This window comes from Polyodon spathula, chromosome 8 (genome assembly GCF_017654505.1).
Source record: "Polyodon spathula isolate WHYD16114869_AA chromosome 8, ASM1765450v1, whole genome shotgun sequence".
Taxonomy (NCBI): Eukaryota; Metazoa; Chordata; class Actinopteri; order Acipenseriformes; family Polyodontidae; genus Polyodon; species Polyodon spathula.
Window position 1 is genome coordinate 24829225 of NC_054541.1, and position 71755 is coordinate 24900979.

General features: G+C 37.5%; 4 protein-coding genes, 1 long non-coding RNA gene and 1 pseudogene across 14 annotated transcripts in view; 4 read left to right on the plus strand and 2 right to left on the minus strand.

The window, feature by feature from the left end:
- The first annotated feature begins 4827 nt into the window (after positions 1–4827).
- Positions 4828–6473, plus strand: LOC121320285 (transmembrane protein 140-like). Of its 2 annotated transcripts, none has more exons than XM_041258537.1 (2): positions 4828–4981; positions 5539–6473. In XM_041258537.1, the coding sequence occupies exon 2, from the start codon at positions 5571–5573 to the stop codon at positions 6123–6125; it is 555 nt and encodes a 184-aa protein (XP_041114471.1). In that variant the 5' UTR covers positions 4828–4981; positions 5539–5570; the 3' UTR covers positions 6126–6473. The 2 variants fall into 2 exon arrangements, with proteins under 2 accessions (XP_041114471.1, XP_041114472.1); XM_041258538.1 differs by having other exon boundaries at positions 4828–4943.
- Positions 6474–6601: 128 nt separating this feature from the next.
- Positions 6602–10549, minus strand: LOC121319646 (cell cycle regulator of non-homologous end joining-like). Of its 3 annotated transcripts, none has more exons than XM_041257279.1 (3): positions 10410–10549; positions 9787–9929; positions 6602–7726 (listed from the first exon to the last, which is right to left on the minus strand). In XM_041257279.1, exons 1-3 carry the CDS (start codon positions 10468–10470, stop codon positions 7373–7375), a joined length of 558 nt encoding a protein of 185 aa, XP_041113213.1. In that variant the 5' UTR covers positions 10471–10549; the 3' UTR covers positions 6602–7372. The 3 variants fall into 3 exon arrangements, with proteins under 3 accessions (XP_041113213.1, XP_041113211.1, XP_041113212.1); XM_041257277.1 differs by having other exon boundaries at positions 9787–9947; XM_041257278.1 differs by lacking the exon at positions 10410–10549 and adding an exon at positions 7994–8060 and having other exon boundaries at positions 9787–10040.
- Positions 10039–28014, plus strand: LOC121319645 (differentially expressed in FDCP 6 homolog). 3 transcript variants are annotated; one of them, XM_041257275.1, is made up of 12 exons: positions 10039–10120; positions 17191–17331; positions 19112–19294; positions 21140–21367; positions 21589–21735; positions 21961–22069; positions 22160–22299; positions 22554–22661; positions 23101–23267; positions 23370–23568; positions 26591–26696; positions 27121–28014. In XM_041257275.1, exons 2-12 carry the CDS (start codon positions 17299–17301, stop codon positions 27366–27368), a joined length of 1668 nt encoding a protein of 555 aa, XP_041113209.1. In that variant the 5' UTR covers positions 10039–10120; positions 17191–17298; the 3' UTR covers positions 27369–28014. The 3 variants fall into 3 exon arrangements, with proteins under 3 accessions (XP_041113209.1, XP_041113208.1, XP_041113210.1); XM_041257274.1 differs by lacking the exon at positions 10039–10120 and adding an exon at positions 11964–12124; XM_041257276.1 differs by lacking the exons at positions 10039–10120; positions 26591–26696; positions 27121–28014 and adding exons at positions 11964–12124; positions 24996–25031.
- A 3939-nt stretch (positions 28015–31953) lies between these two features.
- On the minus strand, positions 31954–37438 carry LOC121319648. Of its 4 annotated transcripts, none has more exons than XR_005950734.1 (8): positions 37383–37438; positions 37198–37236; positions 34508–34571; positions 33921–33989; positions 33741–33828; positions 33034–33177; positions 32682–32787; positions 31954–32477 (listed from the first exon to the last, which is right to left on the minus strand). It is a non-coding gene; the product is annotated as an uncharacterized LOC121319648 (long non-coding RNA). The 4 variants fall into 4 exon arrangements; XR_005950733.1 differs by having other exon boundaries at positions 31955–32477; positions 34513–34571; XR_005950735.1 differs by lacking the exon at positions 33921–33989 and having other exon boundaries at positions 31956–32477.
- A 1854-nt stretch (positions 37439–39292) lies between these two features.
- Positions 39293–49669, plus strand: LOC121319105 (annotated as a pseudogene).
- A 2066-nt stretch (positions 49670–51735) lies between these two features.
- The window catches only part of LOC121319650 (protein kinase C and casein kinase substrate in neurons protein 2-like), a 29613-nt gene continuing 9593 nt past the window's right edge, over positions 51736–71755 (plus strand). The window contains exons 1-7 of one of the 2 annotated variants that reach the window (XM_041257282.1): positions 51736–51859; positions 66121–66227; positions 66907–67063; positions 67332–67567; positions 68934–69089; positions 69376–69551; positions 69925–70045. In XM_041257282.1, the coding sequence (XP_041113216.1) occupies positions 66162–66227; positions 66907–67063; positions 67332–67567; positions 68934–69089; positions 69376–69551; positions 69925–70045 (912 nt within the window). In that variant the 5' untranslated portion in view covers positions 51736–51859; positions 66121–66161. The remainder of the gene's footprint in view (positions 51860–66120; positions 66228–66906; positions 67064–67331; positions 67568–68933; positions 69090–69375; positions 69552–69924; positions 70046–71755) is intronic. The other variant, XM_041257281.1, reaches the window with a different exon arrangement.

A 71755-nucleotide genomic window follows, 5' to 3' on the forward strand; every position in this document is an offset into this window, starting at 1 on the left:
CTTAAATTAACCTTTGTGTAAAGACCCTGTAAAGCTGGCCCTTTTGTTTAAATGACCTTCATATTTTGTTATATGCTCTGTTACCCCGGAGTGGAATCTATTATTGTATGTTCCATCCAATCTCTTATTTGTCCTACTGGTTTCAAATTGAACATCTAAACGGAAATACAGTGCTGGATGACATATGCATACTGTAAAGAAGTCCTGTTTAGAAAATCAATTACCATAACTATTATTTTCCTGGCCTAAAGGGGGGTCTCTTATACAGTAGACCAATCTACAGTTACTGCTGAATTTCTTTGTGCAAATCTTTTAATGAGAAAATGATTGCTGTGCAATTGTAATTAATTCCTCACATGTTTACACTAATTATCAGCATGCCACTAGGGTGGGGCTAGTAGCTGGGTTGAGGCTAGACTAGTAATAAAATAAAATAATTTAATGGATGTGTTTAGTGCTGTTAACAGTAAGGGATCATACACATCTGCTGTACAAAGGATACTGCATTCTGAAAACACACTTCTTGTCCAGAGCCAACCATTTATTATAAATACTGTAATAAGAAAACTAACGAAGATAGAACTGTGAAAGACTGGTCACCAGCCATGCTATAGCCCAGAGGCCTCCAGCCCTGGTCCTGGAGAGCCCCTATCTAGCAGGTTTTATGGGTGTCTTTACATCATCAATGGCTAAAGATGTGGAACACCAGTTAATCTTGACTAATTAAGCCAATAATTGGTTCAATTAAGTAACTGAGAGATTGGTTGAAACAAAAACCAGCAGCCGCAGTAGCTCTTCAGGACCAGGGTTGGAGACCCGTGCTAGTCGAATTGTTACCTCAAAGGTTCTGACCTGTAGCCTGTATTAGTACAACCAATCAGATGGCAGAACCAGTGCTTTTTGATACATACATTGTATCACCACCTAATACAGTATTCCGCCAATGTTGGTATATCCAGAATTGTAAAAGAGCTAGATTTGATTCTTATAAATCATGCCTGTTTTTGTCTTTGATCCTGCCAGGCTAACTATGGCAAATCTACAAGCGTATGATGAGCCATACCCACACAAGCAAATCTGCAGAATATGCTGAAGCACTTTACTGCGATATGTAATGTCTTGAAGTTTGTAAAATGTGATGGTACCGATGGTATGAATAATAAATGACGATGTATGTAATTGGTTAAAAATTAGATTTAGTGTAACTGTTAAACTACTAGAAACCTAAATGTAACAGCAAAAAGGGGAATTTCCACCAACTGCAAGCCTCGTGCTTTTTTTCCTAGGTCGGGTGTTGTGCTGCCATCTACTGGTCAGTTCAAATGTGGATTTAGATGATGTATCATTTCAGGTTAATTTGTGTTAATACTAAAGTATAGCTCTTACAGACATTTTTGGTTTTTGAATTTCTAAAAAAAAAAAAAAAAAAAAAAAAAGAATTCTTAGATAGTCTATGGTAACTGTTAGCATCAAAAGGTGGCTGTATTTATTCACAGATCTTTGGATGATACGTGGGTTATGTGTCATTTTTAGAATCCATCCAGTTTTTACATAACGGATCTCGTGCTGTATGCTGATTCAAAGTCAAACTGTATCCACTGTGGTAACGATCGCTATTGGTAGGTATGAGAGCGAGAGAGAGAGAGAGTGTTTCTTCAACTTTATTTGGTATGTTTGCTGTATTGTAATGTCACTGTTGTACATCAGGGCCAGATTAAGAACTCACGGGGCCCTGGGCACAGACTAGATAAATTGACCTTTTGTTGAGCAGCTTCGAATGCAGTAATAGGCTGTTGCATTTCTACCGCATTTTCTTTTGCCTGCAATTTCTCAACATTACCAGCTCCATGGTTCTAGTTTTCTGGGGCCCTGGGCCTGGGCCCTGCAGGCCTGCCCCTTAATACGGCCCTGTTGTACATTATTGAAATAACTTAACCCTTTCTCATAAATTGGCCTTAGTTGAAAAGAATAATGGATAAGCTGATGTTGTTTACTATCATCCATGTTTAGTACGGATAACGAAAGTGAATCCATACAGCACCTAATTTAAGACACACTTATTGATAGCATCTTTTTGCTGAGATACAGTATCAGGTGTTCTATTCCGTCTACCTTTTGGGACAAGGCTGCACCCAAACCCACGTCAGACGCATCGATGTGGAGGACGAATCTCTTGGAGAAATCCAGTGTGATTAGAGTTGGGGCCTGGCAAAGTTTAAGCTTAATAGTATCAAACGCCCCCTGACACTCAGCTGACCATTTGATAGAATTTGGAGTACTCTTTTTGGTGAGGTCAACTATAGGGTTAACCACTGTGGTGTATTTGGGGATAAAGCAGCGGTAATAACCGGCTAATCCCAGTAGTGACCTTACCTGAGTCTTGGTGTTGGGGATCGCCGCGTCAACCAAAGCCTGGATTTTGGTGACCACAGTGCCAAGCCAAAAACCGTTTTGTCCACCAGACAGGGCCTCTGGTAGTTCAATGTCAAGCCATTCGGATCGTGCAACACCCCGGCCACATTCGAACGGCTGATGGAGAGGATACTGGATGGCATCCCCAGACAGGCATGTGTGGTGTACCGGGACGACCTGCTGGTACACGTCCTGACCTTCTCAGAGGCCCTTCTCCATGTGAGGCAGGTGCTGCAGAGGATCCAGGCCACCAGACTGTGACTGCATACAAACAAGTGCCATCTGTTCCGGCGTAAGACTACTTTCCTTATTCACCAGGTCAGCAAAGAGGGCACCGTGCTGCGAGGCGGGGTGCGTGTACTGTGAGTGCCAGGAAATCATAGAAAGAGAGGCACTGGAACAGGATGGAGACACGGTAACCATGAGAGAGGTGTAGCCCCTGTCTACCACGAAGTGGCAGAAGCAGCAGAGAGAGGACCCAGAGCTCGGCCTGCTCATGAAGTGGAAGGAGGACTGCCTGCCCAACTGGGCTAAAGTAACCCCTCTCTCACTGTCTGTGAAAGGATTGTGGACCATCTTGGAATTCCAGAAGGACATCCTGCATTGCCGAAGGCAAGTCCCATCCACAAATGAGCCCTGTCTGCAACTAGTGGTGCTTGTTTCGCTCCGGCACACCATACTCCAGGCCAACTACAGTGCATCAGGGGTAGGGCACTATGGCATCTCCAAGACACTGATACACCTCCGCGACCGCTAGTACTGGGGATGCTGCCACCACAATGTGCAGACCCATTGCTGGCGGTGTGACAACGCCAAGAAAAGTTCCTATTAAGCAGGCACATGCCCCCCTCCAACAGTGCCAGGTCGGCAAACCAATGGAGAGGGTCTCCACTGATGTCATAGGCCATTTCCCCGCTTCTGAAAATGGGAATTGTTTTGTTTTGGCAGCATTAGACTACCTCACGAAGTGCACACTCAGCACCCAACTGGGCAGTGAGCACCAGCGGGATTGGGATCTCCACAACTGCTCGTCCTGGAACAGGAAGGTTGTACTCCACCGCCCTTATCATGGACCGGATTCAGCAGCGCGGTCCCTCTCCCCAGCAGCCACCTCACCAGGAGCCATGCCACAGCCAATCAGGTCACCCCTGGCTTCATCACTGGCACCGCAGACCCCCTTCACCAGCCCAAGACCTGCAAAGGATCTTGTCCAAGGGGGGGAGTGACCACAACGGCACAGCCAGGTGCCTGCTCGCTACCAGGACTCTGTGTTCTCTGCTGCCTATCTCAGCTTGGCACTGGACCGTGTGGGTCCAAGGCATCTTGCGCCCCTGTGACTCGGGAGGAAGGGGGGTTGTTTTTGGTCAAATGACCACATTGCACTGCTTGCCAGCAGCAACTTGTCTGTATCCCGCGGCTGTTGTTGAACCCTGGACCAGATCGTACTGATGCTGGTAGGACTAGCATCGCCTTAACTGTAGAGCTAGTCTCTCAGGCATTGTGGCCTGCAGACTTTTTGGGGGCAAAAAGAGACTAAGGTGGGGGCAATGTAGCGTGAGTGTGTGAGTGAAGCATGCTAAATAAAAAGTATTCAAAGATCCAAGTGTCTGCTATTTTCTGCCTCCTGTGAAACACTGCAGTATAGAAAGCTATAAAAAATAGAATGAATGCAAATTACTGTTGATCACTCTGCGCCATGCAAAAGAGTGTGTTTGAATAGGATTCTTTAGTGCGATGCCAGTTACCGTGCTGCTAAACGTCACATATTGCAGATTCCTTGCTTTCATTTCATGTTTTTTTTCCCCCCAAAATTTACTTTTAAGATTGAAGATATTCTAAAATCTATAACAGAAGGCTGTTGATTTGTTTTTTTTATAGCATGGAAAAAAGAAAAATATTACTGATAATATTACATTCTAAATATTTTCCTTTAAACAAGTACATCATAGGATACAGGTAAACAAGTAAATGGTAGTACCGGTCTAGTTTTTGTGTATTTCATTGTCAAGTCATGTACAGTAGTGTTCAGAAGTTTGGAAACAACAAATGATTCACAGGATAGGGGTGGGGATTGCCTTGCCAATTATTCCTCACTCAGGCCCATTATTTATTAAATACTTTGGTATCTCTAAATAGAATGGTCTCCTCTTTAAAAAATATGCTAAGGATTTTAACGAGCAATCCGTCTCACTACTTTATATATGAATGTTGTGGATATTTTGAAGGTGTAAAATTATCACATATCTAACTTTTGTAAAGTTTGGTTATTATGTGGAAGTCTTTTCTGATTAATTAAGTGAAGTTCGTTCATCAAACCATTTAACCCAAGAGAAAGTTTTAAACACTGTTCCTTTAAAAACTTTCCTTCACTTATACGAACAAGAACAGGGCTGCTGTCACATGTTGCTGTTACGTGCTGTGAAAGCGGGTAAAGTCCACTTGCGCTGTGAATTGGAAATCTCTTAGGAATAGAATTAGAAGTTAGTGTGATATGTAATCTATTGATGAGAAACAGAAAAACAGCATTTCGAGTAAGTGAACGCAATCTTCTCGGCAGTAAATTAACCAGGTACATTGTACATTTTGTGTTATTTAACAGCCAAAAAAAAACCCTCTTTACTTTGTCATTTCCATTTTACAATTTATACAAAGTTAAGGTGTGTCATGGATATATTTTCTTTAAAGGAAAGTGAACCTTTTAAACTGGCAATCAACTAACAGTAGACATTTTTATTTTACTAAAAATTGTATATTGTGGAAGAATTAACTTAGTATACTTTATTGCATTTGCACATACAGTGAATGTATGTCTCTGTGACCTGCTTTTAAGCGACACTTGATTGTCAGAGTAATTTAGAGTTATAGCTTCAATTAAAGTTGTACTATAATTGGACAGCTTTTGGACACCCTTTGTCCATACATATTGTACATTTTTACATTTAAGTTTTCTCAAGTATCTTGAGAAACATTTATTGAGAGTATGATCTGTGACTTCCATCAGTACCTGTACATATTTATGAAACATACTGTGAACATATATATATATATATATATATATATATATATATATATATATATATATATATATAATATATATACTGTTTTTATATGTATATATCGCCACAGATCTCCATAAGCTGCAAATCAGCTGAAGAAAGATGAATGAAAGCCCTACGCAGTGCAGGACACTGTGCCTGGCCAATATCTTCTGCCTGCTCATCACTGTCCTTGGCATGCTGCTGTTTGCCTTGCAGTATCACTGTGGGCAGTTTATTGTCAGTGACGGTGTCGTTGTTGGCTTGTACAGATTCTGCCTTCTAAATGAAACCACCAGGGAGATGGAGTGTTACTCAGAAGGGAAGGTTAAAGAGTTCAACATCAACCTGGCTGCAATACTCACAGCGAGACTGTGCACCTACACCCCCATAGTACTTTGTCTGATTGCCTTGTTGGCCTTTCTGATGTACATCTACACAAAGGAGAAGTCAATCTGGCCTTTGTTTATGGTGATGGTGGGGTTATCAACCTTCCTTCTGTTGGTTGGTATAACATCCTTCCTTGGTGCCAGCTGGCATTATGTCTACGTTTCCAAGCTCAGCCTCTCCTTCTTTCTGTGCATTTGTGCATGGTTTCTGCTGGGCATGGAAACTATTGCTAGCTGGAAGTTTTGGTCTGATCAAATTAGTGGATCTAAGAGTGCAAAGAGGCAATGAAAAAAATGTGATTGGCCCACCAAACAAACTTTATTACTACAATTTAACATTCTCAGGAAATTAAAATATGTTTGTGTAAAATGTTTAAAATTGTCTTCATGTACCAATAGACTTTGTAAGATTCTAAACAAGTGGGCTGTACTACTCCCAGGTTGGTAATTAAAATCAACATTTGGATAACTTCTGTAATAAATACTACATATTTTTTACATTTACATATTTTGTTTTTTTCTGTCTTTACTGCTGTAAAGAGATTACTGCATGCTGCTGTAAATACTAGTCTTGTACTGGCTCTACTTGTCAGGGTACTTGATGGAAGATCTGTTTGTAAAATTCACATCAACAAATAAAAAAATTATACTATCTTGTTTAATTATTGAGGGGAAATGTTATTCTGTGTCACAACTCAACCAAAGCAAAGACCATTCCATTCATTCAAAGGTAAATTGATTTATTATTTATTTGTCATACAACCTTCATGTTTTTGACATTAATTTATTAGCACAGAGTTACTAAGTAACTGAAATAGTCCTATATAAAAGAAATTACATTTACCAGGGTTGGTAGGTAACCCATACGAAATTCAAGCAGTAAAACCTTTTCTCCCAACTCCAAAATAAAGCCGGACTCCAATTAGAGAAAGTCCTTATAGAAAAAAAAAAAAAAAAAAAAAAAAGAAAATACCCAATACTACTACACATTTACCACATATTATTTTAAATACTGTATGTTGATATACATTATTTCATAGTACATAATATTTCCCTCCTCACTGTTAGCTTCACCTATGCTAGGTTGTCACTTAATTGGCTCTTGTCCTGAATGCATCATTTTAATGAGGCCCTCATTACACCATTACTCAAACCAGTGTTAATACACTACATTAACACTATGAATACACTATCTTAGAACCGAAAGTGACTGTGTATTGTGTTTTACTATTTGAACTGCGTCATAAATAAGTTGTCATGTTACTACAAAACAGCTACTATAATAGTTTTTGTGTAATAACAAGGCAACTTATTTACTACTCATTACACTACAAATGCTACTGCACCTTTCAGTAGTAACCCGACTATAGTACTACCGCACAGTTACCACTGGTTACTTTTAAATAAGTAGTATTTCAGTATTAAATTCAACCCAATAGAGGCTCTAATGTACCATAGAAACATATCAGTGCAATATCTTATGCATCTCACTTTGATTACCTGCTGTTTGTTCTGTTGTTTTCTTGACTTAAAACATTAAGAAGTGAAGAAAATTTCTCGCACAAGTTTGAAAGCATCATCTTCTGCATCCCCTGGGTCTGTCCTATCAACATGGGCCTGTTCAACTGTTCTTTCACATGCATTCAATTCAGAAACCTGTGTAATGTCCTTTCTCTTTGGCACTGTGCTATCCACTCGCTTCTGTTTGGTATGATGAGCTGGACTGGTATTGTCAACCACTAGATTGGATTCAGAGATACAAGTTTTCTGAATTGGTTCTGAATCTGTGTCTCCATCTTCAAGTTCAGATTCAGAGATCCACATATTCTTTTCTCTTATTGAATCTCCTGTTGTCACCCCAAAGCCTGGATGTTTCGACTCACTTGATCCCTTGAGACAGGAAGATAAATAAATCTGTTTTATATAAAATCTGAATAAATAAATCTGTTTTATTTAAAATCTGTGGCACAGTGTACTGTATACATGCAAGAAAAGTGACAGCTCTATTTACATAACATGCCTTCTTTTTACAGTATTTATTTTTCAAATTACCTAGCTGTGAATATAGTTTATTTAATTTGTTGTCACATGATTTGGTTGTATGTTATTACTACTGTGGTTAAGGGAACCCCCAGTGTTTGAACATCTGTTTCTTACCGTTGCAAGGAGATCAAATGCTGCATTCACCAACTCTGCCTCGTTCATGCAGTAAACTGTGACTATACTGGACGTTGGGATTCAAGGAAACACATGTACATGGATTAGGGAGTGGTTAACATGTAGAAAACAGAAAGTACTGATTAGAGGAAAAACCTCAGAATGGAGTGTGGTAACCAGCGGTGTACCACAGGGATCAGTATTAGGTCCTCTGCTATTCCTAATCTACATTAATGATTTAGATTCTGGTATAGTAAGCAAACTTGTTAAATTTGCAGACGACACAAAAGTAGGAGGAGTGGCAAACACTGTTGCAGCAGCAAAGGTCATTCAAAATGATCTAGACAAGATTCAGAACTGGGCAGACACATGGCAAATGACATTTAATAGAGAAAAGTGTAAGGTACTGCACGCAGGAAATAAAAATGTACATTATAAATATCATATGGGAGATATTGAAATTGGAGAAGGAATCTATGAAAAAGACCTAGGAGTTTTTGTTGACTCAGAAATGTCTTCATCTAGACAATGTGGGGAAGCTATAAAAAAGGCTAACAAGATGCTTGGATACATTGTGAAAAGTGTTGAATTTAAATCAAGGGAAGTAATGTTAAAACTGTACAATGCACTAGTAAGACCTCATCTTGAATATTGTGTTCAGTTCTGGTCACCTCGCTATAAAAAAGATATTGCTGCTCTAGAAAGAGTGCAAAGAAGAGCGACCAGAATTATTCCGGGCTTAAAAGGCATGTCATATGCAGACAGGCTAAAATAATTGAATCTGTTCAGTCTTGAACAAAGAAGACTACGTGGCGACCTAATTCAAGCATTCAAAATTCTAAAAGGTATTGACAGTGTCGACCCAAGGGACTTTTTCAGCCTGAAAAAAGAAACAAGGACCAGGGGTCACAAATGGAGTTTAGAAAAAGGGGCATTCAGAACAGAAAATAGGAGACACTTTTTTACACAGAGAATTGTGAGGGTCTGGAATCAACTCCCCAGTAATGTTGTTGAAGCTGACACCCTGGGATCCTTCAAGAAGCTGCTTGATGAGATTTTGGGATCAATAAGCTACTAACAACCAAACGAGCAAGATGGGCCGAATGGCCTCCTCTCGTTTGTAAACTTTCTTATGTTCTTATGTTCTTATGGACAAACAAACAAAAAGATCATAATTTTAAAAAATCAAGCTCTAAAATGTACACAACAGCACTGCCAGTGTGTTATGCATGTAACATTTACTGTCTGTTTTATTTTTAATGCTGTCCTCTCCTCTTTTTATTTGACACTTTTTAAAGAGGTACTCTACAGTAGTAGAATAATAGTACAGACTACATACACTGCACACAGTGCTGGTAGGCATAATGCAAGCTACTATATAAAGCTGTGATAATACAGTCTTGACCACTATTCTTTCAAAATGTAATCTGTTATTTCCAAGCGTTGACTGCTGATTTTGCCACATTGTGTTGTGCTTTTGGGATGGGGAGCTTATGTTGGTTATTTCTCTTTGATGTGTTGTTTAACTGACACATCTAAGTGAACTAGATACCGACTCAATGAATCCAAAGAAATGTGAACTATTCTCCCCTTTGGTTGAACAACGCTACAAACTGGACAATGAAACTGAAGATTATACAGTAGTAAGTGTTGCATTCAAAGTAATCACAGGCACCAAACAGCAGCTTTGTGTTGTGGCAGTAGCCTATTCACCAACACAGCCCCTTGGTCCCTGGTTTATTATTTAAAATGATAGTACTTCTGTTACAAGAGGTTTTTAAAACACAACACACCTCTCCACGGTTTTCCTTTCCCCTCTCTTCGCGGAAGTTGTTATCTTTGCAGAACCTTCTGTAGGTCGATCCACCTTTTTCTCTCCACTCCATCTCACCATCCACCCGGGTAGAAGCCGCCTCTTCCCCTCCGCGTCCCTCGGCTCCATAGTTCAGGAGAGCTTCAGTTACAGCACATCAGTTCTCTGTATTTATTTATTTGTTTATATTATCACACAGTATTACTATGCCATCTATAATGTCATCGTTTACATGATGCCACTGCAACCATCAAATAGCTATTTCTGCATATCAAATGGCTCGACTGGTTCCTATGTATTGTTAAAACAAACAGGTATTAGTATCGGTAAACGTTTTTGAGTATGCAAACCCTGGTGACAGATGAAATGCATTTTAATGTATACGGTCGTATACTGTCTGATTACAGTTGTATCTTTCAGATACGAGTCTTTCTGAATGTACTATCTAGCACTACCTTGACCAAACTAAACTTAAAGACTCGAATTGTTGATATTATATTGGTTTAGGATAATTGTAAAACAGTCTTGCCATGATATTTTTGTCTCGATTCGAGTAGTCACCTGAAAAACACTACGGTGACTAAAATAATTTAGGTAACCTACCTATAAAAGCTGCTTGTGAATAATTAAATGCTTGCAATTTCCAAATGAACAGTTCTGTCATTTGAAAACAAAGATTTTCTATATTACCGAATACGTTTATTAGAAACAACAAACTACATAAACCATCAACCTCCTGTTGAAAATACGCACTTCCGATAACTGAGTTACATTCAAATGGTCCTAGACGAGCGCCCTCTGTTGGGCTGACTGACTAACAGAAATGTTTCTTGAAATGTATGTGTATATATATATATATAAAATAGCAGAAGCACATCATGTTAAGCGATATTACAGTAGATTCTTGTTAATTGCATAGCCTATGTGCCTAACAGTTTATGCAATTAACCAGCGTAGACAGTTATCTTTAACATATACACTGTAGTACATTTAATTGTATACCTGATGATTGCGGACAATTGGGATACACATTCCTTATAAAAATGTACTTTATGTGCCTTATTCTGTATAAATGCATAAAACTGTTAGGCACATGCGTTATGCAATTAACAAGAATCTAGTGCATGTGCATTTTTATAAGAAATGTGCATCACATTTTTAAACAGGCATATGGAATTGTCAGTTATGCAATTCATTTGAATAAACTGTATTTGTATAATTCGTAAATCTCTATGAACCTAATGTTATATTGGCACGTAATGGTTATTGGGGGGGGGGGGGGGGGGGGGGGGACAAGCTAGAAAACAATATTGGCAAGTAACTTCATCAGCAAAATTACTTAAAAAAATTAATTTAATTTTTTTTTCTGTAAATGATTTTTTTTTTCCTAAATACTGTATTTAGGGAAAAACTGACTGGCACTACCTAACCACTGCCATTACAACTAAATTAACTTCCTTTGCAACAAGTATTAGGACCCCACCTATACCCCTCACACACATTCTATTCAACACAGAGTCTGCGTGGGCCTGGGGGCCCTAATACCTGCTGCACATGACGTGATCTTATGTTGTGGCATTCAAAGTCTAAAGTCTTGAGAAATTCTATTGAAATCAGTGGCCACAGATGCCTGCAGGCACAGCCTCCATTTTAGTAAAGGAAGGACTTGCCCATATGAATAAAACTTTGGAACAAAACCTTTAGAAAATCCTCTAAATTGAAAATGTACCTTTAAAAAAAAAACTGCTTATTTCTGTTTGGGAAAGTAATAAAGGGATGAGGCCACTTACGTTTCAGCCTTCAATATGTTAAAAGAATGTTTCCGAAGTAGACAAAACGTGATTCTGCAAAATAAAGTAATGTGGGTTGTAAACTCTACAGGTTGTTCTGTAACACTTTGCTGTAGCCCTTTTTCTTTCATTTACAATGTTAAATTATTGGTGTTTTAATTTGGAGCTTATTCTGTATTAGGTTAGCAGTTTTATATGGCAATTTCTATAATTGATGTTTTTGCCAGGTTAAAGCAGCGTGGCAGCTGGTGGTTTTTTTAATCTTGTTTTCAAACCTGGGCTTTTTTTTTCCTTCAGTGATCTTTCTTGCCTCATTCTCTCCACCCCCGTGTCAGCTGACAGTTTTTCACTGCTGCCACAAGCACTCTTTTCACTGTCTGTCTATGTCATCTCAGTGTCTCTGCTGTGAAAAGTGCAGTAGTGTGTAGAAGCATGGATTTCAAATCAGAACTGCTCAAGTCCATTTGGTATGCCTTCACAGCTTTGGATATGGAGAAAAATGGAAAGGTGTCTAAATCACAGTTAAAGGTATGGAAAACAAACTCCCGTGAAAACTGTTTCTTGAAGAGAGAAGTTGTTTTAAATAGACACTTCCTGACTTTACAGTCACCTTTTTTTGTACCTGGATGCCAAAAATTACATTGGTTATATTTTCTATTTCCAAAGACTTAAGTTTGTCCTATTATAAACACATTAAAAACTGGGGGACAATAAACAAGTATATAGTTAATAGGATGCAATCATTTTAGTTACTTAATTTATATTATTTGGGGCATCTTGTAAGTTGTGTATTACTGTATTACAGCAGAATTCAAGAGAGCCTTTGTGCCTGTACAATTAATCTTAGAAGGGGCTGTCTATATTTAATATACTACTGAGTTACAATAAATAATGTTTGTTCAGTACAGTAGATTGAGGTCAAAAACACAACCCATTTAACAGATTGGTGAAAGAGTGCTCAGTTTATTTTGTACTCAGTAGGAATAAGAAGTGAGATTTGGGGAATCAGCTTGTAGGTTGATGTTATGCAGATAAAAAAAGTGTAGAATGTGACTGGTGCTGTTTTACTATTGAAAAGTAAATGTAACAGGATTAACTTTTGGATGTTGAAGCTGGTGAAGATTAGAATAATCTGCAGACATGTTATGTTATAAAGGAATTGTTTCACATTAAAGCACTAGGGATTCTTTAATCACTCTGAAAAAGTCTGGACTTTGGCCCTTTGAACATGTATAATACACTATACATAAGAGTTATTTTCTAAATATTGTAATTGTGAAATGGTGTAGCATGTAAAGTTCTAAATACAGGCTTCATTTTTTATCACACTTGGCTTCACAAGAACAAGTTTTAACAAGTACAGGCCTTTGGTGAAATAGGCAACGTCCTCCTACAAGAGACAGATGAGTAACTGTTGAGACTTGCTTCTGGAATATAGTACTGCTGGCCCTTTGGAGTAAAAGAAAAGAGGGAAAGAACGTATTTTACAACATTTACTAAGGGTTTGCCTTTATTGAAATCGCAAGCTCACCTTCTCCAAATAAAATAAAATAATACTAAATACGGCCCAGTAGTTTTTATAATTGCTCATTCTGGTCTCCAATACAAAGCAAGCCATTTACCAGAGTGGCAGAACTTCCTAGTCACCCTGTCACTTTAAGCAGACATTACTACCGGCAGCAGCATGAGGGTCCAGTAGTACTATATAAACTCTTGGGTTTTCAGGGGGTACCACTTTTCTGCATGTGGGGTGCAAGAATAATAAGAGTCATGTATTTGCATTGAGGGTTGTAAATTTTGGTAGAACAGTCTGTGAATAATTCTTCACTCTTATTGGGCATACTTGACATTTGCAGACTTCTTCTTGAGAGGCAGTTCCAGCTAGAACCCCTCTTCACTACAAATGGTTGAAGTGCACATCCTGTCATGTATGCATTCACACCTCTTCTGTTCTTACTTGCTCTGTTTGTTCTGTTTACTTCTTCACTGTCTGAAGGTAGTTTGCTTTGTCAGAAAAAACCTGTGTGTGTGTGAGGTGTGAATCCTCACCAAAGGTTAACGCTTTTACATCAGAGTGGCTCCTATAGTGTACTAGCAATCGTTACATAGGCTGTAGAAAATGAAACCTACAGTAAAATAATGGTTAAAAAGTGTCACTTTAATTCTGAAGATAATTTTGTTGCAATGATAGATAGACCACAGAAATAATAATCCAATGAAATGCATGTTCATTTGCAATCATTTCTTAAAAATATAACCCAGTTTTATTTTTGTAACTTTATTATGTTTTGAGGATACCTACACAGTGTTCTAGGACTGTGTTCTTTATATGGGTATTGTGATTATTAATCGCAAATTGATGTCATTCACAAAAAAAAAAAAAAAAAAACCTCCATATCACATGCTTGCTGTTGAAGGCTGCACAGTGTTCACTGGTACCAGCAGTTTATTATCCAGAATAATTATGCACTGGCATTGGTCAAATGCAACATGCTTCTTCAGCAATTGACGTTAAATTGGCCCTTGAAAAGATTTCCCATTAAATGCTTCTTATCACAGTCAGAATTTATGCTGCTGATGCTGAATGTGGATGGGAGTTCCCAGGGGGCGGCGCACAGTTGACCTAGCACCAGCCAGTGCGGGGGGGAGGCGGGGAGGCGGGAGGTTGGCTTAGGTCGGCCAGGGTGTCCTTAGCTCACCATGCACCAGCGAACCGTGTAGTCTGGCCAGGCGCCTGCAGGCTTACCTGTAAGCTGCCAAAGCTTCATTGTCCTCCGACGCTGTAGCTCTAAGTTGGCTGCATGGTGGCCCTGTAGAGTGAAAGAAGCGGTCGGCTGACTGCACACGCTTCGGAGGACAGCATGTGTTCGTCTTCGCCGCTCCGAAGCGCAGGGGTCCTTGTGTAGTTATTGGTATGTGATAAAATCACAGTGATTTAAAAACAGGTTGACACTTGAGGTTATCTCACATCTCTCCAATAGAGACTTATAGTATCTGTGGATAGCAATCGCTGACCACACTGTTTGAATGTAGCAGGCAGAATGGCCAGAGCAACATTTTGTTTTTTAATAAAATGATGAAAATGAGATGTGCATTTGTGTGCATTAATACTGTATTATATACAACAGATTTATATTTAAATTACCAAATTTGTGAAGCAGCTGCTGTGGACCAATATCAAAATAGGGAAGAAGAAAAAGAAAAAAAAATATTCATAGATTCCAGAGTAGCTTTCTACTAGTTTTTATCACAAATAGATTTAACAGCAACAATTCAGATACAAATCTTTCCAGATCAGTTTTTAATTTTTTTTTTTTTTTTTTTTTTTTGTCACTCATTAGTAATGATGCCACTTGATAAATAAACAGCACAGACTCCCAATCTAACCCTAAAACATTTATCAGTTTCTTGTGGATTTTCACAAGTTTTGGATACCTATATTCTAATTAAATGTGTAAACAAAAATTATTAGCTGTTTGTCAATCAGATAAAAAATATTTACAGAATGCACTCTTGGGTGATGTCATTCATTGAGCTGTTCCCTAGGGTCACACTATATAAAGGGTTGGATTGGGCAGAGACGCAGTACATGTCCTAAATACAACTCAATGACTTATTTTATACAATGCTTCTTGTCATGTTCTGTCTTACTGCCAGCTTCCTGTATGAGTGGTATAGGCTTATCTCCAGTACAGAAGCAAGTACTCATATTGCAATAAACTGATGGTCCTGGAAACTGGACCACCTCCATTTGTACGTGTGCTATTGCAGTTTGATAAACTGGCTGATCAAAAAATGAAAACCTGTGCTGGTTTGATGGTATTTGTTGCTAAAATACCTAAATACAGGCATATGTTTAGGGTGTGGAATGTGGTTTGCTGATAGCTACTTACAGCTAAATTCTGTTCTTTATGAAGGATTTTTACTTTTAACTATTTGGAGAGCCCCTATTTTATGTTGATATCCTTTCACATTTTAATATAACATATTTCTGATCAAGATATCATCGCTGGTTGTTGGGGGGAGGGGGGTCATCACTGGATTATTCCAGGGACAGTGTTATAAATAGTGTATTAAGCACTCTGAGGATACTTTCTGAAAGGGAGGGCTGGAAAGCTTTTGCATTGTCTTCATTTCTTCAATTGATTAGGCTTACCTGGTGCCATGTTGTAGCCTGTTGGTTGTGGTAGACAAATGCTGTTATGACAGTTGGTTGGAGTTTCTCACTTTGTGACAGCTATTGGCAATGTGGTTTTAGCTATTTTTTCAAAAGTAGACTCAATAAGCTTAGATATTCCCATATGGGCAAATCAAATATACTGTATTTCATGGTCAGTTTACCCACAGGAGAAAATCCGGCCCATTGCGTCATAAGCCTCAGTGTTGTTCTTGATTGTAGACAGTACTTGACTTCTCTCTCATTAAACTGTGTATACTAGCAAGGGAAAACATTCTTTTTTTCAAGTTACACCTGCCCTAAAGTTACAGCAATTATCACAATTACACAGGACACAGGATGTGATTAACCAGTGAACAGCTGAATATCTGAGTGAGCTGAAAGTAAAACACTATTGCTCACGACTACATTGTGTCGGATATATGTCATGTTTAAAAGAAAGACTTTTTTTTAACATGCACAGATAATCTTTTTTTTATCATTTCAAAATTATATAAACAAGCCAGTTTCATTCAATGAAAGTTGGCGTCTGAATTGTTATGAGGTTTACTCTAAACCTTTATGATGTCAGGTTCATTTTAGCATATATCAATTCTGTACTAAGTTGGTGGAATGGACCAAATTGGAATCCCTAAGTACAATAAGTGGACGGTCAAATCCACTGTAATAAATGGCTCATTGTAGCAGTGTGCCTGGCCCCTGTGATTATCTTTGTATTTCATGTTGTTTGTTATATGTGCATATAGTGGTGCACAGGATATAAATGGGTCTGTGTAGCAAAAGTGTTTTAAAATATATGTGTATTTAGGCACAGGGATTGCACAAATTAGTTCACATGGTGGGTTTCAAGTGAATTTATTGAACCCCGGCACAACTGTATATATATATATATATACACACACATACACAAGTCACTCGAATAGAATAAATATTTAACCATAAACACACTTGCTATTTCGTGCTGGAAGCACCAGCACAGTACTTGTTTGTCTGACTCATCATGTTTGTTAGTGTTCGTTTGGCCAACGTGTCCTTTTCTTTTGTGTTTTGTTTAAATCTTTTTGTTTTGTTCATTTAATAAATGTGCAAGCTTTTTTTTTGTCTTCCAAGTGCCATACAAAAATTGACAATGGCAACCAGTATTGAATTCCAGATGGACTAGAAACAGTCGGAATAAAATCGTCTCCACTACACGTCTCCACTATACTCTTTATTTTTCAGATGGGAACTGAAAGCAAGCAAGGTCATAGATGCTTTCCTCGGCAGCAATTGTAGACCAATAATAAAAAAAAAACATTGAAGATGGCTGTACTTTAATGTACCAAAACCAAAGCATTCACACAGATATAAGTTGTGGTTTATGACTGGCACGATAGCTCCTTTGTTTGTGACAGGCATGTTTACCTTTATCCCCCAGGTGTTATCCCACAATCTGTACACAGCCCTGAATATTCCCCATGATCCTGTGGCGCTGGAGGAACACTTCCAGGATAATGACGATGGGCCAGTCTCCAACCAAGGATACATGCCCTATCTTAACAAATACATCCTGGCCAAGGTGAGTGGGAATTGTACACTTCTGCATCTGCAGTATTAAGAATTTTCCATCAATGGGAACAAGGGTTAATAATAAAATGGGATTATCTTTCAACCTGTGGCCAAATCATGTTGTTTAACTCAGGTTTGCATTGCCTATTATTATTTATTTATTTATTTATTTATTTAATTGGCAAATGCCCTTATCCAGGGTGACTTACAGTTGTTACAAAGTATCACATTGCACAGCTAATCTTCCAGTGACAGAGGAGTGACGGGGAAGAGTGGGTCTAAGGAGAAATAATAGTCTGGAGGTAGGAGGGGGCACAAAAATCGAGACAGCAATAGGCAAGTACAGTGCCTATAAAAAGTCTACACCCCCTTTCAAAATTATCATCTTTTGTTTCCTTATAGACTGGATTTAAAATGCATTAAAATTATGTTTTTTTTTTCATTTATCTACACATCCTACCCCACAACATCCAAGTGAAAAAGATATTCTAGAAATGTGTAGAAAACTAATTAAAAATAAAAACTGAAATAGCTTGGTTGGATAATTGTCTTTGTTTTCTTGGTTTACTGTTGAAAGTAATGTTGCAGGCTGAGGACTTAAGTTAAATGACTAAATGCCATTGTGGCAAAGTGGTTTGTAGTGCACAGGTGTAGAGGTGATGCAGTGCTCAGTAACAACAATCCAACAACAGTTCAATGGTGAAAAACAAAGCTTTATTATTTGCTTTTAAATAATAATACTGACTATACACAGCGATGTGTAAAGTCAGTAAAACCACAGGATTAAGTCCGGAAATAATAACAACACACACTATACACAGACATGGTCACGAATCCCAACAGTGAGTGCTCCTTGTGTAAGTGGTGAATTATACAGTAACAGTGAAACAGTAGAGCAGTGTGGTCTGGGGTTTATGCTGGCTGATTAGCGACAGCTCCCGGATATTTTAGCCATCTCACAATGAGAAATACAGTTATTAATAGACAAACAAAAACAACAGGAAAAACACTCCTGGTTTAAATCACAGTGCGTCCTTTAAAGGTCTTTTCCATAACCGTAACAAAGGAACAGATCGCTCGGCCACATCCCCTGATATACATTCAGTCCCACCCCCTTCGGTAGCGAGTGCAATCACATATCCTCCAATGCATGACTGACACCTCATCTGCCACATTAAGGCAATGAGTTCTAGTATTGTGGCCCCGCCCCCTTCCTGGGTAGCCGACTTCCAACTGACCATCCGGGGCACACTATTCCTGTTATATCGTGCCCTCATAGGTAGGAGATTGTTGACTCGGATTCATTTGCTCTCTGTCACAGTCATATTTAAGAAAATGTGCAGTAACAGCAAAAATAAATGACATTGTAACTATATCCCTCAAAGCTAAGTAACTGGCAGAAACTTTTAAGGTTTCTAGAATAATAATGCAAATGTTATATACGGTGTGACAGGGCATCATTTTATTTTCAAGAGTTTGCAGAGATCTTTCATGAACTTTTAATTATCAAGGTTTTTACACTGAAATATCTAATTTGCACCATTGTTTGTGACCGTAAAATAAAAGTGAATGCTACTAAATAAGTAACAGTGAGATTTATTAGGGACCTAAAGAGCACCTAATATTTTAGTTTTGTTATCTTGTAACATTAACAGTTTTATTTTCCTTTCATAAAAAATGTATTGATTGCATCTTTTTGGTGTAAATCTGGCACATGTGTCTAAATTACAATTTGTATGTCAGTTTAGGAGAGTAATTGTTTGTGTAACAAAGAATCTTCTCCTGTTCAGGCAACTAATGGGACCTTCGATAAAGAGACATTCGACGAACTGTGCTGGATGATGACAGCTAAGAAGAACTACAAGCCAGGCATGGAGGCTGGCCTGTGCCCCCGGAAAGATGCTTTTAAACTGTGGTGTCTTTTTAACATGTTATCAGAAGACAGATATCCCCTTGTCATGATACCTGAAGAGGTAATAATTAAAATAAATAGAACTGTTCTACATTATACCAGTTCTTACTGTTTTGTTTATTTACATCATATGAATCTTTGTTGTGCATTTAAGCCCTGATAAAAGTCTTGGCGCAAGGCTAACTTAGAGCAACCAGTGTTGTCACTTGCTTTTGTAAGTATAAGCCAATGAAAACTGTGTGCCAGATTTTGTTCAGCCTCCTACAGCATTTTACATGCTAGCACTAATATATATATATATATATATATATATATATATATATATATATATATATATATATATATATATATGGATTCATGTGCCATACTGGTATGAATTTATTTGCTATTGGGGTACCAAAACAGTGACCGAATGTCTGTACAAAGTAATGAGCAAACAGATGTTTCTTAGGAAAACTACTTTTAGACACATTTTAGATTACAGTATATTTGGACTTTATAACATTGAACAGCTATTATTTGTACCCCTATAGCAGAGAATAATCCATATCTCATATCTGTAGTTAAACTGTGAGCAGTAAACAGAGAATTGAGGTTAGTGAAATTCAGTAGTGAAATCACCCAAATACCTGTAAGAACTTAAGTATATTGCACATAGCACAGTATTTGCTGAGAGAGGAGAGTTTCTCGTTACTAAGGCAGCAGCTTTAACCCCCTCAAATTACACACTGTCAGAGAGAAGACTTTATCACCATAACGTGGGCAGAAAGGCTTCATTCACTGTTGCTTCCTGTTCAGCAATGATGGTTTCCTGTTTAAGTCACTGACAGAAGATATAATCTCTGGTTGTGACAAAAACATGCAGGTCACTGTGAGCCAAATAGCTTTTTAAAGATTTCACATAGTAAAGATCCTATACACCAAGGTTTAACTTTAATGTCTAACTTGATTAGTTAAAAACGTGTTTATATTTATGTCTTCAACAGTTTAATGAATACATTTACCAAACCTTATTTAATTCATTTAAAAAAAAAAAAAAAAAGTATTTTTTAATAACCTGTGAGTTTAAAGCTTTGTGAATAAGGATCATAATATTGGTAGTACATTTTTGTTACATTCAATAATAGTATGCCTTAGACGCTTGAGTGAAACATTTGGTAAATATGTTATACAAACTGCCATATGGTCAGTTATAGTCCAGCAAGACACTTTTACGGAAAATATTATCAGTTCATTCGATATGTCTCTATCTGTGGATAGCAAACTTCAAACAAGAATTTCCCTGGTTATACAGTACATAGAGTATGTTATCTAATTTTTTGTATTATATTTTAAGGTTTTTTTTTTTCAGTTTTGAGTTCACTGCACCATTTATGATGTGTCCAGTGCTGGATCTTATTGCAATTAATAAAATACTGTGTGTTTTTTTTTTCTATGTGTGTGTGTGTTAAGGTGCTTTCAACTGAGTTTTGGTGCTGCATAACTCAGGCTAGCTCAGCCACTGTGTCTTTATAGAAGTAAGAGCTAGTACCATCTTGAGAACATTTATTCAGCAATAAGATTAATTAAATAAGAACTACTGCGAATATTTGCAAACATAATAAAAAAGACAATACAATAACTTTGAAAATGCAATCTGAAGCTACTTAAGCTTTAAGGAAGGCTAATCCCTTTTTTAACAGTGCAGGTGTACAAAACCACTGAACTGTACCTAGGGCTTGCTGCAGAGGTGTTAGCAGGTTTGGGCATCTTGTGGAGGTTCATTTGGTTAATTTAATAGAACCAGTTCAATCCAGGTTCTAAAGTAAATCAGTTATTCCTATGAGATCTGAAGTGAAGTAGTGTTTGAGTCCTAGAGTCACTGCACCCTGCCTCAGTGATGAGTGTCTCTCACTGTGCTCTGCAGGTTGAGTACTTGCTGAAGAAGATCGCTTCAGCCATGAGCTTGGAGTGGGAGCGGAATGGGCTGGATGACTCTTACTGCCAGGACCCAACTCTACTGGACGGAATGACAGTCTGGAAATTCCTGGAACTAATGGGCTCTGGGAGGCTCATCAGAAGTGAGGGCACAGAAGCAGTGAGCCTGGCTGTGGATGAAGTCTTCCAAGAAATGTACCACGATGTGCTGAAGAAGGTAGGCTATCACTCTGATGTCAAGTATTACCAGGGATGCCATAAAAGAAGCTTAAAGAATTGTACTGCTATATTCAGTAATGCAAGTTCAGCATGTATGTTGCATGAAAAGAGTAAATTCAATAAGAAATCTGTATAATTGGTTCGCAACCACTGCACAAAGAAGTAGGCACAGAGTGCTGGAGTACAGTACCCCCGACTGCGCTTCTCCTCTCATCTCAGGGCTACATGTGGAAGAAGGGGCTGGTGCGCAGGAACTGGAATGAGCGCTGGTTCGTGCTGAAGCCCTCAGTAATCCAATATTATGTCAGCGAGGACCTGAAGGAGAAGAAGGGAGAGATCCTGCTGGACAAGAGATGTGTTACGGAGGTAAAGCACAGAGCCTTCCATTGGTTGGGCAGCCTTAGTATTGGGCTCTATGTCCTGTACAGCAGAGTTTTCTGCAGATTTCTCTGCATAGCTGGTTGAGGGCTAATGCCAGTGGAATATCCAGAAAGAATGTTGCTGTTGTCATTTTCTCATATCCAAGAAAGACTATGAGGAGGATCTTGATCTTTGAAAAAAAAAAAAGAAAATTGATCTTCTCCTGTCCAGGCTATTCAGGATAAGGAAGGCCGACGCTGCCTTTTCTGCATAAAAACAGCCAACAGGACATTCGAGATTAGTGCGCCTGACCTGAAGCACCGTCTGGAGTGGATGCAAGGTAAGGATCACTTCATTAAATGCTGACTCGGCCGAAATGATCCCTCCGTTTGCAAGTGACAGTTTTTTTATCCCTACTGCCTGCCCACAGCTATCCAAACAGCCATTCGTCTCCTAGCCGAGGGGAAGAGATCTCTACACAAGGAGCTGAAGTTGCGCCGGCGGGAGAACAGAGAGCAGAGCTCGAAGCAGAAAGAGGAGCAGCAGACACTCCGGGACCTGCAGGAGAGGGTGAGAGCAAGAGAGCAGGTTCCTGTGAGGAAAAAACACTGTTCTGGAAAAATATGTCTTGGAGTGTTGGTAATGGAGTATTCTGATAAACTTGCACTTACACAGTGTCACAAAGAATTTGCTGTGCTTGCTTCAAATTTGAAAAACAAACTGGTGACGAAGAATGATCTCAAATCCTTTACTATGTAGAGGAAAGGTTAAAAGATACTCAAATGAACTCTTCAATAATACAAGTGGTGTGTCTTTTTTTCCAGGAGCAGCTGGAGGCTGAGGGTCTCCATAAAGAGGAGGAAGAGAGGGAGTGGGAGCAGCAGCAGCTTATGCAGCGAGCCCTGGAGAGGCAGCTCAGAGAGGCAGAGGAGGTGAGGCAACGGGAAGGCCTCTCAAAAAAAAGTCAGAGGCCTGAAGCGAACAGGTTTTATAGACTCTTGATTAAGTGCACCAGAGCTTACATTCTTATTTTCCATGGATTTTTATTTCAAACAACTTGCAGGATGAAGTGCATTTACTGGCATTTTAATACTTTCTGAAAACAACCACATGCCTTTTTGATTATGTCAAGACAAAGATTTAGCAAATCACACACACAAACTTAGTAAGTTAATGTTATTACTCGGTTTAAGTTGAGTCTTGGCAATACAAAAACAATACAGTTGATACTGTACAGAATAAATGGCAATACAAAAGAATGACACGAAGCACGGGGGTTTAACTGTGGCATGAAAATCTTTAACTGTAATAGAGTGGAAATAATTAACAGAAATGCATTTGTTCCCTGTTGTTTTTCTGCTTCTGGACAAGGCTCGAGCTAACATGGCAACAGAGATTGCTCAGAAAGAGGCCGAATCAGTGAAGCAGCGACTTCGAATCCGGGAGCTGGAAATGACCCAGCAGGCCTTGGAGAAAGCGTTGGAGGCAGAGATCCAGGCGAGATTGGAGGAGGAGAGGGCCAGGGTCACACAGGCCAGGTGGGTCCACAGCACACCCTTTGACACAGTCATGCTGTGTAGAGCCTTCAGTGTGTCAAGCTCTGCACTATGACACCTGTTTACTCTTTCCCTGTACTACAGTTTGCTGGAGGAGGAGGAAGAAAAGCAGAAGCAACTGAGCCGTCTGAAGGAGGAGCAGGAGGCTCTGTTACAGCAGACCCAGCAGGACAAGCATGTGATATTGCAGGACATGACAGAGAAGGCTCAGGCCTTAAAGGTGGCCAGCCATGAACTGGAGAAGCTGCAGGAGTCCAGGCAGAAGAGCAACCAGTTCCTGGAGGTACATGACTGCAACTGGAAATGAGTATGAGGGGCAGGGATGGCAATGGGAATGAGTGGCAGAGTTCAATTTAATAATTTTTCAGGGGAGTTTATTGCTTCTTTTATACGATTAGAAACAACACCAGAAGAACACCCAACACAATGATGTAGGGCCAAAAAATATTGTGTAACAGAGACCCCACTGCAGGGATTTCCCAGTGCTGAATTCTTTTTCAAATATATATATAAACAAAAATACATCTTTTACCACTTTTCTGTCCAATTAGACAATTCCCTCCATTGAGCAGCCAATATGATATAGTTGTGTGTATTTATAAAAGGCCATAGAACATGTTGTGGAGCTTGTTAGTTTAACTTGGGGTTTGAACTGAGCCATTGCGGATTAACTGTCCTTTTTTTAAGCAGCTGTGCAGCAGCCTGTTCTATTCACATTATATTCACCACTCCCGACAGACCAACTGAAATTGATACTACAGTACATGTACGTGCCTTAAAAATGTAGTTTTAACAATTTGACCTTTGTCAGCTTTAGTATTACAAAAAATAATATTTTCCACCTTTTTTTCTTTTTTTTTACACTGCAACCCACTTACCAATCAGGGGACCCCTGTTCCTTATTCATCCATTCCTTTTTATCATTTTTTCACCCGTTGAGGTAAGCACTGAATCTGGGATGTCTCTACCTGGATTCTTTGGGCATCTACCCCAATCTTTTTTCCCTAACTAAGGCAAGTGGGTCGTCAACCCAAATAGTCACAAACGGAATTCGAACCAAATGCTTTTTATTAAGTGAGCCACTGTGGGCCTGTGGCAAAGTGCCCGCCCCTGTGTGTATTTTGTGTTGTATGTTGGTGCATAGTCATTGGTACACGGGATATAAACTGGTCTGTGTAACACAAGTGTTTAAAATGTATATTTGTATTTAGGCACAAGGATTGCACAGCACTTCACGTGCAAGTAAGAAGTAATAATATGTGAGCACGGGGAATTGCACTTTATTAATTCATGTGAAGTTGTACCGCGACTCCAATTGAATGATTGATTAGCAATCGAGTCTCGATACAGCTGCATAAAAGCAGCATGTTTTCACTCACTCGGGGTTGTGTGTTTGGTGAGTGGAGAACGGGTGTGGAGAGGAGAGAATTAAAAACGAGAAAACTAAACAAAGTAAAATATATATAACCACTGTTTTCACTCACCTTGTTTGTTTGTCAGTCCACTGTTTGTTTAAGTGTTAGTCCGTTTTGTTTGTCTGTTTATTTTGGCCTCACATGCAGTGTTCTGTTTTTGTTACAACCTTTTAATTTACTGTCTGTTTAAATTATTAAATGCTGATCGGTACCAATCACTCAGCTCCACCCAACTCCACCTCTCTCTTTGTTTATTTCCTGGTTCCTGTTTCTGGTCTGACGTCCCTCACTCCAGCCATCTTTGTGACACGTGGTGTCATCGTGGGATTACCAGCACCTCCTAGACGCAGACCAGAGCAGGAACCGTAGTTTCTTGTTAAAATAAATAAATAAATGTCAGAAGACGCCGTTAGGTTGAGGGACTGAATCCAGGATAATGCTGGGCTGGAGGCCCAGTCCATGCCCATAGCCACCCGGGTCCTGTGGCTGATGGACAGGGAGCGATGGGAGGCGTATGAGAAGGAACACACCCTAAACTCCCTGGAGGAAGGGGTGGAGTTGGTCCTCTGCTACTTGGAGGCAGCTATAAATAGAACAGCAGCTCAGGTAGAAGGGTCTCCAGTACCCAGGCGGGGGGACCGCGAGAGTCCAGCGCCCAGATGGGGGGACCACGAGGATCCAAAGCCCGAGAGGGTGCTGTCCCCATCTCCACCAGCAGAGGGTGAGTGCCTGCTTGTATCACTCCCTCTACCGTCACCACCTGGAGGAGAGGAGCAGGTGCTTCCTCTGCCTCCATCACCTTCCCTTGCAAATGAGGGAGAGCTGCGCCAGTCCCCTGCAAGTGAGGGAGAGCCGCACCAGTCCCCTACAAGAGAGGCAGAGCCGCACCAGTCCCCTGTAATAAGGGTAGACTACATGACGCTCCCACCTCCACCGCCAGGAGACTACACGCCGCTCCCAGCTCCGTTGGCAGGAGACTACACGCCTCCGCCACCTCCATCGGCAGGAGCAGAGCAGTAGGAGCTGCCTTTGCCTCTGCCACCTCCACCACCAGGAGCAGAGCAGCAGGACCTGACTCTGCCTCCTCCACCGCCAGGAGCAGAGCAGCAGGAGCTGCCTCTGCCTTCGCCATCTCCACTGGCAGGAGCAGAGGAGCAGGAGCTGCCTCTGCCTTCGCCATCTCCACTGGCAGGAGCAGAGGAGCAGGAGCTGCCTCTGCCTCCGCCACCTCCACCAGCAGAGGGTGAATGCCTGCTGGGTCCCCATCCACCAGCAGAGGGTGAATACCTGCTGGTATCACTTCCCCCACCAGCAGAAGATGAATGCCTGCTGGTATCATTTCCCCCACCATCACAAGGAGAGGAGCTGGAGCTGCGTCAGCTCTGCTTGGCCGCAAGGGTCATTGTGGCCGGAGCCCTACCAGAGGGAGCTGCCGGCTTTAAAAAAGGGAGGAGAGGTCAGGAGACCACCTTCCCCCGCAGCAGTTATGCTGCCGGTGATCTTGGGGGAGGTCTGGAGACCACCAACCCCAGCAGCTTTTCCACTGAAGGAGTCAGTCTGGAAGCTGTCAGCACGTCTGCTGACAGCTGCACCATTGGCAGTATTTCCGCTGCAAGTGGTACAGCGGGAGGAGAGATTCGCCCCACTGTCAGCACGTCTGCTGACAGCATGGCCAGTACCAACCTGGCCCAGGACTTTGAGTGAGACTTTTGGGATTTTAAGGGGGGACATGGCCATTGAGGCCATGTGTGCTTTGGGGGGGGGGGGGGGGGGGGGGGGGTATATGTGGCAAATGGACTTGAACTTGAATATCTTAGTGATTGGGGATGGTGACATACTGGGTAGCTAGATCTATCTGTTTTTTAACTCCCTCTTTCTCTCTGTCTCCAGGAAGCAAAGAAGAAGCTGTGCAGAGCCAGCTGCCATGTGAAACACTGGAACGTGCAGCTAAACCGTCTGATGAAGCCAGTCTCTCCAGGAGGTCATGTGGGACAAGGTACATTGTGTTTAAGTGCAGCACTGTGAACAAGTTGAAGTGATTTTGTTGGCTAATGGTGTCTTTGGTGTTTTTTTTTTTTTTTTTAAATTGCACCATGGAGTTAACAGCTTTGATAAATAGTAGCTATTGTTAATTATAGATATAAATGCTGTGCTATAATAATAATAATAATAATAATAATAATAATAATAATAATAATAATAATAATTTGTGTTGTGAGTTGATTACTATTGTGCAATGCATTATCTCCTAACCACAATGTCAAAATTGTGAACATTACTGTTCAATAATATTTGAAATTGTTTTAAAATGAAGATTTCAATTTGGTAATAAATAACACCAAATATCTGATAATGATAATTATGTATGTACACAGCACAGTACAACAATATGCACTCCTGCCTTTTCTTCTTGCTTTTAGATCAGCCTGCGCCGAACACTGAGGTGCCAGACTACCCAAGAGGGGCTTTCGCTAGTAACGAGTTCATTGTCAAGAAGCAGCTCTGTAACACTGATCGCAGGCTGTTTGGAGCACACAGTCCAAACAGCCAATCCTTGTGGTCATCCCGGCTGTATTCTGAGGAGGAGGAGGTTCAGGAGCAGCTGAGGAAGGTCTCTCTCACGGAAACTGACAGCACAAGATGTGAAACTAACAGGTCCAGTCATTAGACGGACTTGTGTACAAGAGCAGATAGCAAGAGACACTGCAGAAGCAGATCTGTAGAGATTAATTCAAGACCAGTGGCACACTAACTGTTTTGACCTCCAGGGGTCACTCTAAAAATTTATGTTAAAGTGGAATAATGTCAGCAATAGTTTGTTTCCATATCCCTACTACATTGGATTAAAACATCCCAGTACTATAAGACCAGCTATATTTTTACTGCCCAGATTCATTGAACATTTTCTTTTACCTACCTGGTGCAATGTTTGGTATAAATGCACTTTTTTTTTTCTAATTTTATTTCTAATACTGGCTTCACTCTTGTCAAAGCCTCCCACCAACGTGAACCCTTTGCTGTTTCAGGTGTATCTGCTTATCAGTCATTGCCCTCATTCTTGTCTAAGTTCCCCCTCCTCTCTCAGAATGAAATACAATCTATTCCTTTGCTCTGGCCTATTTAATAAGAGCCGAACTAGCATTACCACAGCTTCTGTTTACAAAATAAGACGGACACTTTTTTTTTTATTTTCAGAATGGAACTTTACTTTAACTGTGGCATTTGTGACATATATGGACTGCTGTATTTGACAATGTTGTTTCTGTTTGTTTTTTTTATTAAATAAAATTAGCTGCCCTATTGGCTTACATATATATATATGATACAAAATTTGTTTATTTGAACTATCATATTGTCACAAAGTTTATTTTAATTAAGTTAACTTGTTTAAGAGACACACACACACATATACAGATGATGCCTGCACATGCCCCAGATTCATACACTGTCGATAGCTTGTATGTCCAAATCAAGTTTCACCTCAATTGAAATGTGTTTCTCTAGACATACATTACAAACCATGACCGTGTATATAAATGTAACATACAGACAGGCGGTCAGCCATATAACCCCAGGTTGTGTAACACTCAATAATTTCTGCAAAAGCAATTTTCATCATAATCGGAAAAGGGATTCTGTAGAGAAATGAAAATAATGTGACATACAGAAAGTCTCATCACAATATAGATATACCGTAAAAAGTCAATTAAACATCGCTGTTTATTGAGCCGGTCATGGAGAAGTCGCAAACACACAGCCTTGTAGCAACATCGTAACTCAATTTAAACATTACAGCAACTTTGTTAAAAGGTTGTGTGTCAGTAGGAACTAAGTAACAGTTATTTTATAACAAAATTACATTTTATTGTACACCCTCAAGTATAAAGCGAAAGTATTATTCCAGTCTTTTTATATGCACTAGTTAAGGATACGGTATGCAAAACGTTGGAAAATGAACAAGCAGAAGTATGAATTTGTATTTAAAACAGAACTAGATCTGCGATTGTTAATAATAATAATAATAATAATAATAATAATAATAATAATAATAATAATAATAATAATACAAACTTCTAAAATATTTTTTTTAAATGAACAATAAAAGCAATGTATCATTATCAAAAAAAATAATAACAATTTCAAACTTGTACATTGTTAATACAACAGAATACGTTAAAATACACCAAGAGGTTTGCATCTGGCCTACTTTCGGCACACTTAACATTATTAAAACTTTTAATAGTCTAACGTAATAACTGCATTAAACAAATAGGCCTATGCATTACATTTAGGCCTATTTTAAATTACATTTTCTTTTATTATTATTTATTTATCCTGAGAGTCGCTGTCACTTATTAGCAGTCATTATGCACAAGGTACTTCTCATCTTATTTACAACAGACCGGCGAGTATTGGACTCCATTATTTTCAAAAATTTTATATATAATATATATATATTATATATATATATATATATATATATATATATATATATATATATATATACTTTCACGTGGAGTGCACCTCAACTGAACAGGTTCGACTTAGCAAATCTATTTGTACAATTGTTTAGATAAACATGTTACCACTTACTTAGTTTGGATGGTCAATGAATCTAATAAGATTTAACAAACACACAACTTGATGTAGACTAATGACATACAAATGTCGTATAAAATTCATGTTAAAAAACAAATATATAAAACACACACACACACACACACACACACATATATATATATATATATATATATATATATATATATATATATATATATATATATATATATATATATATATATATATAATTTAACGACTCTGCAGACATGATGAGACGCTGTGTTAATATTTTGTGGAAAACAAACAAGGCTGCTGGTGGAAAGGGTTTGTATTTTTGTATTTTGCATTGTCTAAAGTTTTACCAAGTAGCAACACCAACAACGCAAAACAGGCTGTAAATCCGGCTGAACCACTAGAACGCGATTCATCGGAATGCCAACGTGAGAAAATAATACCTAACTAGTGCTCTGTGGTTCTCTTCCCGGGGCAGGGTAGTCAGTTTGTGGGGATGGGCAAAGTACTGGCGAAATACGGGAATGTCAAACAAATGTTCACCGTGCCTGAGAAAATACTTGGTTATGATTTGTTATCGTTGTGCCTGAATGGACCGGAAGAAGAACCGAGTAAAACTGTCCACTGCCAACCTGTAGCAGTATTCGTCAGTTCATTGGCTACGGTGGAAAGGTTAAATCATGAAGCCCCAGAAGTAAGTTAGCTGACACACTGTACTTTGTTTAGTGTACTTAATTGATAATTGTAATTTATACAGGTTGTTGTTATATACAACTTATTTTTTGTAATAAGTTGCATTTTTTTAGGTTTTAATCCTAAATGTGTGTTTTGTTTTTCCAGGCCATTGGGAAGTGTGTTGCTGCTGCTGGTTTCAGTGTGTGAGAGTTTTCAGCGCTAGTGTTTGCAGGAGCATTGGATTTTGCAGAGGGTACTAATGCGTTGGAACTGCACAACAATGGCACCACAAAATCAGTGTTCACAATTATGACATTGTCTGTGTAACATGATAAAATGTGTAACATATATGTAATACATCCATCTAAACGTGATTTTATATCAATATTTTTTAGATATGTGCAGTTGGTACACCTTCCACTATAAATCTTAATATAGCTGTTGTTGATCAAACACAGCAGTCAGTGGTTCAGTTTTAAAACAGTTTGTTTAAGCTTGTGTTGATAAGTGTAAGGTTCATATGTCAGTATTACATGCTTTAACCCAATTTATGTGAAACTTGGTTAGGCCTGTGTCATTTATTGAAATCGTGCAGTACCTGTATTAACGCCTTGTGAAAGTGAATAGTGGGTTTCTGTTATTAATTCATCTTTTACATTTCACTCCAGCATTATATGCAGTGAAAGTGCGTGCAGAGGCCATGCAGAATGCATCAGATGTTGTTCCAAGTGGAATGTTGTCAGTGGTTGGAGGACCAGAGTCTAACTACAACTATGCTTGTTTGGAAGCATGAAACCACTGCAAAACACTGGGAGTAGAAAACCCTGTGTGTGTTGTGGTCAACTACCTCTTCCCAGATGGGAGAGTTATTGCAGGACATTTACAGGTACTTAATTTTACTGCTATTCAAATTTATTATATAGATATACAGGTTTTGTTTTCTGTACAGGGAATAGTTATTTTGTATGTCCTTTTATCTTGAGACACACCATCAATTTGACTAATGTCCTTTCAGATCAAGCCTTTTCTAAAATATATTTCTAACTTAATGTTCAAAATAAAACCTATGCTACTGGCATGTTTTAGTTTCAAAACATTTTTGGGGGGAGCTTCGTCAATAAAAATAAAATCCACATACAATGCAAAATAAGTGGTTCTTCTGTAAAACACTGTTAATTTGCATTTAGTAATAATTGCCCTTATTAACAGTTTGTAACAAACATTTTTCTTCAGGCTTTGGAATTTTTACAGAAGAATTCACATAAGTTTAACTTCCTGTGGACAGAGGCTACCTGTCAGTGGTGCATTTCACACTGCGCTGATGGAACCTGCAGTTGAGTCCTTGACAGGTGTCTTAAAGAAACTGGACATACAGAAACCAAACATATCAGTCTGTTCCAATGTTGATGCCAAGAAGTATGTGCACAGCGGACACATTCAGCGATTGCTGCTGAAGCAGCTTGTTTCACCTGTCAAATGGGAACAGACAATGCATGCAGTTTATGAAAGAGTACAAGGGGTTGCGTTTCCAGAGACATATGAAGTGGGACCAGGGAACCAGCTAGGGTCTATGCTGCAAAAATGCAACTTAAAGGCATGACGGTTCTATAAGCATATATAGGTACAAATATAAAAAATATATATATTCTTGCATCAAAAGTTTTTTTTTTTAATGTTCTTTCACTTGGGTAAATAAAAGTACTAGGAAACATATTTGAATGACGAAAAAGTTCCAAAATTAATATAAGAGAATGTATACATGCAGATACCATACACAAGTTTGTATATTCCTCTGACACCCTTGAAGTAACCTCTCCACTGTTTACCTGTTTCTGTATATAACAGGATGTTGAATATTAAAAGGTTTGGCTCTTGGCTAGCAAACCATTTTTCCTAAGCCAGTGTTTTGGCTGTAATTTATATGGGGGTGAGGTAAAACTGAAGGAAAAAAGTAGGTGCTAATCTGAGTCATTGAGTTTTATGAAACATATATAATATCAGTACAGCATCTACAAAGGAGAAATACAAAAAATACAACATTTTTTTAAGATTCTTTTTATTTTATATTGCCAATAGAAAATTATGATTTAAGTTAAAAGAATGAAGGCCAGCATTCCTCAATTAGTTGTTTTACAGCAGTGACACTTTGCATACATTATAATAATCACACAGGTGTCTGCAAATATAAAATCTATTAGACAGTTATCCAGTAACAGCCAAAAATATTCCAAAGCACATAATTTACTCTGTTAACCATGCTACTTTATTACCATTCATTTTAGAAGTGACCCAGCACTCAGTGTATCTAAAGCCTAACAAAGACAGAAAGAAAGATAAAATAGACATTCACCTCCTGGGTGGGGATTTCATTAAATGGTATTGGCCAAAGACCTGCTTGTGACCTTTCAGTGCAATTATGGACATATTCCTTGGCTTACAAATCAATACCAATAGCCACTCCGAGCAAAAACACAGCGAGAAAACCAGCAGTCCATTTGATATAGATGTTTGCTGGACAAGCATTAGCTACCTGTGTGACAGAAACAATATGTAAATATCCATTCAGCATTAAATAAGTTGTAACGCAAGTATTACAACCTTTAAATGTAACACAATGTTATGATAATATAGAACATGGAGCAGATGTACTTTTGCTCCAGGGCATCATTTTATAATGGAATAGACTTAGAAAAGGCTACAATGTATCAATTAAAAAAATAAAAAAAAATCTTACCCAGACTCTGAATCTCTGGATTATTGGATACTGAACTGAATTAATCAGACATCTTTTGATCATCCCAAACATGGCTTTAATTCCCTTGTAGAAGAAAAAAGATCTCCTAGAAAAAAAAAAATAATAATAATAATTAACTCAAGATTCTGACATAATCAGTAGCAAAAAAAATGTAACACAGTATTTGTAAGAAGTATAAAATAACACTGGAAAAAGAAGAGGAAATTAAAAATGCCATTGCATTTTATGAGTACTGTTGCTTAAATTTAATACAGCTATTGTTAAGTAACATGAGCTGCTGGGCATGGATATTCAGGATAAATTTGAATCTGGAACCAGTTCAACTGCTTACCATTGTGCAATGATGCTGGACGACCCATGTACACATGTAGTGGTACGTGTCCTGTGCAGCGGAATACTTTGGAAAGTTTCATTGTAATGCTGATTAATTTCATCTCCTATCTCTGCCAGCTGACGACCAATCTTACCAGCAGTTCTATTAAATATAGAAAATGATACATTTGCGTTATATCCTAATTAAAATATAACAGGATACATGTAATGATCCAATCTCATTTATCTTAGATTGAAAATGCAGAATATTACTTTGAAGGATGTATTCATAAAAAAAAAAAAAAATGGTTAACTTATAATAAAAGTATTTTAAAACTTAATTTTCATCAAATTAGTGATAATTCAGTTAAAGTAGATAGAAAAATCATATTAAATACAAACACTAGCTTTCAAAAACTCAAAGGGTGTCTTCTTTGGACTAAGTGGAAATTTAAAGAAACAGATCAACTGATTTCACAATATACATGAAAGTTTGTAATACTAAAAACAAACTTAATAAAATAAATAGCCAGATGGACGTGTTCTAGCACTTGTCAGTGTAATAATGTAGTTTTATGACCTTATTTTTTTAATATTTCACAAAACTACTAAGATCACTATTGGCCTTAAATGTTGCATTTCTACAATATATGCCATTACTCATAATGAGCATTTAACTTTTTTTAAATATATATAAAAGGAAACATTAATTCTAATATCATATACCTTATATCCGTCTCTGTGAGAGAAGCTTCTTCTGGCTTGTTATTGTTTCTGGCAATATTGCTTTTTGTTAGTTGAGCCATTCTGATCTCTGCATAAAACAATAAAAGGAAATTAAATGTATGTTATAAATGACTTGAACAAACTTATAAAAAGAAAAAAGAAAGTTGTCACTGTATTTACAATTTTGTACTGCAGCAAATGGAATGTATTCTACATTTTTGGGAGTAGATTGTGGAGCTTCTAGAACTTCTAGACAAAGGAGGGAAACCACTGCATGAGTAAATGTGTCATAAAACTTGAGTTAATAATAAACAAAAAAACTTAATTAACAAAAGAACCCCCTTTCTACCATGTTTCTGACAGGTCTGATCTCCATTGTGTGATTTAAGTTCCTTCCTGAGGAGCAGAGTCCATCAGAAATGACAGCGTTGCTGTAGGACCTGCATTATTATTGTGTTTTAAAGCACTATTCTTGGTGCTAACTTCCTGACAGAGTAAGACACCACATTAATAAAGCTGCCATAATGTAATAATTGAATAATCCCTTATTTTAAAACACACTCCGAGTGTCTGCATAGGCACTGTATTTTTTTAATTGAATGCACCCCTAAGTTGCACATAACAATGTTGAGTCGACAGCTTCGCTTATAAATTGGGAGATCTACAAGCTGGGATCACTGTAACTGAACGTATAGCTTTAAATGCAATGTTACGAAAGCAAAGAATCTCTCCAGCTTAACACAGAAAAACCAAAAAGAGAGTCGTACTTTACCATCAAGACGCACTGTCCACACTTTTCTTGTAATAAAAAGATCACCAAATGCCCTGAACCTGAAAAAATACAATACAATTGAACAGTTGCCAGAATAATGACCTACTAGAAAGCCAATACTGCAAACATCCTCACTACATGTACTGCCATTTGGAATTTAAATGGTGCAGAGATGAAAGAAGAATTAGTATAAAAGCAAGCAAAGAACGAAAAGTTCTGCTACAAGAAAGGGGTTAATACCAGGACGTAATGTGTGGGAAGACAAGAAGACGTTGCCAATGGAAAGTCAATTACTGACAGACATATGGCTACTGTTATTTTTAAAAGCAAACAACTGTTGTGATCATAACAGGATTCCATCTCCTCTGAAGAAACCACACACAGTCAAACTGCCTGATAATGGCCACTCAAGAGACCAGCTAAACATTGTAAGTACGTACATGTGATCATCTAACTTGGGGAAATACAGAGTACAGGGATTTATACATGTGGTATCTATATATGTCTGAAATGCAAAATAGCAGGAGATAATTATTTTCCAAAGCAGGCTATGTTCAACACTGATGTGTGAAATGTACAGTACAGCAATATGTAAGGCAATTGGTTTCAGTATGTGTGCATTAATATGCAAGTTACGATTTCAGATGTGCTGTTATTCTCAAAGAATCAACTACTGTAATGGTGTTTTTACACATAATAAAAACTAGCCTTACACCAGCATTCTCCTCTTTAGCCATCACTGATTAATCCATTAGAAACTCAGGTAAATATAAGCATAGTAACACAATAATAGTTTAGTATTCAACTACACAGGCAGCAGATAATGAACATGAACATGATATATGCCGGCCCTTCATTCTTTGTAAATATGCAAACATAACATTTGCATAAACCAAATTTTATCAGACCTCCTCATAAAATGAACACTCCTATTGATGCACGGTTTAAACATAGAAAGATTTTAGATCCCTTCTAAATCAGTTTCTAATCTACAATAAGGGAACAAAGCTTGAGCAGGTATCACTAATTTGTATGTTATCTAAGTTTATATAATAACACGCCGGTGTTTGCCTAGAAGGTTTTACACAGTGTTGACACACCTCATAGATAAACACTTTTTTTTATAATGCAAGTCCCATCAATATGAGTATACAATATTTGAGAGAGAAAAAAAAACAAAACACTGACTGTATCAGATGGAAAAGTTTAGATATATGTCACATGTTAACAACTTTTTACTATAATAAATACTTTAGTCCACTGTTCATCGACCCCACCTTCCTTGTAAACCTGTACTTCCAGGTTTGAACCTGTACTTCCAACTTCTTCAAGTTTGCTTACTATACCAGAATCTAAGTCATTAATGTAGATTAGGAATAGCAGAGGACCTAATACTGATCCCTGTGGTACTCCACTGGTTACCTTGCTCCATTTTGAGGTTTCTCCTCTAATCAGTACTTTCTGTTTTCTACATGTTAACCACTCCCTAATCCATGTACATGTGTTTCCTTGAATCCCTACTGCGTTCAGTTTGAGAATTAATCATTAAGTAAATGTGTGCATTAAAAAGTAATTAACCCAAAGCTAATTTAGTAAGCCAGTTTATTTGTGTGGACTTATCTTAATCACATTCTATATAGGAAGGACGAGCAATTCATTATTTCTTCATGCATTTTTATGTTAATAGACACTTTTCACATCCATGCCGGTCACAATTATTACACTGTACTCTATTAAACAGACTTTGAAAAAGTAAATAGACTTAAGAATGAAAGCTTTTTTTTTATATAGCTTGTTAGAGTTCATTTTTTCTTTTCATTGGAACAGAAAAGAAAAAAAAAATGTTTAGATTTCATATATACATGTGTCATTGTCTATTTTATTATCTATATGCAACAGTTAATAGCACAGGGAAACAGGCAAAAAGCATTTGCCAGTGTGAATTATATTTAAAAAGTCTAAACCTGTTGAAAATATTTTATCCAAGTGAACAAAAACGGTTGACCAATCTACAATACAGGTATAAACAATACAGGTTATTTTAATGGATGCGTATTGGGCAGAGTATTCACACTACCTCTTTACTCTGTGTTTGTCATGGGAGAGGCCTGCCAATGTAATCCCTCATTAGAATATCAAGAGCTCTCGACGAATAAAACAATGGATAAGAAATATATATTTTTAAAAATTGCATTAAAATTTGCTACTTTTTGTAGAAAACTCAAAACGTGTTTGACAATATAAATTAAACATTTGCTTTTCAGTTGAAGTAATCAGTATTATTTTAATACTTTTATTAAGTTATCGGTATTCAATAGCCATGTATAGCATATATATATATATATATATTATATATATATATATATCCAGGTCAGTCCCAACCAACTAGGTACAAAGGTAAGATAAAACGCCATTTTGCTTTCAGTGTACTAGCCTGTCATACAGGGCTGAGATCATCACCGACAAACAATTGCTATAAATGGATATCATTACCTGGTTAAGTTAGGACAAAATCTGTAAATTATGAACAAATATCTGAATTTCATAATTTGAAATATGACATACACAGAGACGCTTTGTATCTAAATGCAGTTATACACACAGCCAACACCGTTTTAAATGTGTTATTGACAAAGAAAGTAGTGAGCAGGTGTAATAAACCAACCAAACAGAAAACAAGCGTACCTGGTTTTGTTCCTGATAAAGATTAAAGCGAACGCCGCCCTGCAAAATACAATGTGTAAATGTATAACAGTATTGGTTTCGACTAATCATTTTAAATTATAACCACAGTTATTATTATTATTATTATTATTATTATTATTATTATTATTATTATTATTATTATATTGTAAACGTTCATTACTTACAGCAGCGTCCTTTAACCTTTTCTTGTTGTAAACTACAATCACCTGAGTACGTCACATATAATTTGGTCCCGCCTATGGTGGGAGTTGTTATGATTAACAAAAACACTTGTGCTGTCCGTACTGTAGCTCCCATATTGAAGAACAGAAACGCTGGAAGGCATGTTGCAGTTTATCATTGTAACTGTAAATCATTAAACAAGTAATATATATATATCCCATGCGTCGTTATATATATATATATATATATATATAATATATCTATAATATATCGTATATATATATTATATATACAAGCATATCAAAATGTTATGTTTATACTACAATACATTTTACAAACGGCAGCATTCTGGAGATAGTGCCTTCAATGCAAACATTTTATTGTTGTTATTTTACACAGCAATGTACTGCAAAGATAGGACTATTTCATTGTGTCCAGGAATATACAAAAAAACTGCTGTAGTTTCCCAATTACTGTTGTAACAGTGAGTGACGAGGGATTCTGGAACATGTAGTTTTGTGTAAATGTCTGCACAGGTTGTTGCCCGTCCGTTCGCGGAGATCGTTCTGCGCAGGTTATATGCAGAATCTGACCAATTTAGCCAATGATCTTCTAAGAATGATCTCCGTGAACGCACCCATTGGCTAAAACAGGTCAGATTCTGCATATAACCTGCGCAGAACGATCTCCGCGAACGGACGGGCAACAACCTGTGCAGACATTTACACAAAACTACATGTTCCAGAATCCTTCGTCATGTCTTCAGATGTATAAGGAACTAACATTGCAGGTACTACTGTACCAATGTATATTCTGAAAATCTTTGATTGTTGTTCTCAAGCCTTCTGTTCTGATAAAGTGTTTACAATTATTTGTATTGTACATTTTTATAAAATGACGTAATCACACACAAATACATAAACCCGATATACGCTACTTGCATAGGAGCCGGTTCTTGTATGCTTTAGTGCGAGAGGTTCGCGGGTCCGCGCCCGCCCTCCACCTGTGTGTGGATTGCCTCGCCCTGTGTGATGCGTTAACCGAGACCGCTACAACGCTATCTAAACACTAGAACACATTACATGTAGGTGTAAATTACATGTTGTGAAACAAACGAATTTATGATGTCACCCTTCGAAGAAATTATTTTCTTGTATCGTAGTTCCACCTTTAAACGTTTTGTCCCATGTAAGGTACTACTTGTCTGGTGATGTTTAGCGTCTCTGGTTGCTAGGTTATTGAATCGGAAGTGGATCAAATACCTGTAAACTGTACAAATTTACATTGAATTGGAACGATGGGTTTGACTGGAGGAGTCTTTGAATAAAGGCAGATTTTATCTCCAAAGGACCAGTACGGTGTGTATACCAGGCACCCATCGAGCACATTACGTTTGAACGTGTTGCCGGACGGTGTTCAGATCGTTCATAGTAAGGAATATACATACAGCGTTCAATGAATGGTGTTCACAATTACCCACACGAGAGAAAAAAACAGGGCATTTTTGTATTTACTCTATTTTGACTGTGACTGTGTGTTTGTGTCATAATCAATAACTACTAGAAATGTAGGCATGTATAACGATGTTTTAGTGTTCAGCGAGTCTGAGAAAACCCCTTTATTTGATCAGGTTAGAACCAGTTTAGAGACCTGGGGAATGGGAGACTTGTATTGAGAATTATGGTCAGGGTATTGAGAATGCAACAGGACCCTGAATGCCAAATGGCCAGAAAGATATTTTTGAATATTTTTTGTTCACACATTAGACACTTTAGATCTGAAAAACAATGTTGAAATAAGCTTTATTCTCAAACCTACCTTATAGTATATTAATATGCAAGCCACTGACTACCACCAGTGTACAATGTCCTCTCTTTTAATTCCTTTTCAGAGTTAAGCTCTGGGAAGGATCATGGCTGGAAAAGTGAAATGGGTGACTGATATAGAGAATTCCGTGCTTGTTAACAACTTTGAAAAGAGGGTGGATTCAAGTGTCCGAAAGTGAAGATTGGAATTTTTACTGGTGGGTGGGAAAGCCTTCTTCTATTTTTAACACTGTCATGAGCAAATAAATACAATATAATTACTGGAAGGTTACTTTAAAATTAAAATGAGACATTTGTTAAAATGCTAAAATACACAGAGAACATAACCATGTTGTACTGAATATTTTATATTGTTCTGAATTCTTAGAAATAAATGTAATTCTCTCTTGGCTGAAATGCAAGCAGGGTAAAATTGTGAGTGACTAATATCTTGTAACAGTAGAAGGTGATAAGCTGTGCTGGTCCACATAAAAGACCTTTGTGGTCTCAAACGGATGTATTTATATACATATTCAGCTGATACTATTAAAAGATATTGTAAAAAAAAACAAAAAACCTTGGCTTTAAATGTGGTAACTGAAATTTTGCTGTTTCATTTTTAACAGTCTTACTTCCTGTCTGAGGGTTGGGTGATAATTGCACTCTGCTTGCAATAAGACAGTAAACAATTAATCTGTTAGTGGGTATTACATGTTATAAAAGGTTTAGCAGCTGTCAAATGTTGAATACTATATTTTATGTTTGTGGCTGATTTTAATCACATAAAATCTATACAGTTTGATATTCAGCTGAAAAAAGTCATATGATAAATCAAAGATCACAGGACATGATGAGTGAACTTATAGGAAAACAACATCACAGGATGTGTTCTATATGTCATGTGTGTCAAGTGAGTGGGTTAATGGTGCTTGGTATGCCTCACCTCCCATTATGTTAGTTAAGAAGATACAGAATTTGAGGAACGAATAAAACAGTGCAAGGCTAAGGTTTGGTTTTTTGAATACAGTATTTAAACATGAGGAGCTGTTGTGTGTGATTTAATTTTTTTTTTTAAGTTTTATAACATTGTTCTGTTTTCAATTCTCATAATGTGGTCAGAGTTTCAGAAACAATGTAGTGTACTGGCAAGAACTTGTACTGTATGATATTAATTCCTCAGTGCCAACAACAATGTGCTGTGTGTCCTTACTGTGGTAAAACTACATGAAACTGAGATTGTAGAAACTACATGACATTTTTTGACCTTTAATGCAGTACACAGAGATATAATCTACTTTTGTAATAACTATCAGAGTTGTCACTTCTTTCTTTCATTCCAGGATGAGCGTGCAGACTATCCGAAATGTTTTCAGTGTTGACAATGGGTATCGTCTCTCTGATGACCAAATTGTCAATCATTTTCCCAATCACTATGAGTTAACCAGAAAAGACATGATGATAAAAAACATAAAGAGGTATAGGAGAGAACTTGAAAAAGAAAGCAGTCCTCTGGCAGAAAAGAATGAACATGGCAAATACGTTTATTTAGGTAGGCTCACAAATAAATAACACTAGATATAAAATTTAATAGCTCACTAACCGTATGTATTCTACAGTAATTTCAAAACAATTGGACAAGTGTTTAAAATGTGTAAACGTTTGTTATGTGCAGAAACAGTGATTGTAATAAGATTTAAAACAGATGAGATGACATGTACTTGTACTGTTTACTTCAGTTATTATACACTAATGGGATAAAATAACAACTACTGAACACTTGACTTATAAATCATAAATCATAAGGCCAAGTAAATGCCTTGGCCACGTGTCAAAGTCCAGGCTTTATTGAGTTATACCTCAGTATTTTTTGTTAGATTAGCTTTGTAAGAAAAAATATATATTCTCACAAATATTTAATACCTTGTCTTTGATTAGATTTTGTTCCAGTGATATTCATGCTTCCAGCTGACTATAACCTGTTTGTTAAAGAGTTTCGGAAAAATCCGTCTATTACCTTGGATAATGAAACCTTGTGGGAAGGCTCAGGGTAAAGGAATATTTCTAATAAACAAGCTCTCTCAAATCAAGAAATGGTTGCGAGACGCAGAACCTCCACGTAAGTACTGTATTATGATGCAGAGGTACTCGGTTGCAAACTGCTGAGAATGTTTCCTTATTTTGTCTTGTTTATTGTGTGTAATTTGTAATGGAACAGGGCAGTTATTACTGCTTCAAATAGATGTATGAGCAATTTGGAGCTCATATTACTGCTGTAGGGGTTTTAATAGCTTAATTATTTTATGTTTGCAATCATTCTTGGTGGTTCTGCTTTCTGTTGCTCCAGTATGGAGTTATATATTTATTCTAGGAGGAAATGGGTCTGGGAGGAGTATTGCAATGTGAAAAAGCAAATAACATGACATAAAAAGTTATGCACTCCTCTGCTGTTTTTATTGTAGTCTGGAAGTCTTGCTTGGAATAAATTCCAGCAGTGACCATCACTGGTTGTAGTGCTGTTTTTTTAACTGGTCATAAAGGTTCAAGAGACTATAATGTTGGTTAAAGAGCTGGTTTATGAAATAAACGGTCCATTTAAAATCCCTTTACGGTCAAATTCTTTTGTCTCATTTTTTGTTGACTACAAAATAATAGGATTACTGCAAATCAGCTGGGTATCCAGAAATCAACCAGCAAATGTGCCCAAATCTTTATTTCCAGTCTTTCTCCCTCTACTGCAAGAAAAATGATCTGACCAGCTTAATCTTTGACAGTTATCCTGCATGTTTAGTGTACAGAACACATTTGTGTCATGGTTGTACTGCAAAATAAAACATTTTCATGATAATTAGGTGTTTTTCTTAGATTCAGGAATTTAATAGTCACGTTATATTCCACTCTCGCTTTAGTGCCATCTTGACACCTGCTCTGTATTTTGTTGTATAATGAAGGATCACTTTGATTGAGTCTTTTTAGTTCTGTGAATATCAAGGCTCTACAGATATTGTTTTATAATCTAAACACTCCACTATCAAACTAATGCACTTCAAAAGATCTCAGTGAAATTGGGATTAGCCACTAGCCAACTGTAGCAATCAGTCATCTGCTGAAGTGTTTTGAGAGACAAGAGAACTATTTCAAAAGATGTGTTTGAACAAAACAATAGGTTCATTGTTCAGTTGTAGAATGAACAGCATGCACATAGGAATTAGCTAACATATTTTTTATGACTCGCACATTTGTTTTTCGTCTGACAGGCAATGGTTGTAGAATGCAGAACAGGTAATTTCAAATCTCTTGATGTTGTTTTTGGAATCTGTCCAATACTTTCTGACCCCTTTATTGAAAACACTTTTTGATACATTATACTTGTAATGCTGTTTGCAGACTGCATTAGCGTCAGCTGAAAAAAAATGAATTTGAAACAAATATTAGAAAGTGGTCCTGGTATGGTTGCACACTGGTTCTGCTCTGGTATCATGGTACTGCAATTAATTGCTAGTGTGTATAGGTTCATATAACCGTGAATCCATTATTTTATCAAAATACTAAATTGTTACCACCTTTGGGCCAGTGGCTTGTACTATTAAAATTATTGTGCTACAGTACCATTTCTCTTTCATACATAACCATTGTATTGCCATTGTGGTGCCACTATGATCATTTGGTAAGGGACAACTGCCATCATGAAAAAGATACTGTAATTGTTAATACTATTAAAGTGTTACTTGCAGATTGGCCAGTTTCAGTGCTTGTTTGGAACATTACTTCATTTGATGAGCTCTATCTTAGTCAACCAAAGTTTGAATGCATTCAAATTTGAATGTTTGTGCAACATCTGTCCTGTACTGGGGGTTTTACTGTTGATTTCTCTTGTTAGTTTTTTAGCTGCATGCAGTGGAAAAGAAGCATATGTCATTTCTCTTTACATTGACAATCCCTTGCTTATTGGTGGTGTGGCAGGCTGGCGAGTGGATAGAGGCCCAGAGACAGACTGCAGTTCAAAAAAATAACTATTTTATTATAAATAAACACAAAATGAAAGGGCACAAGGGCCAAAACAAAACAATTTAAACACAAAGAAAGACAAAAAGCAAAATTTACAAAAATAACAATCTCCAGGCTGGGCAATACCTTCACTGGATTCAAGCTCTCCAAACAACCAAAAAAAAACCAACCTGCTTCCTCAGCTCCCCTCCCCAAATGAGAAGCAGAGGCCTCCTTTTATATCAGGTGGCTGGGCGCTGATTGATCGTTAATCAACCTAATCAACCCCAGCCACCTGAACATAATAAACCCAGGCAGGTAGGGGAAGTTAACCCCATCCCTGCCAATTTAAAGGGCAGAGCTTTGCTCTGCCACACACCTCCCCCATGTACAACGTACACCGGCCGCAATCGGCCAACTCCCCCCTTCCCTCCCCCCAAGAGTCCAATTATGTCCCTTGGGTGGGCTGTTATGGTGGGTGGTGGTGGGCGGGGTTGATGTCGGAGCCCCCAAGCCTTCTTTGGTTGAGGGGGCCCCGAATCTCCAAGGTAGCACGGCGACGGCGGCCCGGCTCCCTCTGGTGGCGGAGGCGGCGACTGCGGCCCGGCTCCCTCTGGTGGCGGAGGCGGCGACTGCGGCCCGGCTCCCTCTGGTGGCGGAGGCGGCGACTGCGGCCCGGCTCCCTCTGGTGGCGGAGGCGGCGACTGCGGCCCGGCTCCCTCTGGTGGCGGAGGCGGCGACTGCGGCCCGGCTCCCTCTGGTGGCGGAGGCGGCCCCTCCCTCTCGGGCTCTGAGAGCGGCGGCGGCGGCTCCTCCCTCTCGGGCTCTGAGAGCGGCGACGGCGGCTCCTCCCTCTCGGGCTCTGAGAGCGGCGGCGGCGGCGGCTCCTCACCCCTCTCTGGCTCTGGGAGCGACGGCAGCTCCTCACCCCTCTCTGGCTCTGGGAGCGACGGCAGCTCCTCACCCCTCTCTGGCTCTGGGAGCGACGGCAGCTCCTCACCCCTCTCTGGCTCTGGGAGCGACGGCAGCTCCTCACCCCTCTCTGGCTCTGGGAGCGACGGCAGCTCCTCACCCCTCTCTGGCTCTCGGGAAGGCGGCTCACCCCTCTCTGGCTCTCGGGAAGGCGGCTCACCCCTCTTTATTGGAGTGACCGGGGCATCTCCCATGTCTACAGCCAGGTAATTAGCCACCATGAGGGCAACCTCTGGGAAGGAGGCCGGGTGGTGCTGTTCCTCCCACTGTTCCCACCTCTCCCCATCTCGACGCCACAGCGTGTTGATAACTATGGGGAGATCGTGGACGAGGTCTGCCTCAGGGTGCATCAACCAGTCCCAGATCTGGGAAGGTGGTGAAGGTGGTGGTGCTGGAGGTAGTGGGGTGGCCCCTGATGCCCGGGGTGAACACGGCACCTCTTCCTGGGCCTGGTTGTAGGGGCATCCTGCCCAGTTGTGGCCGTCCTCCTCACACCGGCCACACCAGTTTGCCGGTGGCACGTCTGGGCAGGACCGCCAACGATGGTCCTCCTTCCCACACCAGGAACACCAGGGGAAGAGGCTGGCCGGGTCCTCCAGCGGTGGCTGCAGCAGCTTACATTTCTTCAGCTGCTGCTGCTTTTCCTGCTTTTGTCGCTGTCTGCTCTTTCCCATTTAAAAAAAAAAAAAAAAAAAAAAAAAAAAAAAAAAAAATTTTATCCCAAAAATTCCACAAAACAAAACAAAAATACTGCTCTGAGCCTCTAGGTGGCACTATCCCACTTCTGACACCAAATGTGGCAGGCTGGCGAGTGGATAGAGGCCCAGAGACAGACTGCAGTTCAAAAAAATAACTATTTTATTATAAATAAACACAAAATGAAAGGGCACAAGGGCCAAAACAAAACAATTTAAACACAAAGAAAGACAAAAAGCAAAATTTACAAAAATAACAATCTCCAGGCTGGGCAATGCCTTCACTGGATTCAAGCTCTCCAAACAACCAAAAAAAACCCAACCTGCTTCCTCAACTCCCTCTCCCCAAATGAGAAGCAGAGGCCTCCTTTTATATCAGGTGGCTGGGCGCTGATTGATCGTTAATCAACCTAATCAACTAATCAACCCCAGCCACCTGAACATAATAAACCCAGGCAGGTAGGGGAAGTTAACCCCATCCCTGCCAATTTAAAAAGGGCAGAGCTTTGCTCTGCCACAGGTGGAAAGAAATTCGACCTGCTGTTACATGTGAGTATTTGTCTATTTAAAAAATTATTCCTTTGAATCAGCAATTCATGTATCTTGCTGTCAAATTGTTATAGTTAAAGGTAAAAAAAGTGAACCAAACATTGGGCCTCTATCAAGAGTTACACTGTGAAACAGCTGGAAACAGTGCCAATTTATATGTTTTCATACCAGCCTCACCATGCGCATACTGGCGAATACATGTATTCACTTTTGGTATAATAGTGTACATCAAAGTAAGATGAGTCAGTGCACCTAAAACTCTTATAATATTGGAAGTATCCAACGGCATAATATTGTCATCCTTCTTCTCACCAGAGGCACATTTTCACTTCACTTGTGAGGAACAGAAAGCCATGTATAAGGCGTGAAATTGCGGAAACAACACGATACCATATGCAGTTCATAAGGAAGTAAATCACTCTTGGTTACTTTCAAATGCATTTTATTTTTTTCGTGAAAGTAATTTTAGTTTCAGATGAAGGTATAGGCAATTCCTTTGTGGTGTCTTTGGTTTAGATACTTATGAGTTTTCTTTTTTTTTTTTATCATATTGTGCTTTTCTAGGTACAAACTGGGATTTTGTCGGTTTTGTACAGTGAAATATACTCCAAGTACAAGTGAGCTGGATAATATTTTTGTGCATCTTACAAATGTAGCAATACAAAAACATGGGGTAAGTTGAAGTGTAATTAAGAGAATAACGGCTGTCTATTATTGTCTAAAAAGTAAGAACTTGTAAAGTCATGCCTGTACAATGTAAACGGTATTAAAAGTCATCTTTAAAGATGACTTTGACTTACACAAGGACACCCAATTTTTATTTTAGATACTTGAATGGCAGTCAGAGGTAGCTCTGACATACTCTGTTGAGATGCTGCATGGAAAACCATGGCTTTTCTTGCAGCAGGATCAGATTGCATGCATGGACTAATAATGGTTCACAGATTTAGCATAGGGTTGGCTTCAAATAACTGTAAAAACAGTTCTTATATTTATTCGAATTGGTTAGTTTTGTATACCTTCTGTGAATACAGATATTTCAAGTATAAAAAAAAAAAAAAAAAAACAAGCTGTTTGTTTTATTGAGTTCTAAATAAAAAAAATGAAGTGAGTGCTAGGGACTAACTGTCTTGCATAAGGCCCTGGCCACATGATATGCTAGTAGCTGGACCATTGGTGTGCAATTGGACAACAGCACAGGATGTAATTTAGCACCAAGAAGCATTGTTAGCTTTTACTTATGTAGCATTGTATTTGAAATATCTGTCCTAAAGTGACGTTGCCTTGGTAATACAAGCAAAGAACCAAAATGATAATGCTACTATGTAAAAACAGTGGTCAGCACTCCTTTAAAGTAAAATATACAGGTTGGGGTCAAACAAAACTGTCAAGTAAATAAAACAGTTCTGTTAGAGTGTGGTGGTGAACATTTAGACAAAAAAAACAAATATAGAAAACAACTATTTTAACTTATACACAAGAAATATGATCTGTACAGAGATTAGATAATTAGTAAGATGTATCTTGATTTCAGGATGACTATAATCACATCCATGGAGGGAAGTGGACAGTGAGCAATTTGCGATTGTATTTGGAGAGCATGCGGGGCAAGGAGGTCACAAGCAAGTTATCTGATGAAATGCACTGGATCATTGTGCAGTCACTCAAAGCTGTTGCGGTGAGTCTAGGCTTTGCTTTTATACTGTATTTCAGAGACAAACACTAGTGAAACAAACCCACTGAAGCCATGGGTTGGAGCTTCCATTCACTATGTAGGTATTACATTCCTGAGGAACAAGCCTCAGGAATGCTATTAATATTATGCAACAGATTTTTAAAGGTATTTCTTTTTGTCTGAAATAATCCACTCAACTGTAGTCCACTCAGTAATGGTGGTTAACTTTTTCAGAGCAGGGCTTCATCGTCCGTGGGACATGTTTCATCGGTAAACTGCAGTTTTAGCACAGATGTTATTAATTAGTGTCATCTGTGAGATGTACTTTGAGTAATAACTGAAAGGCTGGCCGCAGAGACAACTATAGGAGAGCAGTGTCCAGTTGTTCTGTAATCTAGGGTCAAGCTCAGTTTAGCTAAATACTTTTTTTTTAGCCAGTATGTTTGTTTGTTTGTTTTATTTGTTTGCTTTTCATTTACAGTCTGTAATGAACAATGACAAACACTGCTTTGAATGCTACGGTTATGGCATAATTATTGATGATAAACTCAAGCCATGGCTTACTGAGGTAATTATCAGATTTCCTGTGGTTGTAAAAAGATTATAATTAACCTTTTCATAATTTCATAAAATACATATATTCTTTTTTTGTTGTTGTTGTTTAGTTAACATACTTTTACAGATTATAAATCTAGCTTTTTTAATAAGTGTGTTAAATTGAAGTTTATTGAAATTAAGTTTATTGAAATTTTTTTAAACAAAAGCTGAAATTCAAAAGCATTAACAAGTCAGTTCTTTTAAAATTAATTCAACTACAGATCCTTATACAGTATGTAAATCAGTGTTTTGGGTGTGCTGACTTTGGCTGTAAAAGCAGCAAGATCATGTTTATTGCCTTTTAAAATATTACTTACTGTACGTTCTTGATTTTAGGTGAATGCTTCCCCTCCCTCACTTCAAGCACAGCCAATGACCGAATACTGAAGTATGATCTTATTAATGACACTCTTAATATTGTGACTCCAAATGGTGAAATTCCAGACTGCAGATGGAATTGGAGTCTTTTGGAAACTATGAACTTTTGTAGGTGTTCCAGGTTTCAGCATTTCCATTTCTTTTGGAGATCGTATTCTCAAACTGGAGATCCCAATACATTTCTGATATGAAGCATGGGGGTTTTATACAGCCACACAGGTTTTTGTTGGGTTTTTTTTGTCTCTTTTGCAATGCTTGAAAAAAATATCTATTTTTACATATTTTAGAGAGACTGATTACCTTAAAGGGCACTGCTTAACGTTCTAGAGGTACATTGTTCTGTAAACATAATAGCAGTATAGCTCAGGCAGTATTCTGTTTGCCTCCCTATTTTGTCTCTCAGGGTGACGTAGTGGCAAGCAGTTTGAAAAGTGGAGGAAGTTAGTTTCCCAGCAGACAAAACTACAATATCTTTGGAGAACAAAGACTGCATTGTTCTCCAAAGCATAAACTTTGGAAGGATGTATTGTGGTAAATAGAAATGAAGAAATTCTGTTTTAGTATAATGTATTTGTGGAACTGTAGCTTTACAATATAAAGACACAGGTGTTGACGATACCTACAATATATAGGTTGATCTATAGAATATCGTTTAGGTGCAGTAAATTATTTGTGAGGTTTTTTTTTGTTTGTTTGTTTGTTTTTAACTAAAATGAAATACTAATTGAATTATTGAAATCCCTCCAATTATTACACACAGGTATGATGAAGAAGTGGCTCAGAGTGAAAATGCTGATCGTGATCTGAGGAGCTGGTCAGGGCAGTCTGTTGGATCAAAGGGAGGAAGGATGAGCAGTTTAGCAAGACCGATGCCTGCCACATGGAAGTGATAGATTGCTTTTGAAAGAGAAAGTCCTTTTTATATGAGAGAACTGGGAAGGGAATGCAGCTGGTGGTAACTGATATGCAGAACAAGGACTTTGCCATAGTGATCTTGTAATGATAATTTTGTGCACTGAAAAGCAATGTGCATTCCAAAGCCTGAAGTTACAATTCACTGCTGATAAATGCATGATGATCACGGAATACTTTGAGGTTATTTCAGTATTAAATGCATTGAGTACATTACAGTTTAATTTTTTCAGGATCTGTAAAGAATAGTACAAAAATGTAAAATGCCATATTGTTACCATTTTGTATACTTAAGGTAAAGAGAAGGTTCAATTTTTTTAAATTCTATTTTAAGTTGCATACTATGAACCATCTAACAGTACTAGGCTTTAAATATTTACCCAATCCTACATTATGCTATATGTATAAATTGCATGATACACTGTAACATTCTGTATTTACCAATATCAGTTATTACCTGTATGATATAAGGGTGTAACGGGTGAACATTTGTATTATTTACTTTCTGTATATAAAAAAGCAGTGTGCTTACGTTCCTAAGGGCTAATATTCAGGACAACATCAAAAATCACCAGTATATGAAAGAGAAGACCAGGACCATACATTTGGCTGGTCTGAGAACATATGCCGATAGGCAATAATTACTGAATTTGTTCTATATTTAACACTAGCTTCCAATAATGTTTAATAGCGCAATAGATTCTGTTTAACCTGAATATTAACCTATATGTTATAAACACCAAATGTCAGAATTATTCAAAAATAAAAAAATCTCTTATACAGTATGTCTAGTTTTGGTATTTTCTGTAAGGGCTGGGTATGACAGTAATTTAATTGACCTTGCACACATTCTTCAGGTATTGCTATCCTCAAGCTCTCGGTATATCAGTTTTTTTTTTTTTTTTTTTATTATTTTGTAAAATATTAAAAACAATATCTACACTGCAAATATTTCACTAAGAGTAATATTGAGCTAGTAAAACCATACTGTAATTTTATTATCATATTAAGAACAAGACGGTTCATCTCAGTAGTTTTTTTTTTTCTGTAAAGAAAAAAAAAAAATAGAAGTACACTCCAAGCATCAATGGCACTGATTTTACTAAGCTGCTTAAAAATGAATACAGTAAAAAAAAAAAAAAAAAAAAAAATCTGATTACTCTGTAAATCTACCCCAATATGTCAGCTATGTAAACTGACTTTGCAAATGTCAAAGAAAAGTCTTTAATAATATTTACGGTAATATTACTGTTGCAACTCTTGCATAACTGTTTGAGGAAGACAGTTCATATGCCACACCAGATGTGAGGAAGTTAAAAAGTTGTTAAATTGATAAAAGGAAATTATGCTATTCTCACTTTCATTCTAGATCTGTTCATTTGATTCCAGCAACTGATACAGCACCTTCTATATTGTATACTTATTATTGCAATTCTACAGTGATATTTCTTGTTACTGAACTACTGATGCTTGATAACCTGAAAAAACTTAAAACTTAAATATCCTGCTCCTGTTTTCATTTGAGCTAAAACTCTGTTGCCTCTGTCCAGTAAATGACTAAATATGAAAATGAACACTACTAGTTTGTACAGTTTTTAATGTATTGTGTCATTGACAACCATTTGTTCTGTATCAAGTCTGCAATCAAGTAAAAAATCTAAGCGTTCATGACTATTTTATTTCACAAAATAACCACCAAGTTACACAAGAACACCAAAGCAGGTGTTGAACTTGAGTCTTTTAAACCTTTGGTGACCATTAAAAACAAACAAAAAGGCAAACTAGATAGAATTATATCTGATAATTGTGAGCTCAACTTTGGAACACCCCACATTTACTGTATCTGTCTCCTGATTATAATACAGTTCTTAATTCCATACAGGATTGAATATCCATATAAAAATAAGTATATTACAAACAGACTTTTGCAAATACATATACAGTATCATCCATATTTGATAAGCAGGGTGTGGGGATAAGAACAAATGAACCAACCTGATCAGACATTGATGTACCTGTGAAAAAAAAAAAAAACTTGTTTAATTCAGGAACAAGTGATAATCCTAGGACATACTTACCTCTAAAAATATGTTATTAAACTACACACTGACTATCGTGTTGTTTGGCTATGATTGTCTACATGCAACTGACCAACATATATAATTTAACATGATTACCTAGAATTAATTATCCAGATCGATTACTAAAGCAGCCTACTAAACTAACTTCGGGTAGATTTTTCGGTGTTCATTTATGTTATGCTTTTGTAATCATCGCAGGTGAGATTAATCTAACAAATGCATGTAACCATTATCTGCATATAGCCACAGTGAATGAAACGCGATTTACAATATTTGTGAAAACTGCTTGAATTGTAGTGTTCTGGTCAACTCGCAATCAATCGTTCTGTGAACTACGCCATGACGTTACAAATACAAAATGACAAGTACTAAATGGGTTCCCTTCAAACTGAAAGCTTACATTGCACATTCCTTACTGAAATGCCGAACAAAAACAAGTTAATTACTTTTATAAATACATACACACTACTTGTCTGTTAATTAGTAACAAGTAGTCTAGAAAGGTTTCGTGAATATCGCATTTTATTTTATTAATCAAAACAGTCTTTAAATACACTCATGACCTATTCGTGTTTTACTATGCGATTAAAAACGGTATTCTATATAACACCATATGTGTCCAAAAGTTCAAATATCCAACGACGGACACTGTCACAAAACACTTCGCACAACTTTTTCACTTTTGGGATGTGACGTCAGAGAGTAGCGCCGCTCCCACTGATTTGAGTCGTGAGTGTAGCTGGCTGGCAGAGAAGGGGAAAGGACGAAATCCATAATTTGAGAGGAGACACTTCAGCAAAGTAACACGTATCTGTCAGGAACATTATTAAGGTACATTTAAAAAATTCGTGATTGAGAAGTGTGAAATAGTGTAAACAGTATTACATTTAAAACAATACGTGTTATGTTATGAGCAACTAGAACTAGTCTGAAGTAAATTTAGCTTACTCGGTAACTTATCCTTCTGGCTTGCTTGAGTCAGGCGGTTTGGTATCCGTCCTAGTCACAGCTTGAGGGGAAAATACCAAGTAAATGCACTGAATGCATTTTTTTAAATGTAACACCTGAAAGTGAATATGTTTGAAATATAATAATGTATCTTCAATATCAATCCATTTATTCGGGTGCGTTTTCGAAGCTTATCCTGTTATTTGTGTGTCATAAATATCATACACTTTACTGTGAACGGTTAGATTAAGTCAGAATAGCGTTCAGTTAATAAAGCAAGATGTGTAGATTTAGAAGCGAGTCATAAGTTGCGGTATATGCTGACTAATTTACATTAACTCGGTGTAAACTACTGGTTGACCACGGGTGTTACGACAATTATATTACAATGTTTGTTTTTGCAAAGGTCGCGCTGTTTTCAATAATTATCAAATGCTAACGTGAAGAGTCAAGGTGAAAGAGTTATCCATGCTTTCGGGAAGTTATACTTTTTTTTTTTTTTTTTTAAACTAACGCTATGTTGTCGTATGGCAATGTTGTCCCCCTCAAATCTTTTGTTTCAGTTGTGTGCTATATAGCCCCTACAACAAAACTAGTCACTCATTAGATAGATCTTTGAAATCGTGACCCACGAAAAGTGTATGACATTGCACAGTTCTTGTATAATTTTAACAATTACTGTATAGTTTAGGGTAAGTTTGCAGGCGGAGCGACATAAAAAATGTAATGTTGTTCGCCTATGTTTATCATACCATTGCAGTGAAATAATTCTACCTAGTTTCAGAGTATTAAAAGGGCGTGGCAGGACAAGGTTATTTTTGGTGGCATTCTAGTGTAATTGTAAACACTGAACTCTTTCCTGTGAGAGCAGTCGATGTTTATATATTCAGTGTACTATAAGTCCACATTTATAAATTGACAGAAAGGCATGGTGAGGAGGTGTCTTTCACCCCCTCGCCGACTTTTTAATATTCTACAGTAACTCTCAAATTATAATTTCTGTACCCTACTTTCCATTGTTTCATTTATCAGCCTATGTGGAGCTGAAGCAGGTTGATAAACAAACTTTATACTTACTGGCTGTACTCAATACCATACTTGGCTTTCATATACACTGTAGTACAGGTACATATTTTCCTGAGTAGTACTGTTACTGTAAGTATATTTACAGACAGTACAGTTGTTCACATTGAATAACTGCAGTACTTAGAAATGTATCTAATTTAGGCACTGTTTTACTAGACCCAGTGGAGAGTTTCGGAGACAGCTGTGGATTTGAAAGTGCTCAGAGACAGCTCAGCATTTTACTAAATTTTTTTTTTTTTTTTTTTTTTTAGCAGTTACTTGACCCTCTGGCCATTCAAATTCTAAAAATACTGGATACTTTCAAAGTAGCTGGGGGTCTGGGTATCAAATGCCCTGTCCTTCAAAGGGTTGTTACAGGGTGTGACATCAAGGTCCCTCCCCTTCCCTCCCAAATGTTTATATGCAGATATTTCTTTTATGGACTGACATTTTACTTGTAATTAAGCAATGCCATTATTTATTAATTTACTTGATGGTACTATTTTTGTTAATTAATTATTGTATGCTGGTTACTCTGTTACCAACTAAGGAATTTGACCTTAAGCATAATTGTGACATAGGCCCTACTGTATGTGTCATGTGGTTTCCTATAGCCTCGGGCTGTACAATATAACACAGCTGCTAGATTTTTTACATACAATATGTGGTTTTATATATGTTACTGAAAGGTGTATTTTGATGCTTTTTGTTAATATAACATAAATTGCATTTGTATTTCTACCTACTAAGACTTGACTTGAACAGACTTTTCAGATACATGTACCACAAGAAGACATTTTGTTGAAGGCAGGAGAAATATTAATAGAAGTATAGTTAATTAATTGACAATCAGTATTAACAAGACAGTGAATGTGTCTAAACCTTATACCATTGTTGGAGGTAATGTTCTGCATACCTCATTTAGGGAGACGGTGCACAGTATCTTGATATCGATAGAATCGCGATACTTTGGATCTTATGCCCATTACATGTTAGATGGCTGCCAAATTCCTTTGCAAGTACAAAGTACATAAGAGGCTAATACGCAGTTAATAATGCTACAGCATGGTGGAATTCTTGCTGTTTACGCACGCACGCACGCACGCACGCACGCACGCACGCACACACACACACACACAGTCACCCTCGGTTAACTTGACATCCTATGGGAATGCCATTTAGTGTAGACTTGTCAGAGGTGCCGAGTTAACCACAGGTTAACTTGAGCATGAGCCATGGCTTTAGCATGTATATAACTAGTGCTGAGACAAATGTCAGAATATTCGAACAAATATTCTTTGACTTGTATTCAGATATAAAATTAGATGTTCCTATTCACTACAAATGACAAAAATACATTGCACTTATTTACCACCTCACCAGAATTTTGCACAACAATTTTAAAAAAAATAAACAAACTAGATTATGTGTGTGCACACAGTTATCTCTGTGGAAAGCCATCTGGGACAAAAATGCGTTGGTCTGCTTTAGAGCGAGCCATAAAAAAAGCAAGCAAGCATGTCATTCTGAAATGCCTCACTTAAACAATACCCAACTTCCTGAAAATGTTGTGTAGTTATATTGTTTCTTATTGAATGAACATAAAAGCAGTAAATTATATTCCTAAGATACAAGTCATTGATTCATTATTTATGTATTTATTATTTATGCAGGAAGTTAATCCATTGAGACCGTGGCTGCATTTGCAAGGGGGTCATGTTAAGCAATTTAAGAGGATTGTGACCTCAAACATTAAACTTCAAGCAAGTTTGAAATAACATTCGTAATGTTCTCGTCTTAGTTTTAGAGGAAACAAATAACACAATTAAAAATGGATTGTTTTTATTCATAAGACTACTGTATACACAGTATTTAAACTGCAAAATCAAATGTCAGTCCATTTTGTCTAATCAGTTTGACATAAATTAAGCCTTGCATAGCCCCAGAATCAGCTGCTGCTGTATGAAGAGAGAGTTTGTTTTCTTTGGGTACTTTGTCCAAATTAGGAATGAACTATCGGACAATTGAAATTCAGTCTGACTGTATCCTCTAGCAGACCGAAGACCAAATAGGCTGCCTCTTCTGTATTTCTGTTCTTTGCTTGTTTGAGCGAAGCGATATAATCAGATTGTAAAATACCAAACAAGCAAAGTGCGAAACACAAAAGAAGATACAGCTTCATTGCCACTGACTATAAAACTGGTAAGAAAATGCAACACATAGTGTAAAAGACACAATTTTCTTTATTTCTTGCATATTAAAAGAGAATTTGGCATTTCATACAGCTTTAACACTAGAACGACCGCATTTTATAGGCATACCTAAAAGAACCATGACCAGTCAATTTGACTAGCGTGTTAAAAACAACATAAATTTATTATAATGAAAGGACAAATAACTGAATATTGTAGTTTTATTCAGGAACATCATGTAAATCATCTACACAACCAAAACACAGTAAATAAATAGACATTTGAACATAAACGTCTTTATATAAGGACATAGTACATAAAGCTCAACCAATAAAAAATGAAATAAACAAGTATTTCAAAATAAATGTGTATGTACAGGTATGTCATGTACATACAAAACTTTACAATTGAAACAATGTCAATAAGTTCATGTACAATCATTTACAAAGTCATAAGTGCTGTCACAAATCACAGAAATACTGCGCTTTTTAAAGTATGCATTGTACTGCAGACTATCAACAGTAACCCAGGCTTCTGGCACCAAATGCTCCATGAGCATATACTAGTGCAATGAAAGCTTCTAATTCCTTCAAAGGCATTGACCAGGAATCGTCTTGTAGTTGTCGCTGGGCTTCTGCTTCAGTGCAATGTTGTATGTGGTGAAGCGTATGCATGTCAATCAATAGGTGAAAAGCACTCAATGCACCCTCATCAGTGTTGCGTTTTGCTTATGCCGTGGGCCCTGGAACTTCCCTCAGAATATTATGTTCACCCCTTCTAGTTGCAGCTTCAACACCAGGATTTATAGTGTTCCAAACTGTGCCATCATTACCAGCCTCTTGAGTGCCAGGTGGTGCTGGTGCTACCGCTGGAGAAGTGGCTGCCTCCGATGAAGTAGCGGCTGGATCATTGCAGGGGCTGCCACCGGATTGCTGCTTCTTCCACGGGATCTCTTGCACCCTCGGTGTCACTGCTGCTGGAAAATTCATCTTTGCAAACCCAGTCTGCTTCGGAGCCAGATACGTTGTTGTCTGTCTGTGCTGCATCAGAATCGTTGTTTGGTAAAATTTGTAGTAATTCCAAACACTGCTTTGCTGACCTGCGTGTTCCACAAACCAATTTCAATGTGTATTGGGGTAACAATGAATTTCTTAGAAAAACGAGTAACGAGACTGCAGGCAGACAGCCTGGCACTGTGAGCTGTCAAGGCTGATTGATTGGGCTATCAGGTGGCTCATTGAAACAATAGAAATATCAGAAGACCACTCACTTGAGGAATGCAGACTGAGCTAATCAAGCAAGTCCCGACTGATAAATATAAATAATACCGCAACATTTAACACAGCTCTGTATCTTAAACACACGCACCACAATTTAAATTTGAATTCCAAAAAACGGTCAAAATGATCACCTTAGTGTTAAATACTCCTATTACAATATATAATAAAATAACACATTAATACTTTCCTTGAAGCAGATTTTTTATAACTAGGCCAGATGTTTTACATACAGGGGTATCTTAGAAGTGCTATAAAAATGTGAACAAGGAATGAAAAAATGAAGCACTGGTGTGGAAGCTGATTCACGCAGTTACTACAAGAAATGGGTTGATGAGGTTCTTGCTTGGATCAATAAACAACCAAATGAGCAAGATAGGCCAAATGGACCTTCTTGTTTGTAACATTACTTATGTTCTGAAAGTCACATACAACATAATACCGCCATTAATCTGTACTATATAATTATTTTAGAAAATAAAAGTACACACATAGTATAAATGATAAACTAGACTAGCCTGATTGATTCATGTACACTTGTAAAACTTTTTAATGAACACAGTAATGTGTGTTACAATAGGTAATACCAACATTGTATTCCTTTAAACACTGCGTTCATTTGTTCATGTGTTAGATATTTAGAAAATCACCACTTCCAAATAATTTAATAAAATTAGTTCAGCGGATTTAAAAAAACCATATTTCAGACAAAGAACTGCTTCTGGTAGTACTAAAAACGCTGCTAACATATACTTAATATTGAAAAGTTAAAAGTTAAGCATTATACTTAATACTACATTTGTACAACAAATGTGCTACTAATGTAGATGCCGCCTTATGTGCTATTAGAACAGAATTGTGTTAAGCTTATTCAAGCCAAATGTCTTAGTTGAAACAATGCCCCAGTGCACCTTAAATAAGAACAAAATACATTTTTTACTAGAGAGAGGAGTTAAAAATCTTGCAAAGAAAGTAAATTAGACAAGACAACCGCTCTGGCTACTATCTATAATAAACTGTAAGCGTTTTTATTGCTTTCATGCTGAACCTGCAGCCATCTGTATTGGCAAGTTCCCAGCCATTTCATTTATTTATTGCATTTATATAGCACTTTTTATACAAAGGTATTGCACTGCACTGTCCATAACGGAAAAAAGAACAAATTACAATACATTTGTATAGCATAGAAGAAACCGTACTTCCTTGCACCAATAGGGACCACAATAAGCGTTACACTGATAGGAAACCAACATTTTTCAGAGATCAAGATCAGAATGAAGAGATGACTTGAAAAAATCTCAAATTCTTGAATGTAAAAGTGAATTCTCAGATGGCTGACTTCATCTTTCAAAATACTGCTTGTTTTCTTGACTAATTGTGTAGCACTGACAGTAACACAACATGGTTGTAAGCTGAAGGTTATAGTTTCAAATCCCACGCATGCTAGACCTTTTATGTTTTATATTCTATCAAAAATGTTTGGGTTTTTTTGCAGGCAAATGTTCAATTTTAAAACAGAAATAAATGGTTAATATAAGTGATATAGATGTAAGTGTGTTCCCGGGTATATTTCCATGTTGACAAAACAAGTTAATTGTCATTAAACTCAGCTGACCTGTAATATACATATGAGTATGGGGTTTGCAAAAAAACTGGAGAAAAAGAACATTTTTACCTTACTTGGCAACTTATTTCTCTTACTGTATTTCCTTACATTTCACCTGAGAGTGTTGGAGACTACAAAGGAAAAGTGAAATGGTGCTTTTGGCTGATTTTACTCTTGCTGTGCCAATGCCCTCTAAACACTAAAAATATCGTTGCTGTAGTGAGTATCTGGCAATTGTCGCTCATAACTTGGCGCGAGGAACTACCGTTCCTCTCAATGTGGTACTTCATTTTCTTAGCTTCATTTTCAAACCACATTCATAATCTGCACTATAAAAAGTAGTCTGATCAAGGAACAGTCAATTTTTTTTTATCTAAGTCTAAAGAAAACTTAGTAAATCAGTATCTAATGAGTTATGTATTATAACCTTAAGCAAGGACATCACTCCTGATTTATGAATGTTTCGTTCCTAGCATTAGTTCAGCTGTAGCTGGGGAAATGTACTGTAATTGAACTGGAAAGAGAGCTACAGCAAGTCATCCAAACACCAAATGAAGAGTTATTGATGTTGCGGCTGCTTCTCTGTTCAGTTTGCAGTTTGATTAAAACGTTGTTGTTATTGGAAGACTTCAGGACCGTCTTGCACTTTATTCTTCTTGCACAGAACTAAGAATAGCAGTATCATAACTCGCTGTAATATGGTTGGAAAATAATTCAAAATCTTTTGAATATTTTTTTATTTTTTTTTTTGTTCAGATGACTGGTTCTAACAGCTGTACACCCTAACACGAAAAGACTACAAACCCTTTTCCATTTTCTTTTTAAGCCGCATGTAAATGCTCAGCTTCAAGTTTAGTCAGTGCTTCAGATAAGGTTTTCGGTCATTGTGTAATTTACTATTCAATGTTAATTTAGATACTGTAGTCCCAGATTACAGCGAATGAGGTTCTGTGAAACTAGCTGTTGGTGCGTAAACCTGTGTTTTGTTTGAGTAAAATGCAAAATGACCTTGAGTCACAAGTACTTCCAATAAATACAGTACATAATTTAATGCTAACTTATGGGGTATGCATCAACTACAGTCTTACAGTTTAACTTTAATGTTAGTTTGAACTACTGTACAAAACCTCTGTCTCATTTAGTCCTGTCTTAATAATAATATTGTAGCCTGGGAATTTGCTACTCTCGATGTAGTTAGCTACTCCATTCACTGAGTCTCCTCCCACTGGTACAAGACTGTTGGTTTTTCTGTTTTCTGTAAATGTTCCTTTCTCAGTCTCTTGTGCTCTCACTTTCCAAGTTGACAAACACGCTCCTAAAAACTAAATAAAAAGCAAAATTGATCACCTTGCTATGGCAATTTAAAGCATCCTGACTCTCTCCAAATACAGAATATTATATTTATTATATAGATTTACCTTCCAAAAGTTCAGTTTAGAGATAGGTAAATTGGTAGGTTAGGTTGAAGGGAGCAAAGACAACGCAGAGAAATCCTGAACATCAAGAATCCAGTCGCTTATTCACCAGTCACGTATAAGCATTGCAAGTGAGTGAATATTTATTTTTATTTTTTTAAATTGAAAAGCCAGACCTATTGGTCACATCTTTCTGGCAATTCCCAGACAGGCTTCAATTAACTGTCGCGGTATTTGTATGACCCATACTCTTGCTGCTGCATTCAATATATTAATAACAGACCATTGAGATGCCGGGAACCAACAAAGTACAAGAAGCTTGTTAACAGCAAGCTGAGGCTGTGCAGTAAAATTGATGAGTGTATTCTTTACAAAAATGTACTGAGCTGGCTGGAGCTACACTGCCACTTTATAAGCTGCTTTCTTGCTTTTGATTTGGAACCTGTACTTAAGGATTTAGTGCTGGTGTAATGGAAGGGATTAATGGCGTACTTCGTAGCAAGCAATGGCATACTTTGTAGCAAGCAGAGGGTGTTACATTGTCAAAGTAGCACCTATTGCCCTGACCTGAAGCACTGCCTTACTTATTCAGTCCTGGTCCTCTCCTACCCGAAGCTGAGAATGACACGTACAAAACAGCACAGTACGTCGGCAAACCGCAAAGCTTTCAAGTACAATACTTTCTTAAGGATCACTGACAAGTACTGTATACTCTCCAAAGGCATACACCTGGGACCTTGCACTGTAAGACCTGCATTTTTAAAGGCCAGAAAGCTAAGTCTTGGAAGGGTTAACCTACTACGATGTCTACCCAGACTAAATGTAACTATCCAATTTCACTTGTGATTAAGCACTAACGAACGTTCCATTCTGAACCCCCCCAATCAAACTACAGTATACACAGCGTATTTGCTTAGTCAATTCTGCCATACGTTGCAGCAGTTTATTATCAGAAATAGTTCTATAGCACGTGCTTCCAAATGTTTGCATTGCAGGCTGGAAATTACCTTTCCTGCAGTTGCATGAATTAAAACGTCCGACAGGAAGTGATGAAATGTTTTGTGAGTTCTGACACTGTGTATGTGGAGGTCACAGCCAACAGAAGGGAGTACAGGACTGTCAGGTACTGTACTTTTTGCTATGCCACACATATGCAGTAATGCTGTAAACTACCATTTCTTCTGTTGTTTTATTACTGCACTTGTATAGAGAGGTTCTGTGCATAGCCAGTGCCACTGCAGGGCTGTTTTGAAAGCACTGTAATGTTATGCTGCAATAGGGAGTAGCCTGATGTAAACAGCTGATTCAGGGAAATCCAGGTCTGCTTTACTTTGCTGACCTTGTCCATAGAAGTGGAGATTGCAATGTATCAGTAGTTATATTGTATGTTTTTTGGTTACTAACAGTGCACATCTGTCCAGAAAAATAAATGGGTTTTGTACTACCCAGAGGCATATGGTATGTATGGTCCAAGGCACTGCAGCAACAGCTAACTAAATTTTGATTATACGTCAGTTGAGTGATTGTCATGCTTAAAAGTACAGTATTGATTTAGTTTTCTGGAAGGTTCTGCAGTCTTATACTGTAAATATATTACTATTGTATGTATTCTATCCAGTATGTCTTATTGCAGTCGTCAGCTGTTTTGAATGCACGATAAAATGAATGTTCTGGAAAGGCTTTAAACAGAGAGTGATGTCAGTCTGCAGGAGTGCATGATGGCATTTGATTGTATTCCATATTTGCTGAAACTCATGACTTTTTGGGTGTGGCAGTGGAATAAACAATTCATGGACTGGTTGAGTATTTATTTATTTCTATCTATTTTTATTTATTTATTTATTAACTTACTTTAAAGGAAGAAAAAATAGGAGGTCTAGTTAAAACTTTTACAATTAGATGTACTGTATGTGTACATATGTTGCTTTCTCAACTGCTGTACACTTGTCTGAAAAGCAAATTATTTTTGAGTACACATGGCACATCCAACTTGATGTATGTTTTTAAAGAGCTATAATTTTCCAAAACAGCCTGTTGTAAAATGTGACTTGCAACAGATTGATTTACCTGAACTCAGTACGTGTTTATGATGCTGTATATACAGTCTTGGAAGGTGCAAGAAGCCATGTGTCTAGTTTTAAATGTCCCGGGAACTGGGTAATCTCAAGTTTGTGGAATGTGTGTTCAATTTTTGAATTGGTCAAGTCATTATTTGTAGCAGTTCTCCACGGTACAGAAAGTCCTGTACTGGTAGGTACACCATACACAGCACACCATACTATCCCATTAACCCACTAAGTGCCTTTGTCTTCATTTGAGGGCAGGTTGCTTTGCAATTTGTTTGGAACATTTTTAACTGGCATATACCTGTTATTTTAATTTTCTCTTTAACTGTATTATTGTGGTAGCTATAGTATTCTGCAAAAAAATGTATTGTATCGAATTATATACTAAAGCGTGTGTTCTGATTTTTTTTTCTTTTTTCTTTTTTTTTTTTTTAAGAAATTAATTTGGTACTGAATGGATTAATGCTGACCAATGCAAAAAATAGCAGAAATGTAATTACTGTATTACTCTAAATGAGTGCTTTAGTCTGGGTTTAGTTTTTATAGGAACATACTGATCTTTAACCTTTACAGATAAATATGTAGTATACCAGGAATGTAGAGTAGTGGAGGCACCTACCGTACTGCATGTATATACATAGTACTATGTAATAATGATGATAATTTATTTTTATATAGCGCCTTTCATAGCGGACCACCATCTAAAAGCGCTTTACAAGATACGAGACTAGGGTGTATGAACTATGCATCAGCTGCAGAGTCACTTACAAGAACGTCTCATTCCAAGGACTTGCTTAGGATCAAACAGTGAGTCAGTGGCTGAGCTGGGATTTGAACTGGGGACCTTCTGTTGAAGCAAGCCTTCACAGTAATCACAAGATCCTTTTAGCACGTCTGCTTGGTGATATTAAAAATGCCTGTGGACGAGGTGAAACAAAAGGTAGCGCAGGGTTTATATCATGTAGTGGAGAATAGTTTGAGAGGTAAATCAGAAGTGTGGAATTCTTTTGGAAGCATAACAAATGAAAGTAATGAACATGTGACTGGATTCGTTGCTTGTAATACTTGTCACTTATGTTTTTGTGTACGACAGCCACAAAACTGGTAAATCTCTGCGAAAGCACAGGCGTACCTCCCTTTCAACTGGTGGCACGAAAGGAATAAACAGATAAACAAACTCTTGGTAACCTCTCTGATCAGTCTCCTCCTTGCTCGGTCATCCAGTTTGGAGGGACAGCCTGATCTAGGCAGGGTCTTCGTGGTGCCATACACCTTCCACTTCTTAATAATCGTCTTGACCATGCTCCAAGGGATATTGAAGGCCTTTGATATTTTTTTATACCCATCCCCCTGGTCTGTGCCTTTCAACAACTTTGTCCCAGAGTTCTTCTGAAAATGCCTGAGTGCTCATGGTTGAGTCATAACAGACATGGAGGCCACTTGATGTGTGATTTTGAAGGCGATTGGTTACACCTGAGCTAATTTAGGATTGCTATTACAAGAGGGGTGGACACTTATCCAACCAAGCTAGTTCAGTTTATATTTTTAATTAATTTTCTTCAAATTTCTAGAATTATTTTTTTCACTTGGAAGTTGTGGGGTAGAATGTGTAGATAAATGAAAAAAAAAACAATTTAAATGCATTTTAATTCCAGTCTATAAGGCAAAAAAAGTGAAAATTTTGAAAGGGGGTGTAGATTTTCTATAGGCATTGAATGCAGACCACTAGAGAACTGCCACACTGTATAGCGTATTGTTTTAAACTCGGTCTGGAGAATTGTGAATGTGAGAGCGTGAGAGAGTCAGTCGACCCAGGCAGTAGGTAAAGGACAAACAATTGCGGATTCGGGTTGCAGGTCTTAAGGCGGGTCGGGTCGTGGGTAAGAAGACTGTTGCAGCGGGTTGCAGGTCTGGGTTGGATCCTCTAGTAGCGAGTCCAGGTTGTAAGTGGGTCATAAAATTCGGACCCGTGCAGGAGTCTGACAGTCTACTATTACTTGCTGTCAATCTGTTTTTATGCCATTTGATAAATATCCACTGTAAAGTACTTTCTGTACGGTACTGTAGTTAAATGTCAAAAGAGAGAGGTGATCATGCTCTCGACCTTATTAGAAATACACAAATGTGCCTGTGGTTAAATTGAGGACCACTGCAGTAGAGAATGCACAGTACCTCTATATAGGCCTGCGATTGCCTGACCTTACACTGAATTAAGAAACTTTACTGGGTGTTTACTTGGAGGGCCTGCACCTTACTGACACATGACCAGTAAAGTGAGAAGCTCTCAAGTAACCAAATGGGTTCCCTGTAGCAAGCTACTTTATAAGGTCAACATGAACTTTTTTTTTTTAATTTAAATTTTTTTTACACATGTGTAATTGCGTGTTGTCCCTGTTACAGTATACATTTTTTTTTCTGAAAGAGGAATTCAGTAATGACTTTAAACTGACTGACTTATTTTGAATGTCCAGAAATATTCCTTTTAAGAAATCTAAGAGTAGGGTTTAGTAGAATATGTAAATGTTATCCTTCTGGAGCACAGGGAATATTTAGTTTAAATAACAAATTATATAGGCGCTTTCCCAGTCTGAATGTAAAAACAAAAGTACTAATGCCATACATGTCATTAACCATCCTTTTTAAATGATTGAAAACACATGTAAAGCTTGGCCAGGAATTAGTTGACAAGCTTAGTTTGACATTATCCAGTTAAATTTCATCTCTTGTCTCTCGAGAGTAATGCATTGCCCTCTGTGGCTCAGTCCTTGTAATACCTGTAGTACCTCGTCATGCCAAAATGTATATGCTACTGTTCAGCTTTTGTTGTCCTTTTGATGTCTGCTTTACACATCATTCTTATGTTGGGCATGTTTTTTTAAATTTTCATTTAAGATGACGTGTTACGATACATTTGAGTTTTTTTTGTTTTGTTTTCTTTAACTTCTAGTTTTAATTTTAAGTACTTCGGCTTTGATGGTTGACTTGGAGTAATTTTAAGTGTACATTTTTTAAAACTATTATAACTACTAGAATGTTTTGCTTTTTTGTTATAGTGACATGCTTACTGGTTATGGTACCAGACTCCATCTGGTTTCTCTTCGCCCTCTGATTCAATTGTTGTCTTTGGCGGCAGTCCTTAAAATGTAGCTAAAAATAAAATCTTCCCCCAAAATGTTTCTCTTTCCTGTTACTTGGTACTTGTCTCTCTCTCTCAGGCACAAAACCTTTTAATTATTTTCCCCCATTCCCTCTCCTCCTTGTTTCAGGGCAAACAATTCAACTGTACAGATGTACCTTGACATTATATTGATATGCAGACTTGCTACAGTAGAATACAAGCCTTTCTTTTTGCCATACATCTACTGGTACACTAACTGCAATCATTTAAAGATGAGTAAAGCTAAGAAGTACAGAATAGTAAAATAATATATAGTACAGCTTTGAATTAAAGGTGTAGCAGGTGTAGTTTTATATTTAACAAGGTTTCTGTAGTACGAGTAATTGAAAACCATAGCTCAACAGATTTTTATGCCGTAGCGAATGTTTTCCGTAGAACAAAAATCCCTACAGCTAAAACTTTCATTGTGTTGTGTAAAAGTAAATTTTACAGAAAGATAAATTACAGGAATAGTAAAAAGGCACCAGTAAATGTAACTGTAAAACAACTGAACATGATTGTGAGACACTGTAGCTTTAAGAATGACTTGCTGTAAAAACAAAGTTAGTGTTAAATTAGATTAGTCGTAGTAATAGCTAGGCACCTGTCTCAGAAGCCTATTCCCTCCAAAGAATTACAGGAATTCCCATCACTTCCTATGGAAAGTATGCAGCATACTTAACCACTGCAGGAAGGTGGGTTGTGCATCAAACAACAGCACAAACCGAGGAAGGAAAGAGTAGTTTTCTATAATGAGTTGTTTTGCAGGCCCACAGTCGCAGTCTCCATTCCTCCAGTTCCAAGGGGAGCATTAACCCCATGATACAGGCAGTGAGGTTTTTTAAATGATTTAGTGAACATCAAACTGAACTCTTTGTGGCTAGTGTAAGCCCCAATTGCATAATTTAATCAGAACTAATTCAGAGGGAGACATTTAGTTAAAATGCAGTTCCTACTGTGTTAACATACACAGTACTCTCCTGTTCTCCCCAAGTGAGGGATACATATTCCTGGTAACATGATTATAGTGGATGCTCTCAACTGTGAGTCGCACGCTAATATTTATAGACATGCCTTGAATACCAGTCATCCAATTGTAATACAATTTATATGGACATTCATTAGCACCTGTTTTTCAGTGCTTCAGAATATGACATGTACTAATTAGAAATATAGATTTGCTTTTAAGTATGTATGTGATTAGAAGTTTTTTCAAACTATGTTTTTATGAAGAAAACTTCTCAACTATTGATGTTTTCATTAACAGCAAAGAACATTTTTATGACTATCTAACTTTCTTTTAATAGGACACCGACTTTTTAGAATGCATCTAATTTTAGTTTTTGTTTTTTTGTTTGTTTTTCAGCTACTGAAGAACCCTGAACTTGGAGGGAAGAAAGCCCAGCAATGACAGGCTCTTATGATGACACTGCTTCTATTATGTTCGAGGTTTCCAGTGACAGCTTTTGGGAGGTATGCCTTTAAACTGAGAACCTAATTTTAATGTCACACCCTGTGTTAAAATCTGTGCCAAAGTTGAATCTAGCAAAAGCCTGGTAAAAGATGTAATTTAGTGCAGCTGTTTCATACAAACATCACTGTAGTAGTCCAAAAATATGATTTATTTAAATATTGTTTTTTCATAGTAGAAAAAAAAATGACCACATCAAAACGTAAAGTTTTTTAGCTTTGGTGGTTCCAGCTAACAACTGAATTTTTCAACTGTTTATTTTTTTTTTTTTTATATTGCTGCTGTTTTTAATTTCCAGACTTTTTTTAAATTCAATATCAAACGTCATGCGTTTAATAAAACTTCAAGAAAAAAACCTTTGTCCTTTTTGTTTGTTTTCAGTTGTATAGAACTAGCTAGTTTTATTAAGATTAATTGCAGTATTTTAGGAAAAAAATGATTACAAATCTCCTACCTGCTTAAAAACAGTGCCCTCTGCTTCCTCGGCCTGCTCACTTCTTGTGCTGCAGGTGCTGACCCCTTCTGAGAATCTTGTGTACAGCATGGAATGGGAGAGTGAGGCCCTGCTAAGGCCCCTCCCCCTCTTAAACTCTCAAAACAAGAAGGGAAATCAGTAAACTGTGTACAGTGCTGTACACGTTCTGTGCAGTGTAAATTATTTTTCTTCTTTCCATACTCTAGATTGGAAACTATAAGCGTACAGTAAGACGCATTGACGATGGGAACAGGCTGTGTAATGACCTCATGAACTGCATCCATGAAAGAGCACGTATAGAAAAGTCTTACGCCCAGCAGCTTACAGAGTGGGCTAAAAGGTGGAAACAAAATACAGAAAAAGGTACGTTTTAAAATAAATAAAATTGGGATAATGTTTAAAATCTCCAAATGTGTTTCAAACCTCTAAGTCCAGTTTTGTTTTATTTAATGTTTTGAATGCAGTTATCTTCGCTTGTGCAAATGGAAAATGTTAAATAGCATGATGGCGCATGCCTGTCAGATTTTAGATGCTCTTTGATAAATTATTCTGTAATAATCCATTGAGGGGTAAATGTCATATCATTGTGTTGAATTTTTATATTTAATATAATTTGCATTGAATCACCTAGGGCCGCAGTATGGGACTTTAGAACGAGCCTGGACTGCTATAATGACTGAAGCAGAGAAAGTCAGTGAGCTGCATCTGGAAGTGAAAGGGCTGCTAATGAGTGAAGATTTTGAGAAGGTCAAAAACTGGCAAAAAGAGGCCTTTCATAAACAAATGATAGGAGGGTTTAAAGAAACAAAGGAAGCTGAAGATGGATTTCGAAAGGCTCAGAAACCTTGGGCAAAGAAACTCAAGGAGGTTTGTTCTTTTTAATGGCAGGTTACATGGGTGGGCAATGTTTTGTTTTTTTCTTCCCCTTATTTAAGATTGCATGCATGTTTGTGTGTTCATAGTTCCCTTAAATAAATATAGAATTTTAAGCGTGCAAACAAAACCAGCAATAAATAACCCTTTTCAAATGTTAATTGAAATTCATAACGTAATAAATGAGGATGCTGGCAAGAGAACCACCCCACACAAAAAAAAAAAAAAGCTTTCACATGTGGAATTAAAACAAACCAAGCTCCTCTTCTATAGATCAATGTACTGTAATTTACATATGGCATTCTAGTAGTATAGTACATACAGTTTTCAAAAGAAGGAATTCATAGTTTAGCTTGTAGACGGTGTCTGGTAAACTGAGCGAAGCTGAGTGCGCTTTTTTCTTTTTTTCTTTTTTCCTTCACAGCTTCTCAGTTCCTTCCTGCAGCTAGTTGTGTGCTTTCCACCTGTCAAAAATAGCTGTGGGCTCTGCACCAATTTGACTATTTCTCCATAAAAATGGCTTCTATTTATACTGCTGATTTTTCTTTTTGTAAATTGCACTGGCTGTGAATAATGTTATGGAAATCAAACTGTTACCATGCATTTATACCGACTGTCTGAAATCAAATAGTCGACAGTTTGTCACAGAATTTGATCAAATCACACAAAGAATTAGCATGGCATGTTTACACGGTCACATCTAAGCTACAATGGAAATATTTTGGGTATGTTAATATCTTATTGGCTAGGGGGTCTTTTCCTTGTTGCAGCACTTTTATTTTTATGTTTAAAATGTATTGTTTAACTCATTATTGTATGGTGTGCAGAGAATTTAACGGCTGTTTTTATATGCATTCCTGTGAGGTGATGCATAGTCTTGTGGAAACTCCTTCAGAGATTCTCAGTACATAATAGTAATAATAAGTAAATAACTGTATTCTGTGATTCTCTGTCAGGTTCAGTTGTTTCGCACAGCACCCAGTGAATAACAAGACAGATTACGTTACCACATACATTTAAATACATTGCCTACCTGTGAATATTCTTATGTCATTTTTGACTGTCGGTATAGGAACCGTCTCTGGCCCTTAAGCATCTCCAATGCCACCATTGTCAGTATCAGTAAGGTACTTTGATAGACCTACTATACTTCTTATAGGGGTTTATTATCATCATGCAATTCTGCCTCGGCTATGCACTTCAAGTTTTGAAATTGATGTCACACTTGGGATATCTATTGTAGCTTGCCAAGCAGAGAAGTTCAATTCCCACAGCCTTGTTTACAAAATGTTTTATTGTGTGTGTTCTCATTCAATTTGGTGACATAAGCAGCTAATATTATTTTATTATTTTGTTTAAGATGGACTCTTTTAAGAAAGCCTACCATGCTGCCTGCAAAGATGAGAAGCTAGCAATATCCAGAGAAAATGCCAGCAAACTAGATCCAAACCTGAACCCAGAGACCATGAAGAAACTACAAGATAGAGTAGAAAAGTCCAACCAGGAAGTTCAGAAGGTGAATAAAGATTCTGTATTATTATTAATATTATTATTATTATTATTATTATTATTATTATTATTATTATTATTATTATTAATAATATGATGTTACTTTTTGGGCTGATTATGCTTAATATTTTTTGAAAGTTACAAAGACATCAGCACAGGCATTTTCCAGTATTAAATGCTGTTTCTTTTTGCATACCGGGTATCGCTAGCAGTTTCTCTGGAATACACACAAGTATTCAGTGCAGTTCACAGAACTGTAAAGTGTTTAATTTCAACTGTCTTATTTCTCAAAGATAAAGGAAAAATATAAAAAATCACTTGAAGAACTGGATAAGTGCACTCCTCAGTACATTGAAAATATGGAGCAGGTGTTTGAGCAATGTCAGCAGTTTGAGGAGAAAAGACTTGGCTTCTTCAGAGAGGTTCTGCTAGAGGTCAAGAAGCATTTAGACCTGTCAACCAACCCCAGGTAAAACAGTCACCACTCTGTGACAGCTAGATAAGCTACAGCATGTTTGGGTACACGCCAGGCGACTTAATGCCAGCCCTGTGTAAATAGACATTCAGATTTCCTAAATCTCCAGGGAATAAGTGACATTTTATTTGATTTGTCAACAGAGAATACAAGTAAAACTTGAATAAAACTTGTGCTGTAATATAAACACTTTTTAGCTTATCACAAGCCAGTTTAGTGTTTTTCTCTACAATGCTCATACTATGCAACTAGGATTTGGTGACAAGGTTGAGATGATTTGATAGTTTCTTTTTATTGTTTCAGTTTTTTGTAATATTTGAATTAATTTATGTTGAGTCACTCAAGATGTACAGTGTTTTGTTTTCAGCTATGTTGGTATTTATCATGACCTGGAACAGACTATTCAAATGGCAGATACTGAAGAGGATCTGAAATGGTGGCGATCTAACAATGGGCCAGGAATGGCTATGAACTGGCCACAGTTTGAGGTGAGACTGCAGAGTGCGAAGAACATATGTGAAACCTAAATATAAAACTTTATTTTCATTACACCAATTCTTTGAATATTTTTTTGAGTTCATTTAAAATGATTTTTTCACAACATTGTACCCAGTTTGATCATTTGTCCAGTAGGAAGGATGCCAAGATGTAACAATGTATTGGAAGAAAAACTTGCAGCATGCTTAACTACAACAATTTTTTGTTTGTTTTGTGAACAATTTATTTGTTTGGAAAACATAAAATAAAAAAACAAATATACACCAAATGATAAATACATACAATGAATATGGCAAAATAACTAACAAGTACACAAATAGACTTTAAACATAGGTGTAACAACAACAGATAGTTTTAATAGTTTATGAATACTGTAAGGTTTTTTGAGTAACGTGGAGTCAAGTTTCGGAACAGGCCTCGGTTTATTTACATCACACATTCATTCACATTAGTTTTATTTTTGATCATGTGATGTCCTTTTAAACATATTTTGGAATGTTTTTCATTAGGGGGGGTATCCCTCTAATTGTTTAAACGATACCAATTCTCTTTACTGAGCATCTACAAGAGTCTAAAACTCCTGGTGACCTGGCTACTTCCTGTGATTTTAAAGCTATTCCTGATGTAGTCTTTTTATTGTTCTTCTTATGGTAGTTTTTTGCTGTTCTGTATTGATTGCATCCAAACAATTGTTAACCTTTTTAACAGAGTAACGGTCAACCCTTGGCACTGCAGAATAAAAGATGGTCCATTTTAGTGGGTTTTGCATGAAATGGGGTATTTTAAAAGCTTTCCTGTCTTTTGTGGCTTAAAATGCAAGCACATTATTAAATAAACACAAGTTTATTTATTTATGTATTTATTTTTTGCTATTAAGATCCCCAACAGAAATCCCCAGCTTTTATTAAGGAAATCCTCATGTTTGAATGTTGTTCTGGAAATCAACCTGAAAAGACAGATGTTACTTTTTTAGAATTTCTTGAAAAACATTGAACATGCTTTCCTCTGCTTTCAAATGCTGAAGGGTGACGTGTTTTTATGATTATTGGTAAATTAGTTCTTGCAATGACTGTCCGTGAAATTAGCCCCCATAAGTACATGCTGTACAACAGGATCTTACCAAAACATAGTAACTAGGCCTACTGTGGTGCTCTCTTTTAATCATCAAAACATTTAAACCTGTAGTTTGAACTGTTATTCAAAACAGAGCCACATTACTAATGTAACTAACTCTGGATCTGAGGCTTATCTGTGAAGCAACAGCTGGTTAAAGAGTGTGTGCACAGGGAGGCGGGGGCCTTTGGGTCCCCAGGGGCTGCTCTTTGAAGATCTAAATTGGAAGCCACCAAAAACGATCTTGATATGCAGTGTTTCTTTTTATAAACTTTGAGCAATTCCACTTGCAGTCTAGAGGTGTCAGCTGTGACGGTATGATAATGCAGTGAATTTCCATAACTAGATTGTTCTACAGTAAGTCTACAGTGGTTTGCAGAAGTATTCACCCCCTGCAAAGTTTTCACATTTTGTTGGCACCTGACTGTACTCCATGACACTTTCAAATTATACTTTACATGTAGACTCTAAAGTTAAAAAATGCATATAGAATATAAATAAGTAAGATTTACAGAGAATAACAGATTAATCTCAGTTGTATAAGTATTTAACCCCTTTGCTACTGCAGCCCTGAATCAGTTTAGGTG

Bases quoted from the DNA above. Each gene is read 5' to 3' on its own strand.
- LOC121320285 (XM_041258537.1), top strand. From the start codon at position 5,571: ATGAATGAAAGCCCTACGCAGTGCAGGACACTGTGCCTGGCCAATATC.
- LOC121319646 (XM_041257277.1), bottom strand. From the start codon at position 10,470: ATGACAGAACTGTTCATTTGGAAATTGCAAGCATTTAATTATTCACAA. The intron at 9,948-10,409 runs GTAGGTTACCTA...CTGTAACTGAAG, and splicing joins TTCACAAGCAGCTTTTATAG to CTCTCCTGAACTATGGAGCC. The intron at 7,727-9,786 runs GTGTGTTGTGTT...TCCTGTCTCAAG, and splicing joins GAAAGGAAAACCGTGGAGAG to GGATCAAGTGAGTCGAAACA.
- LOC121319645 (XM_041257274.1), top strand. From the start codon at position 12,029: ATGGATTTCAAATCAGAACTGCTCAAGTCCATTTGGTATGCCTTCACA. The intron at 12,125-17,190 runs GTATGGAAAACA...TTTATCCCCCAG, and splicing joins TGTCTAAATCACAGTTAAAG to GTGTTATCCCACAATCTGTA. The intron at 21,368-21,588 runs GTAGGCTATCAC...CTCTCATCTCAG, and splicing joins ACCACGATGTGCTGAAGAAG to GGCTACATGTGGAAGAAGGG.